The sequence below is a fragment of the Lactuca saligna genome, chromosome 3 (genome assembly GCF_052625555.1).
Source record: "Lactuca saligna cultivar CGN05327 chromosome 3, ASM5262555v1, whole genome shotgun sequence".
Lineage (NCBI taxonomy): Eukaryota > Viridiplantae > Streptophyta > Magnoliopsida > Asterales > Asteraceae > Lactuca > Lactuca saligna.
The window spans coordinates 144645489-144717577 of NC_136419.1; positions in this window are offsets into that span (position 1 = coordinate 144645489).

The window sequence follows — 72089 nt, forward strand, 5'->3', positions numbered from 1 at the left end:
TACGAGTTGTCCTTCTTCTACACGATGTCTAATGAAGTGATATTTTCTGTCGATATGTCGAGATCTACCATGATCCCTCGGTTCCTTGGTCAAGGCAACCGCACCTTCGTTATCACAGAAAGTCTCCATGGGCTCCTTTATGGCCGGTACAACTCCAAGATCACCGATGAAGTTCTTCAGCCATATTGCCTCCTTCGACGCTTCGCTCGCTGCGATGTACTCTGATTCGCACGTTGAATCAGCTACGGTTTCCTGCTTGGAACTTTTCCATGTCACTGCTCCTCCATTTAGGGTAAAGACCCAGCCCGACTGCGAACGATAGTTGTCCCTGTCGGTTTGAAAGCTGGCGTCACTATACCCTCGCACCTTCAAGTCATCACTCCCTCCAAGGACTAAGAGCCATTCTTTCGTCCTCCGAAGGTACTTAAGGATGTTCTTCACCGCAATCCAATGTGCTTTGCCAGGGTTCCCTTGATATCTGCTAACCATGCTCAAAGCGAAGGCTACATCAGGGCGAGTACAAGTCATAGCGTACATGATTGAGCCAACTGCGGAAGCGTATGGTACTCGGCTCATTTCTGCTATCTCGGCTTCGGTACTCGGACTTTGAGTCTTACTCAACTTGGCATTTCCTTGTATCGGTAGTTCTCCCTTCTTTGAGTTTTCCATACTAAAACGTTTTAGTACCTTCTCTAAGTAAGTATTCTGACTAAGTCCAATTAGTCTCTTACTTCTTTCTCTTACTATCCTTATTCCCAAAATGTAAGAAGCCTCTCCGAGGTCCTTCATAGCGAAGCACTTCCCAAGCCAGGACTTAACCTCCTGCAGAGTCGGGATGTCGTTTCCTATGAGTAATATGTCATCGACATATAGAACGAGGAAGCTTACTATACTCCCACTGGCTTTGACATATACACAAGATTCGTCTTCGCTTCGTACAAATCCAAACTCTTTGACTTTCTCATCGAAGCAAAGATTCCATCTGCGAGACGCTTGCTTAAGTCCATAAATGGACTTCTCAAGCTTACACACTCTATTCGGATGCTTCGGATCCACAAACCCCTCTGGCTGAGCCATGTAAACATCCTCAGCCAACTTTCCGTTAAGGAAAGCGGTCTTGACATCCATTTGCCAAATCTCATAATCATGAAATGCGGCAATCGCTAGCATCACTCTAATAGATTTAATCTTCGCAACTGGTGAGAAGGTCTCATCATAGTCAACTCCGGGAGTTTGAGTAAAGCCCTTCGCAACCAATCGCGCTTTATACGTGTGTACATTCCCATCCACGTCGGTCTTCTTCTTGAAGATCCACTTGCACCTTACGGTCTTACGTTCGGGCACGTAATCAACCAAATTCCAAACTTGGTTATCGTACATGGATTGGATCTCGCTATCCATCGCCTCTTTCCATTTCGCAGACTCCGGGCCTGCCATGGCTTCCTTATAGCTATTAGGTTCATCAAGATTTACTAGTGTACCATCACTAATATACGTGTCCCCTTCGGTAGTAATATGAAAACCATAAAACTGGGGATGAACTCTAACTCTATCGGAACGTCTAAGAGGTAAGGATTCGTCAATCGGTTCAACCGGAGTTTCCTCCTCGGGTTGAACGCCAGCGGTAGAGGTTCCTTCACCTATCGATTCTTGAATCTCTTCAAGTTCGATTTGCCTCCCACTATCTCCTTGGCTTATGAGTTCTCGCTCTCGGAAAACTCCTCTCCTCGCAACAAAGATAACATTGTCTTTCGGTCTATAGAAGAGATATCCAAAGGAAGCTTGCGGGTAGCCGATGAAAATACATCGCTCACTTCGAGGTTCAAGCTTGTCGTGAGTATCTCGTCTTACGAAAGCCTCGCAACCCCAAACCTTGATATGTGCCAACGAGGGAGCTTTCCCCGTCCACATCTCGTGAGGTGTTTTGGCAACCTTCTTGGTAGGGACTCGGTTAAGGATATGGGCGGCAGTCTCTAAGGCATACCCCCAAAAGAAGATAGGTAGTGAAGCACGACTCATCATAGAGCGAACCATATCCAATAAGGTTCGATTACGCCTTTCTGCCACACCATTTAACTGCGGTGTCCTAGGAGGCGTTAATTGAGAAACTATTCCACACTCCTTGAGATAATCGTGGAATTCAAGACTTAGGTACTCTCCTCCTCGATCGGATCGAAGCATCTTGATTTTCCTGCCCAATTGATTCTCCACTTCATTCTTGAACTCTTTGAACTTTTCAAAGGTTTCTGACTTTTGCTTGATTAAATAGATATACCCATATCTACTATAATCATCGGTAAAGGTCACATAGAAGCGGTTCCCATCCTTCGTGGTTGATCTAAAAGGTCCACATACATCGGTATGTATTAGGTCTAATAGTCCCTCACCCCTTTCACAAGTACTCGTGAAGGGTGACTTAGTCATCTTTCCAAGTAAACAAGACTCGCATGTGTCATCTTCCCTAAGGTCGAATGACTCCAACACTCCATCCTTTTGGAGTTGGGCTATGTGTTTCTTGTTGACATGTACAAGACGTCAATGCCACAAGGATGCTTTATCCATACTAGTGGAAGAATCAATATTCAAAACATCATTTCCTAAGTTATCAACAATCATAACAGTTTCATATATTCCGTTACATGGTATAGCTTCAAAGTAAAAGACACCATTTAGATAAGCCAAAATAGAACCATTCTCATTATTAAAAGAAAATCTAAAACCTTGTCTATAGAAACCATGAAATGAAATGATGTTTCTAGCCATTTCTGGCGAATAGCAACAATTGTTCAAATCTAAAACTAAACTATTCTTAAGCACTAAAGAATACACTCCAATCTTGGTCACAGGCGACGATCTTCTGTTCCCCATGATTAGATTGATCCTTCCTTGCTCCACATCCCTACTTCTTCTTAGTCCCTGCACATTAGAACAAATGTGATAACCACAACCGGTGTCAAGAACCCAAGAAATAGCATGATTAGAATCGTTAGATTTTATTGCATATATACCTGCGAAAGATGGCTTGATCTTTCCTTCCTTGATGGCTTGCAGGTAATCCGGGCAGCTTCTCTTCCAATGTCCTATCTTATGGCAGTGGTGGCACTCTGCCTCCTTCGGGTTAGAGCAGGGCTTAGAGGGATCAACTTTGGTCCCACTAGAAGAGGAACCATCTCGGGCTTTCACCTTTCGATAGTTATTTGAAGAAGCTTTCCTCTTCTTTCCCTTCCCTTGACCAATAGCCAAGACAGGAGCAGCAGACGGATTGGGAGTTGGTGCAATAGACTTGTCCTTGAAATTGCTCTCAGCAACCCTCAAGAGACCTTGGAGTTTACTTAGAGTGACCTCCTCTTTGTTCATGTGGTAGGTCATCCTAAATTGATTATACATTGGAGGCAAAGAGTGAAGCACCATGTCGATCGCCAAGTCTTCGCCGAAGTCAACATTTAACTTGCGAAGGCGGTCTACATACCTTTGCATCTTTTGCAAGTGCACGGTAAGAGATTCTCCATGACCCATCTTAGCGGAAATCATGTTAGTGAAGATCTCGTAACGCTCTTGTCTCGCGTTTTGGTGGTACCTCTCCAACAAGTCTTGATGCATCTCGTATGGATACATGTCCTCGTAGGACTTTTGGAACTCGGAGTTCATGGTGGCGATCATGATGCAATGTACTTTCGTCGCATCTCGCTCATGGGTTTCAAAGGCGGTGATTTCGGCGGGAGTAGCAATTTCGGGGTTGATTTTCTCGAGCTTCTCGTCGAGGACATACTCTTTATCCTCATGGCGAGCAATGGTGCGAATGTATCTTATCCATTCGCCAAAGTTCGTTCCATCGAAGGTGACCTTTTGGCAAAGGCTCATCAACGTGAAAGAACTAGCAGCAGCGTTGTTTGCGTTTGACATCTATAGAAAGGACAAAGATAGATTAGAACAAGAATCCCTAATTATCACCCAATAAGAAAAATTAGGGCTAGGATCCAACAATAACATTTACATACTAGAAAAGGGATGCCGTAATCCAACATGCAAATAAATTGAAGGTAAGTGAATGACGATTCACTAATTCTCCATCACAAAACTTAAACTTTTAGTCCTAAGTGTTTTTGAGAATTCCTAGGTTCGGATGAGATTCATTGAACTATTCAATGGCATGTTTAAATCTCGATATGCCCCTCTTGTTTGTGACTGGGATGCCGAGGATCACAAAGCGGGTGTGAATTACCATGGAAATTTACATGGTGCCCTCATTGTTACGATCACCTATTCGATATGCCGGTAAACCACACACGCTCCATCGAACTATGATAAACAATGAATCACCCTTTGCCACCTTCGCTTAGAACCAATTAGTGTGCCGGTAAACCACACACGCTCCACTAACATCTTAGCAAGGTGCAAAGTGTAATTTCATGGGATTGCATCAATTCACTTTTCCTAAAGTAACTAAGATTGGGAAATTTAAAAAGAAGGTTTAGTTACTTCGTATTTCTTATTATACTTTTAATGAGAGGATGAGGTTGCCCTATCCTACCCGTTTGGCTAACGACCCTCCACCAATCAAGCAAGCGGTGGGTGTGAGTGTACACCCATTAAGCGCCATTTTATAGGCCGCAACCTTATACCCACCTTATAGATCGGCTCCGTGAATGAGGCCTACTAGCGGTAAGACTAGCATTTAGTTATACATATATATATTATTCTAGTAATATCATATAAGTATAGGGTTGCATTTTAAACTTTTCAAAATCTAGGGTTTGAAATTTAAGTTGTCTAAATTAAAACTTTTAATCACAATTATAAATTTCAAAACTTAAGGGTAGGTTTTAAACATTTAAAAACATAGAGGATCAAATAACAAATAATTTCAATTAACAATTTAATATTCTAATTATCTTTATTTGATTTATCTTGATTTCTTTGAAGATAATTACCAAAATAATTAATTATTATCATATAAGGAAATTAAATATTTTATTAGATGATAACTATCTTTAATTAGATCAAGATAACAGTCATATTTATCAAAAAATCGGATTTACATTGATCTAATATGATTAAGGTAAGTTTCCATAAGATAATTATGAAAAAATCCCGAATCTGGCCATTCCTGACGCTTGGACTCGCCGAGTGCACAAGGGGACTCGACGAGTCAGGCCTACTCGACGAGTCCACCTTGGAACTCGACGAGTCAGTGACTCAAAACCCAAAAATTCGAATTTTGCAGGTTTGTTTCAGTTATTCAAGCAACAATTTAAAGAAAACCAATCTAGGCTCTGATACCACTGTTGGGTTTTAGCCATAAGAACTTTCCTATGTGCGCATGCAAAACCCTATTGCTTGGATCTAGGCTTTCTAATAAACATGCTTTTGAATCCAAGACTTCTAATGGCTAATTAGGTTAAACAACAACATTAATACAGATCTAGAATCATACCTTTGAGTTCCTTGTTGATCTTCTTGTCTTGGAGCTTCTAGAGTCACAATTGTCACTCCTCTAATGGCTTACAAACACCAATAGCAAACAAGATGATTTAGGAGAGAGGAGAGGGGATGGAATTTGACCAGAAGTTCCTTGCTTTAGGTTCTGAAAGGTTGTACACGAATTCCACATCCCAAGGGCCTATTTATACCTTTAGACTCCTTAAGGGTTTCACCCTAAACCCTAATTGGATAATCTTCTCTTAAGGCTATCCAAATCCATTCCATAGATAACCTATGGACGATTTTGAGCTATCCTAAAGCTCTTAGAATCCGTCCAAAGTCCATCCTAATGGATTTATAGTCTAAAGTCTAACTATCAAACAATTGACAGTTTATACCCTCTTATTTAATTAATCTCTTTAAGTCACCAAATTAATACCAATTAATTTATGACTTATATTAATCAAATAGCTAAATATTATTCCTTATAATATTTACTCTCTCTTAACAAATCATCCTTCAAGTTGCTATGGTGAAGGCAACCCAAAAGGACCATGCACCACCGAATATAGTTATAGCCTTAGACACTATTCCAACATTAAAACCTTCGAAACTTAAATCCAAAATTCATGAAAGACCTTTTCCATCGCCTTTTTACCAATATATCCTTAGTCTCCAATGGACAAGCCAAACTCTTGGACCAGATAATCTACATTAACCACTTCCAAATAGGTCTAAACGTCTCTTTCCCCAAAGCCCATAGCCTTACGATAATTGATCTTCAGGTCACGACGCTGAATTATGAAACGATTTGAAATAGGTTGTTAAATTTGATTTTGGAAAACATTTTTGTAAGTTCTAATCCTATGTGATATTTATTTTTTAATCCCAATGTATCCATCACTATTGGCACAACTGCTGCTGCCCACCGCCACCCCATCTCCACTTCCATCGTCGTCACCACCACCACCACTACTACTTCCTCCACGATAGAAACACCCTCCCCCACCCCCACAACCCTACATCCCCTATCTCTGCCACCACCACCATATCCACCACTAACACTACCTTTTGGTTCATACTTTATTCCATAACTTGGAAAAATACTAAAGACATTTTACCTCTTCAAAAACAAATAACACCTTTGACTCTTGTTCTTCAAACCTCTCGTTGAATTTCACTAGTAAATTACCTACTGTATCTGACTTCATTGATGGGAAAATCTACGGTGCTTAATATGTTTGTGTAGTGCTACATACCAAGTCAGTTCGGGCTTCAAGAAAAGACAAATGAAGCACAACTACTACAACACCTCATAAACAGTTGATCACCTCCTCTTACCTCTGCAGACTTAAAAGAGAAAAGCAACCTGACGAAAAACAATTTCACGCAAAAGAATCCAATTTACAATCCAGGGCCTTCAGTGTAACAACCCGTTATTTCATGTCAATGTAAGTTAAACTTCTTCAAATAAAAGTCTAAACTACAACCATATACAAGTGAATTCACATCCTAACAATGATACAATAAGAATTTTGAAAACCATATTTATAAAAGTTATATACACTTATATATTGAAAACCATGCATACATATGTTTCTATAGGTTGATATGGTTATATATACTAAATACTAGGATGAAATAAGATAGTAGGAGTTAACATAAGTCAAAAGGTGAGGTTAAAATCAAAACTGAATACCGTAGATTGGAGATTTCGGTATTGGGAATCTTGGAACAATTGTGATTTCAGTTTTAAGCATCTTGAAACAATAGGTTTGCGGTTTTGAGCATCTTGGACCACTTTGTGTTTTCGGTTTGGTATCCTCTACTAAGACCGAAATCTCTTAATTGTGGGACAATCAAGGTGATTTCGGTCATACTAGGACGGAAAAACAACCTTATCTTGGCTGAAATCCCCCATTAATATCTAGATATTTTACATATTTATGTTCCCAATGTGATATGATCCATTTACCAATGTAAATAGTACCTCAATCGCCTATCTTTTCCTTCCTATGTAAGATAGAAAATAAGATTCATTTAACACTTCAAGTAAACACTTTTCACCTTATATCCTCTCAAATATCAAAGCACTTACCTAGTTAATCTTCAAACCATCAAATTTCATTCAAGAACACATCACATCTGCATCCAAAATTTCCAGAAAATTTGTAAGTTACTACGAAGTAGTTTAGTCTTTTAAAATAGTTAACATATACATTCAACTAATTCATACATAATATTATGTGTTAAATATTGTTAGGATACATTTATTAACACATGTTCTAACTCGGGGATCATCACTATCACATTGTAATCAACCAAGAACACACACTCGAGGTGAATGCATACCCTTACGTTTTCATGACTTTTCATTGTTTTAGGGGACGAATACAAGTATAAAACAACAAATATTGTGTTAAAATCTAAATGATTTCAAATATTTTCAATCGTTTTCCTTACTAAACACACACACACACACACACACACACACACATATATATATATATATATATATATATATATATATATATATATATATATATTATAATTAAGATTCAACAGGCTTAGAATTGGTGATTTTGCTTTATTTCCTGTTCCTTGTTTGGTTGTGGGCTTAGGGTAGAATCATTTATTCGATTGCCTTTTTAATCGTAATTATATAAATATTAGATGTATATAAGTATAAAACTATTTAAACATGTTAAACAAAAAGAATATTTTGGCAAACTATTTTTGTACCATTTGGACATAAGTGTTAAAATTCACGGAACATCTTTATTACGGATTTTACGATTTAAACTTGCAAAATCGTTAACAATACAAAGATTTTCATTTCATTGGAATACACTTATATAAACTATAATACGTATAGTTTATAAAACTTACATATCATTTTATTGAGTTCAGAATACATTACGGGAAACAAACATATAAACTATAATAGGTATAGTTTATGGATCATATACACTATTTTACCAAGTTTAGAATACATTACGGAAAACAAAATATAAGGGAAAAGTGAATATACACTTAAGGGTATATAAGCTTAGGTACCCAAACACACCATAGTACGTCGTTTTGTTTGATATATTCATTATAATGCTCTTAAACTTCAATCAATAGCTTGATTTACTTTCAACATTTTTGAAATTTTACTATTATCTTTCTCTTATTTCACATTTTTTGTCGAACACCTAGGGTATATATATTGTAGTTAAAAAAGAAAATTATGTAAGAGGAAGATAAATGTGTAATTTATAAAAATCATGAAAGTAAATCAAGTTAGAAGTTAAATTATAAGAACATCGGACAATTATAGTGTATTATATGATACCAAATGATGTAGTATGGTGAGTTTGGGTACCTAAGCTTACGTACCCTTAATGGTATCTTAACTTTTCCAAAAATATAAACTATAATAGATATAGTTTATGAAATACAGATATTCATTACAAAGTGACTTTTCATTATTCTACATGTAACCAACGATATAGCTTTTTGAGACATACTTCACGTACTTATCCATGTACCAACAAAAGCCATGAAATTATAACTAGAGTCTCCTGGAGGGAGAGCGTGACAATTGTGTATAGATCTATACGGGACTGGCAATCCTACACCTAAATTGTTAGCTACAGTTAACCTGGCAACCTGGGGTGACAAATGTCATATCGATTTTGACGCATGAAGAAAGTCGTGTTCAAGACATCTTAGGTCATCAAGCATGGTTATAATTACTCATAATTTAGCATTGAACAATACGATTAGTGTATGAATACGTAAACAACTTCATATACACACACACCCTGTACGGCTGGACACTCTAGTGTGCAGCCTCACACATAAGTCTGACTGCATTCCTCAGCCGCACACTCACCTTTATGGTTATACCCCCACCCTAAAACTAATATTTGTCCTTAAACTTGCATAGATCATTGAGTATAGAACATGGGACACTTAGTCCTAGTGATTCCAAGTCCTTAGGGTGATTTTCCCATCATTTTAGTCATGAAATTCCCTAGCTCTAACTTATATTTGTGTCATCATATGATTACTAGGGGCTACTTGCGTTCAGAGCATTCATTGACACTCGACACTCATATCGATAGCACACTTGAACCCTACGTAAACCTGTGAGTTCATACCCCTTAATTAACCTTTCAAATGTTTTTAATTGTTTTATGGGGGGGGGGGGGGGGATACAAGTTGAATCCAATACCCTGCAGAATCAATCACACGTGATTTAAGGCTTACTATCATAAGGATTTTTACATTTTAAAGTATTTTGTCAGCAAAGTTATTGAAAATGTTTACCAACCTCATTTTCACAAATCAATTGTCTTAAAACCATTTTTCAATATTTTTAAAACCTGAAATTATTTCGAAATCATATCTACACTAATATACTTATATAAATAAGTATTGAAGGACTTAGAACTGATAACTGACCTTATTTCCTGTTCATGTTTGATTGTGGGCTTAGGGTATTAGGTTATCTGTCCGACTGTCATTGAATATTTAGTTATATATCTTGTATATTTGTGTTAGATATAAAAGTTTTCATTCTAGTTCGATACTTCTACATATCGAAGACACTAAATCAAGTATTTAGTTTAACTATAATAGGTATAGTTAAGGATTACCAGTAATTTATGATATTACTATGATACACACTATGGTCAATAAAATTACAAGACTATATGTGCAATACACGATGTGGAGAGAACATTATACACTATACACTATACTAAGGGAACACTACCCGCTATAAGAAGAAATACTACAAACTTAATCAAGAGAACAATACATAGTATACTAAGAGAACACTATATACCATACATAAGAAAATCATATAACAGAATGTCATGCATTATCTCTCTATACGACCTATCGCTATGCGATCATCGGATAACTATCGTCTCCTAGAGGGAGAGTGACCACTACATGTATATATCTATACGAGATGGATTTTCCCCCATCCCGACTGCTAGCTACAGTCCGAGCCTTTTGGCCCAGGGATGAAAAATACTACTACACTATTGGTGACCTGGAGGGTCGGCCACCGTACTATAGTCAATTTAGAGGCAATAGGGGTCGAAAATGACTTTTCGACAAAAGATTATTTAGAATAAATAATCTTAACTAAGTTGTGGAATATGTCACAAGGTTTCCGTACATATAAAAAAACGCCGAAATCCGAGTTATAACGAAGAAGTTGTGGCCCGTCGAAGTTTTACGGCAAAACCGGCATGACACCGGGAAGCATAAATAGTGAATTTACGATAGAGCGAGATTTATCCTTAGCAATCTAAAAAAAAGTCATAGAATATGTTAAATTAAGAGCGTCGATAAAAAGAACGACCAAATCTGACTTCGTATGAGGAAGTTATGATTTTTCTAAGATTCGGCTTAGCAGTGCACGTCCCGAAACTCGAATTTTAGTTCGAGCAGTTTTTGGCTTATGCAACCTAAATGAGAGTTGAAGATCTCATTAATAGGAACTCAATGGTAAAAAGACAGATGAAAACGGAGTCCGTATGAAGGAGTTATGAATTCTTTGCGGTCATTTAACAGTCTAAACGCCTCCTACTGTTAAAATTGAGATCGGTCGAGAATTAACCGACGGAGTCTAAACGAATGTTGTATATCTTGATTTTACCTACGCGTGGATATAAAGAACGTTGAAAACGGAGCTCGTATGCGAATGTTATGATTTTTCTAAGTTTGAAGGCTGATACGCGATAGGGGGTGACGTGGCATCACCAGAATTGGACACGTGGCACCACCAGAAGGTTGCCACATGCACCAACTCGGCGAGTCATGACTCAGACTCGGCGAGTCCATCAGGTTTTTCCACTATAAATAGAGGTGCCGGGTTCCATTCATTCTCACACCTTCCAACCCTTCTTTCTCTCTCTAAACTCTCTCTCTAAGCTTCCCTAACCCCCCAAAGCCTAGGGTAACTCCCTAGCACGAGGCGGAAGCCCCGAAGCGCCTGACGGCTCCGAAAAAAGAGCCTTTCAGCTCAGGAGACGCTGCTCCAGCGAAGCCTGGTTTTGCGAAAAACCCGTTGTAAGTGAGCTACGCCTACGCTAGTTATAATATAGCTTCTAATTAATTATAGTAACATTATTAGAACCTGAAAATAATTATTTGGGCTATTATTATGAGTTATATTGAGTTTTATTTAACACTTATATAATAATAATAATAGTCATACTATTAATTTGTCGCGGATATCGGTAGACTAAACCCTAGTGGTATTGATACTAGGTTTTATCGAAGGAAATTGTTTTGAGAGTATCGAAGCGCTATCCGAGTGTTGAGTCACCACCTATCAGGTGAGTGCATAGTTACTTTCATCTTACACATAGATATGAAGTATTTTATATAAATTACGTGCTATGTGTGCATATTATCTGAATACCTGTTGTCTATGCTGGATGAACGATTTTATACATGTTTTAAATGATTTAAACTGTATATGTATTTTATATCTACGAAAATGTTGGGGTAAAACATGGGTAGATATAATAGATGATATATGAGTTGGATGATGAGTTGAGAGGTGATATAGACTATGAGGTGTAGGTGAGAGGTGTACGATGTGAGAAGCCTTTTTCCCAAACGATGTCCCCGTCATTCAGCAAAGTATGGATGACAACCACGGACTATCCTAGATAGTCCAGTGGAACACTAGCAGGCTCGCAACCTGTAGGTGTTGTGAACGATGTGTTCACTCGGTGTACTCTAAACCTTGGTGATCATGCAGACTTGATACCTAGACCCTGGCGATCATGCAGACTTGGTGCCAAAACCCTGGCGACTATGCAGACTTAGTGCTTATTGTATAAATTCTGGCGACTATGCAGACTTAGTGCCTAAACCCCGGTGACGATGGACTTCGTGTCGATTCCTTAGGATGATCCTTAGGAACGTATGAACGAGGAATAGTTGATTCTTAGGGTAGATCCTTAAGAATAAAACAGATAATGGGGATGGGTAATTGGGTTGATTGTTTGATTGTTTGAAAATAATAATTATATTATTGTGGGTTGAAAACCCTATGTACTCACCAGGTTTCCCAACCTGACCCACTCAGTTATTTATATCACAGGTGTTGATACGAAGTCACTTTACACTGAGAGATTTAAAGAGATGTAGATCACTAGTGTAAATAAATGTAAGTTCTGTTTATGCTTATGTTTCTGTATTAACGATGACATCCCAAACGTTTTGAAATGAATAAAATATGTTTCTCCGAAAATGTTTTAATAACGTATTTATCATGTTTTTCTGGGAACAAATTCCGCAACATTTTTATTAAGAGAAGAACTCTGATTTTTATAAAGCATAAACAAAATTGGTCTTTTCTGGCCGAGAAAATGGGGATGTCACATCATACGAGCTCACATTCAAACTGTAATTGATAACACATCCCGAGGTGCATACAAAATTAATACTATTCGAAGTTTACGTTCACTATTACATTTAGCCGGCAAGGATGCTACTGGGGTGAAACTCCATTCCTTCTCTAAAATGAACGAGCTAAAACTGTATTTTCATTACTGATATTTTCACGAGAAGACTATCATATTTTCAAAGAAATGAACTTACTAATAACCTAGTCTTAGTGAAATACTACTTTGCTGGAAAATATGGGATTTTCTATGAATCAAACTACTTTCAATTTTGATAACAGTCATTACACTTCAAAATTGTAAACACTTTTATACAAGCAATGGCACTAAATACTTATGAACTGACCGGCTTTATGCTGATACTCGTTTTTCATAATAACTTGTATTCTCAGGTCAAAAATAAACAGGTACTGGCGCAATTTTTGGAAGATAGAGCACATATAAGACTCATCTTTTATTTTGTTTATACTTTTGGTGTCTACATAAATATACAGAACATGCTTATATTACAATTATTATATTAATGCAATGGATGTGGTTGCTTGTGCTTACTATTTTTCTTTGTTATCATACTGAACATGACGTCCTCCACCCCAAAACGTATTCCGCCGTTCTCGGTTTTGGGGTGTGACAATCATGTAGGAAAAACACCCTAGGACTTAGGAAACACTTGATTTGAAGTGTTAGAAGTGCAAAGGGTTGCATATAATGGGTGTACGGTCATAGAAGTGTGCGTACAGCCACTAGGTGTACATCCACTTGGGTGTAGGGCCTGGTGTGTACGGACAGGGAGTTTATGGCCATACATTCCATGAAGAAATGGTCAAAAATTGTGTTTCAAGACTATATCTTGCATCCTCTAAGTGTTCTTGATCATGTGGTAGCATAGAACATGACTTTGAGGCCAATAAGCACTAAACAAAGGGGTGTATGGCCACATGGGGTGTGTACAACCATAACTCCTTGATGATCATGGTTTGGATGATTTCTAAGGAGTTTACCTAGTAAGTAACAAGTATAGGAAGGAATACTTATGATATAGAAGCCTTTAGGGGTGTTTGGGGTCCATGAACTTAGTAGGTGTTCTTGGTCAAACTGAAGAACACTTGAAGATCTACCAAATGAAGTGATTTCATGGATGAAATCAATGATCCATACAAGATAGTGAAAGGAATCAACAATTCAACGGAAGAAACACTTACAATCTTGAAGATTTAGATTAAAAATCGGATGGTAGTTGAGAGATAAACAAGTTGTTGGCTTAGGAATGTGAAAAGAATTAAAGAAGGCTAAGTATCTCATTTATACATGAGAGTGTACAACCAGAAGGGGGTGTACGGCCGCACACCTAAGTGTACGACCATACACTCCTCATGTTGGAGTGTTTGGCCATTTTGGGAAGTGGTGAACTTGTGGAACCCAATTCTAAACCCTAACTTTGAAGGTACTGGGCTTAGAACACTCTAATTGACTCTTAAACAATGCTAGAAGATAGCAAAAAAAAAGTCTAACCTTGATTGATTTGAATAACTGAACAAGATAGAAATTTAGGGTTGTCACATCATCCCCCCGTTAGAGAGAGTTTTGTCCCGAAATTAGAGTTTAAATAATTAAGTAGTTACAAATAACTAAACAAAAAGATGAGGATATCTCAGTTTCCTTTGATTGTCGCATTCCTAAGTGAGTTCTGGTCCTCGCTTGGTATTCCAGTGAACCTTCACTATTGGGATACGACTTTGCTTTGTTTGCTTGACCTCTTGGTTCATGACCTCTACAGGTTCTTCCACGAAGTTGAGGCTCTCGTTGATCTCGATCTCATTGAGTGGGATTACAAGAGTCTCATCGAATAGGCACTTTTTCAAGTTCGAGGCGTGAAAAGTAGAATATACGTTACTAAGTCCGCGAGTTAGATTGAGTTTGTAAGCTACCGGGCCAATTCTAGCGAGAATCTCGAAAGGCCCTATGTATCTTGGATTTAGCTTTCCACTCTTTCCAAAGCGTATCAAGCCCTTCCATGGTGAGACCTTCAAAAGAACACGATCACCAACGTGGAATTCCAAAGGTTTCCTTCTCTTATTAGCGTAGCTTTTCTGTCGGTCTCTAGAGGTTTTCAATCGTTCACGAATCTAAACGATCTTCTATGTTGTTTCCCATAGGATTTCTGGACCTATGAAAGTGCTGCCAGGAACTCGTCCTTTAGCTAACTAGGTGTCACCCACCTCAGCCCATCACAAAGGGGATTTTCACTTACGGCCATAGAGGGCTTCAAAGGGAGCAACCTTTATGCTCGTGTGATAACTATTATTGTAGGAGAACTTGACAAGGGGTAGATAAGTATCCCATGCCTTCCCGAAGTCTATCACACAGTCTCTCAGCATGTCTTCCAAGGTTTGGATAGTTCTCTCACTTTGTTCGTCGGTTTGCGGATGGTAGGATGTACTCATGTCCAGCCTCGTTCCTAGGGAACTCTGTAGTCACTTCCAGAACCTCGAAGTGAATCGACTATCTCTATAAGAGATAATAGATATGGGAACACCGTGCAATCATACTATCTCCCTAATGTATGTTCTTGTAAGTTTCTCCATCTTGTCAGTCTCCTTGATGGGCAGGAAGTGTGTGGACTTTGTTAACCAGTCTACCATAACCCAAATGGTATCGAGACCACCCATTGTCTTGGGAAACCTGGTTCTGAAGTCCATCGTGATCTGCTCCCACTTCCATTCAGGTATCTCCGGCTGTTGTAGTAGACCTGATGTTTTCTGGTATTCGACCTTAACCTTTGCGCAAGTAAGGCATTTACTTAGGAAGATAGCAATCTCTGCTTTCATGTTAGGCCACCAGTATAACTTTTTAAGATCCATATACATCTTATCTGAACTTGGGTGGACGAAATATCAAGTGTTGTGCGCTTCGGTCATGACCAAGTCTCTGAAACCACTGTGTTTCGGTGTCCAGATCCGATCCATGAGATATAAGGATCCTCCACCCTTGACTTCCAAGTTCTTATCCATCCCTCTCAGGGATTCACCCGCCACATTTTTAGATTTCAAAGCTTAGAGCTGGGCCTCCTTAATTTGTGTGGCAAGTGTGAATGGATAGTAATAGTCAATTATTTGACTCTATGACTAGAGTATTCTTTCCGACTCAGGGTGTCAGCTACTACGTTGGCCTAGCCGGGATGATAACGAATTTTGCATTTGTAATCACTGAGTAGCTCGACCCATCATTGTTTTCTCATGTTGAGATCCTTCTGGTCAAATATGTGTTGTAGGCTTTTGTGTTCTGTAAAGATAGTCATTTTTGTACCATACAGGTAGGGTCTCATCTTCAAAGAAAACACTACTACTCCTAACTCAAGATCATGTATGGTGTAGTTAATCTCGTGTGTCTTCAGCTGTCTTGAGGCATAGGCGATGACCTTACCTCATTGCATCAGGACACAGCTGAGCCCCTGGTTGGATGCATCGCAATAAACCACGAAGTCTTCTATCCCTTCTGGGAGGGATAGTATCGGTGGCGGTGCATAAGGCTTGCTTCAGCGTTTGGAACGCTTTCTCTTGCTTCTCTTCCCAGTTAAAGGCCATGCCATTCTGGGTCAATTTTGTAAGAGGTTTCACAATCTACAAGAAGTTTTGAATGAATCTGCAATAATAGCCAGCGAGGCCTAGGAATTGAAGAATTTCTGTAGGCGTCTTCGGTGCTGATCAGTTCTCAATGGCTTTGATTTTGGAAGGGTCCATGTGTATACCCTCTTCGCTAACAATGTGCCCCAAGAATTTGACTCTTCGGATCCAAAATTTGCATTTCGAGAACTTCGCATAAAGCTTCTCTGATCGCAGTGTTTCTAAGACCTGATGCAGATGATGACTATGCTCCTCCTTACTTCGAGAGTAGATAAGTATGTCATCGATGAAGACGATGATGAACTCATCCAAGTAAGGACGACACACCCTATTCATTAAGTCCATAAATACTGTAGACACATTGGTCAATCCGAACGGCATCACTACAAACTCGTAGTGTCCATAACGAGTACGGAAGGCTATCCTCGGAACATCCTCCCCAAGCACTCGTAACTGGTGATACCCAATCCTCAGGTATATTTTTGAAAAGAAGTTCGCTCCTTGAAGTTAGTCAAAAAAATTGTCAATGCGAGGCTGAGGGTAACGATTTTTGATGGTTAGTTTGTTAAGTTCCCTGTAGTCGATACACATTCAGAACGATTCGTCTTTCTTCTTGACGAACAAGACCGGTGCTCCCCAAGGTGAGAAGCTTGGCCTAATGAAGCCCTTGCTGAGCAGTTCGTTAAGTTGACTAGATAGTTCCTGCATATCGGCTGGTGCTAGACGATAGGGCAATTTGGATACTGGGGTAGTCCCTGGAACTAAGTCAATTCTGAACTCGACTTGACGTTGTAGAGGTAATCCTGGGAGTTCTTCTGGGAAGATGCCGGGAAAGTTGCGTACTACCGATATACTCTTTAGGTCTTTGGTATCTTGGCTTCTATCGATAACATGAACAAGGAATGCATGACATTCCTTTCGTAGAAATTTCTGGGCTTGAATACTCGGGATGATACAAAAGTTTGTGTCAGGTTTGTCGCCGTAGATAGTAAGGGTTTCGCTAGACGGAAGATTAAGACAAACGAATTTTTCATAACACATGATGTCGGCGCGATGAAGACTCAACCAATCCATGCCAATAATGATGATAGTAAGAATCATTTATAATTATAATGAGTGTGACCCATGGACTAACTCTCCATAGTCCAACAAAACAAATGAAACTATGATTGATATAGAGATCTAGTAGTAGAAGTCTAAAATTACTTGGATATTGATTTCTCAAAAGATTAGATAACTGTAAATAATATTGGTATTAATGATGTAATAAGTTTAGAAAATGACCTAAAAGTAGGTCTTACATCAAACCATATATGGAAAATGCTGACAGCTTAGAAGTCTAGTTATAGTATTTGAAAGACAAGAATATTTTACAGGAGAAGTGCTACATAGAGATTAGATACGAAGGCTATTCCTTAAACCAAAAGAGAGGAAAAGTAGAGCATCTTCTACCGGCGATGGGTACCCCTCGGGTGAACCCTTAAGCTTGCCAATTGACGCTCCATGTCAAGAATGTGTCGTTCATATACCCTTTGGCGTACCCGGAGTTCTATGACTTCAGCCCGAGTCGCAGCAAGCTCTTGATGCAGGGCCTCATTGTCTCTCATAGACCTCTCACGAGCATCTTCAAGATGAATGGTGCGGATTGTATGCATTCTCGCATTGGCATCCACTTACATGATTCGGTTGAGGGATGTCCTACCCTGTATTTCGTTTCAAGAAACCTTGCGGACCAGAATAGGCAGGACTCTATCTGCTGAGCCTCCTTCGCTCAGGTCGTAGAAGTTTCTGTCTCCATTGTATGGAATGGGTTGATCCTGCTCTTGACTCCATGTTTCGAAGATTTCCACCAATGAAGGCATCGGGCCTTGAAAATCTGGACAAGGATTAGGATTTGGGACAGGAGCCACAGGGGGTAGATTATTGACTTCGGGCTCGGAGTCAGAATCCTCCGAAAAGTTCTCGGCGAAGTCATCATCTAAGGGGATTTCAGGTTCTTCTTCTAGTTCAACATCGAGCCAACCATCATTTCCTTGATTTGGGAAGTATGGGTCGCCTGGGATATGGAATCCAACCATTTTATCTACGCGAGAATAGGGATAAGAGATATAGTTAATAGACGTACTAATTAAGATAATTATAGGATGATCCTTACCAGTTACTTCAATACTTGAGCAGTGCATACCAGTGATATCTAACCAAGATAGGATAGACCATCGAATAAGTGACCCTAACTCCAAATCCACAACCAAACAAGGAACTAGAAGTAAAGCAAAGATCATAGATTCTATGTGTATGACACCTTAGTCACATATAACCTTAGCGTACCCACCAAGCAATGACTGATCTGCTAATAAAGACCTTTAGTTCTCAAACAAGTAATTATAGTAACACAAAATACTCCTATAGTATTTTAGGTTATGTTATGTTCTAATGTTTTCATTGTAGTAGTGTTGGTAAGTTTTTAGACTTGTTGCAAAAACCACAACCATTCTTAGGCACATGCTAGTCACTCCTCGGAACATATAGTTGATCAGGCTATATCGCTCCCAGATCCGACTATAGTCTCTAAACCTAATTGTGTTGTTCAAAAATCGTAATACTTTTGTTCTATCCTAGTGACACTGATTTTAGTATGAATGTAGGTATGTATACTTAGTTTAATATTTTATTATTTAAAAGCATAAACTCTTGGTCAGAGTATTTTAATCTCGTTGTGTTTATAGTTTGTATATATTTTATGGGTTGATATACTCGATTCACTATAAACAATGCTCTGATACCAATCTTTCACACCCCAAACCAAATTGGCGGAAACATTCGGGGGCAGAGGATGTCATGTACAGTATCACAACAATACATAATAGTAAACAAGCAACAAAATCATCCATTGCATTAGTAATATAATTCAATACAAGTGTGTTCTACGTATACTTTATAAGACACTAAAAACGAATACTCAAAATAAAGACGAGTCTTAAAAGCTCCGTCTTTTCAAAACCTGGCATCGGTACCTGTGGACTGATGACCTGAGAATACAAGTTATTTTGAAAGAGAGGATCAACATTTAAGCTGGTAAGTTCATAAGTATTTTAGTGTCATTGTTTGTATGAAAATGTTTGTAAATCTTTGATGTAAAAGTTTGTAAGTGGTTGTAGTAAATGTTTGTATCTCCTAGAAAATCCTATATTATCTACTAAAAAGTAGCCTTCTACCAAGGCCCAAATGTTATGCGTGTTGTTTGTTTGTAAAAGTGCGTATATTTCCCAAGTATGGTTATCATTACCGAAAATATAGTTTTACATTACTGTTTATGTGAGAAAATCATAATGTGAATGCAATGGGAAAATAATGAAGTACTATAGTTTTGTATATAGTAACTACTATTTTACTAACTACCTTAAATCAATTTGTTAATTGAGGTACAATGTGATATGGTATGACATTCGTCACCTGTAGACCTGCAGGTCCCACTGTAGCTAGCAGCAAGGTGTAGGACGGCCAGTCCCATATAGATCTATACACAAATTCACGCTCTCCCTCTAGGAGACTCTGGTTACAAAATGTGACATAGTAGTAGACTGCCATGCCATGAAGTAGTGGTACACATTAATGTTATAGTATTCTAGTGTTTGTATAGTATGTTCTAGTGTATTGTATGTTCTCTCTGTACTAGTGTATAGTATGTTCTCTTGTATAGTATAGTGTATGTTCTCTTAGTTTCTCATCATAATATGGTCTCTTGTATAGTATAGTGTATGTTCTATTAGTTTCTCATCATAATATGTTCTTTTTGATTCTCATAATAGTATGTTCTTTTTTTTTATCATAATAGTAAGTTTGTATTGACTCATGAATGAACTGACTCTTGTATGTTTCATTGTACTACAAATAATGAGTAGTAATCTCCTAAACTATACCCATTATAGTTAATAGTAATGTTGTATTAATGACTGACTGTGTTGAACTGAGATAAAAGCTTTTATATCTATATAAATATACATAGTATATAACTAAGGTTCAAACGACACTCGGACAAAAAAACAAATACTCTAAGTCCACAACCAACCAAGGAACAAGAAATAAAACGAGTTATCAGTTCTAAGTCCTTTCAACCTTACTTATATATTTATATCTATATAGACATGATTTTGACAATATAGAAGTTTAAAAGAGTTTAATAAAGAGTTTTAGCAATAAAGAATTTGACATGAAAAGGAGTTTTAACCATTTGAATAATAATATATGACTTGATGTCAGTTTATAAAATGTTTTAAAGAGTTTGTTTAGTAAACAGTGTTGAAGTATATGAAATCCACTTATTTGATAGTTATTAACCACATGTGATTGATATAATAACTATAATGTTTTCAACTTGTATTCCCCCCATAAAAGCATTTAAAATCATTTAAAAGGGTAGATTAAGGGGGTATGAACTCACCTGCAGTGAGTGATACGAATGAAAGATCAATTTGTAGCATCCTAAGTGTTAAGTGAAGACTTGAGCACAACAGATCCTAAGAAGCATATAATGACACGTATATGGATATATTTAGTGTTTATACAACTAATCATGTAGGGAAAACACCCTAGGACTTAGGAAACACTTGATTTGAAGTGTTAGAAGTGCAAAGGGTTGCATATAATGGGTGTACATCCACAGAAGTGTGCGTACGGCCACCAGGTGCATAGCCACTTGGGTGTACGGCCTAGTGTATTTGGACAGGGAGTGTATGGCCATACACTCCATGAAGAAATGGTCAAAAGTTGTGTTTCAAGACTATATCTTGCATCCTCTAAGTGTTCTTCATCATTTGGTAGCATAGAACATGAGTTTGAGGCCAATAAGCACTAAACAAAGGGGTGTACGGCCACATGGGGTGTGTACAACCATAACTCCTTGATGATCATGGTTTGGATGATTTCTAAGGAGTATATCTAGTTAGTAACAAGTATAGGAAGGAATACTTATGATATAGAAGCCTTTATGGGTGTTTGAAGTCCATGAACTTAGTAGGTTTTCTTGGTTAAACTGAAGAACACTTGAAGATCTACCAAATGAAGTGATTTCGTGGATGAAATCAATGATCCATACAAGATAGTGAAAGGAATCAACAATTCAAGGGAAGAAACACTTACAATCTTTAAGATTTAGTTAAAAATCGGATGGTAGTTGAGAGATAAACAAGTTGTTGTCTTAGGAATGTTAAAAGAATTGAATGAAGGCTACGTCTCTCATTTATACATGAGAGTATACGGCCAGAAGGGGGGTGTTCAGCCGCACACCCAAGCGTACGGCCATACACTCCTCATGTTGGAGTGTTTGGCCATTTTGGGAAGTGGTGAACTTGTGGAACCCAATTCTAAACCCTAAATTTGAAGGTACTGAGCTTAGAACACTATAATTGACTATTAAACAATGCTAGAAGATAGCAACAATAAGTCTGACCTTGATTGATTTGAATAACTGAACAAGATAGAAATTTCGGGTTGTCACAGGTACCCACATAGGTTTTGAGAAGACGGTGCTTCATAGAGACATATCTTTTGGTTTTTGCTATACATTTTGGTGTCAAGTATACATTGATTTGAACATAAAAGTAAAAAAACAAACTATACATTATCAATATCATGGTTTTTGTACTTTGATTACTATTATGTAATTGTTTTGATACTGTAGTTGACGTCATCCGCCCCCGAACGTTTCTGCAGTTCCGGTTTGGGGTGTGACTTTCAGGTCCTGAAATCATGGATAACCTTTAGGTAAACTGAACCACCTCATTGAAATTCATTCTACCAAAGATTTCTAATCTAACCCGACCAAGGTCTCCAAGACTTGTATTGCTCATCGAACATCCAAAATAGGAACTTCACCCCACATCATAAATGCCAACCTCACACACTCACACATCAGTGAGAAATCCTTACAAAATCCAATACACAAGCTAAACCATCCTTTTTATCGACTAAACTGACCAAAATCTGTATATTATATCGGTCCTATATCTCCTCATCCAAATGTCATTATACTAATCCCACATATAAACACACCAACACGACGAAAACCTAGCGGTCACATACCAATCTAAGCCATGCTCTTACTTGTTCTGACATCTCTGCTTAGCTATCCACTAACAACACTCGTTCTTACCTCCAATGCACTAACCAACAAACACAATTAGGCCTACTGCCAATCTACTAACTAAAAACAACACTCACAACCTAAGATGATGTACATCGATCCTAACATGACCTAACTGACCCTACTAGGCCTTTGGGTCATGACTCAGAATTCCAAGCCCCAATCAAACATGAATAGATAAGGAAGCCCTCATCACATCTCTCAACCTGGGCTCCTAACATCCTAGAATTAAAAGCACAAGCACACCCTACAGATTCTGTCACAACTAAAACTGAGACGATTCGAAAAGAAGTCCACTTGCTGACGATGACCACGATTCGAAACTAGAAATTAACCAGTTGTGCGGGAATATCGAACTTAGAGATTCTCTTTCTATGAGGTCCCACTCTCTCCCACTTGAAATATGCTAGAACCTGACAAATTCATAATTCTTCGATACCTAGACCGACTTGGATTCTACCACTTGATCCCAACCATTGATATCCAGATACATAGGAGAATCTAAACCCACACAACATTCACAAATTCCAATATGCATGCAACCAAGAACAATGATAATTAATCCATTCATAATAAGAAATTAATTTAAAATAGAGTTAAATAAGATAATTCCATTCAACTAATCATCCAATATTACAACTGAGCTTCAAAACATATATAGAAATTATAGATGAATACCAAAATTACAACAAACGACTAAATAGAAGAACTAATAACTCAAAACTCGGTCTCTGGCGATCCATCTGTCCCACGACGACTATTAGGAAGCTGTCAAGCTAGGGGTGTAGGGTCCAACACCTCACCAAAAATGAGAAAAGGCAACGAACTATGAGGTGGCCCTCCTAGCGTAATGGAAGCAAACTCATGTACTCTGCCTGTAATCTATGCCAAAATGACCCTCCTTACCACACATATGATATACAAAAGATCGACACCTTCCATCATGAAACTTCTTGCACCTGCCTCTCTTGGAACTCCTCTCCTCAATTGATCCTAAACTCGGGTTGGCGGAGTTGAACCATTTGGCTATTGGCTGATACTATCATGAAGTTGACCTCTCCTCCTTCTCCTAGATCTCTAAATCAATCTCTCTCCTCCTTGTAACAGCCTGAAATCCAGGTATCCTTCTATTTGGCCCTGCATCTTTGATATGTTGTCATTTAGGGTTTTCATGTTAGGCGAGTACGTTGGGCGTACAAGGTGTACGATGCGTGTACTCGCACGCTTCATTTGGACGCGTTCACCCTCGGGTATGCTGGGCGTACCCAAGGTTATGCTGGGCGTAACCGATCCAGACCTAAAAACCTTAATTCATTTGGAGGGCTATAAAAGGAATGTGTGGCTGGACTTCTCAGCCACCATACCTCAGAGAGAAACCCTAAAGAGAGTATGCATTCGTTCTTAGGCCATTTTGTGAGTATTCTAAGCTTGGTGGTGCCATTCCAAGGTAGCAAAGGAGAAGAAGAGCTCATTGGGAAGGCTAAAAGTGGTGTTCAAGTGTGGATCTGAGCTTTGCAAGGGTTGAAGCTTCATTATCAGGTAAAAAGTTCGGATCTTGTCATATGGTTCATGTTATATGCTTCAAGTACCATTTTCTAGGGTTTTAGTCCCAAAGGTGGAGACTTTTTGTGCAAATGGTCTCCATAAGCTTAGATCCATCATTTTTCTGGTCTATTGGAGTTGTAGACTCATAAAAATGATATCTTGGACGTGAATGTTGCACCATGCATGAGATCTAGGTCCTTGAGTTGGAATAGAATGATGTTAAGAAGTGTTGGAGCCTTTACAGCCATGCCAAGGCTTAAAGGTCTCGACTTTATGGGTATACATGTTGGATTAGTGTCTAAGTCCATAACTATTTTGGTATGTACTTGACCCGATGGTGCATGGTCCTTTTGGGTTGCCTTCACCAAAGCAACTTGATAGGATGAATTATGGAGAGTAAGGATTAAATATGATTTATTAATATATTATGGGAATAATATATTAAAGGAGAAATCATATTGTTTAATTAATATTAGTCAATAATTAATTGGCAATTAGTTTTGTGACTAAATGAGATTAATTAAACTTAAGGGAATGGAATTGTAATTATAAGATAATTGCAATTTGGGCCATGGATTGCCATGTATTAGAGGATGGATGAATTCTAATGGGAAACCAATAAGGAAATCGTCCATGGGCTTAATTAAAGGAGTCTATGGGTTGCTTAGGGCTTAAGCATCCAAATTAGGGTTTCCTTGTTAGATAACCCTAATAGCCCAACTATATAAAGACCCCTTAAGGCTCAAAAACGTGGATAATGATCTTGCTAGGGTTTCTATACGTTTTTGGTAGCCTCCAACCTCTCTCCTCTTCATCCTCTTGCTTATGGTGTTTGCGAACCATTAGAGGAGTGACACTTGTGACTCTAAGCATTCCAAAGTCAATACAAGGAGATTTGGGATTGTTATTGCTACATAACAATCAAGGTATGATCTTAAACCTAATTACATATTAATATGATTACTTGTATGCTAGAATTAGGGTTTATAGTCTTGGATTCAAAGCATGTACAATAGAGAAACCTAGATCCAAGCATTAGGGTTTGTATGAGCACATAGGATGTCTTATGACCAAAACCCATCAGTGGTATCAGAGCCTAGATTGGTTTCTATTGTATTGATGCATTATATGTTTGAAAAATTCGATTTTTTGGATTCTGGAGGCTGGACTCGCCGAGTCCATGGCTGAACTCGCCGAGTCCATGCAGACTCGACGAGTCAATGCCTGACTCGACGAGTCAACTCGTCAGATAATCCTTATCTCGGGATTTCTTGCTGTTTTTGCATATGGATAGTTACCTTATCATGTTAGATCAATATAAATCCGATTTTATAATATATATGACTATATTCTTGATCTAATTAAAGATAATTATCAATTAACAAGATAATTGTTTCCTTATAAGATAATTGATTAATTATTTTGAGTACATTGATAAATTGTTTTGCAAGAAATCATTAAATAAATCAAATATGGATAATTATGTGATTAAATGTTAATTTAAAATTATTTGTTATTTGATCCTTGTTCTTATGAAAGGTTTCATATTTTCCCCTTTAGGTTTTATAGTTTAAATTTGAACCCAAAAGTTTTGGAGTTTTGAAATTTAAATAGTTAAAACCCTAATGTTTTGAAAAAGGTTTCAAAATCTGCCCTCAAGTTTTGGAATTTAAAAGTTGATTAAAAGTTTAATTAGAAATGTTAAATTCTAAAACCGTAGTAATGTTTTGAAAAGTTCAAATCACACCTTATGGTTTTATTAATTAATTAAGGAGTATAATTAAAAGAGGTTTAATAAATCCATAAAAGTTTAGGTTAACCATTTAATTGAATTAAAAGTATAATTCTTAAAGTTAACCATATAGTATTTTAAAAGTATAAAATACACCCTATACTATATATAACATTAGAAGTATAACATTATATATATGTATGAGTAAAAGTCAATCTTACCGTTAGTAGGCCTCATTCACGAAGCTGGTCTATAAGGGGTGTTTAAGGAAATTGCCTATAAAATGGCGATTGAATGGGTATCCACTCTTACCCACCGCACTCTTGACTAGTGGAGGGTCGTTAGCCGAACGGGTAGGATAGGACGAAACCTTCCATTATAAGTATAATGAAATACAAAGTAACTAAATGTTTTTCAAATTCCCAATCTTAGTTACTTAGGCAAAAGTGAATTGATGCAATTCCATGAAATTACACTTTGTGCCCTTGCGAAGACGTTAGTGGAGCGTGTGTGGTTTACCGGCACACTAAATGGTTCTAAGCAAAGGTAGCAAAGGGTGACTCAATGTTTGTCATAGTTTGGTGGAGCGTGTGTGGTTTACCGGCACATTGAATAGGTGATTGTAACATGTGAGGGCACCATGTAGTTTGCATGGTTATTCACACCCACTTTGTGATCCTCGGCATCCCAGTCACAAACAAGAGGGGCATATCGAGATTTAAACATGCCATTGAAATATTCAATGAATCTCAAAGGATCTAGGAGTTTTCATAGATTTAAAACTTAAAATTATTTTTCGTTTTTCATGGTGGAAATTAGTGAATCGTCATTCACGTACCTTCAAATGTTCTGCAATTTGGGTTACGGCATCCCTCTCCCGAGTTGTAGGATATTGTGTTGGGTCCTAGCCTTGGAATTTCATTTGGGTGATTTACCAAGGACTCAATCAATCAACTAACTTGAATTCGTTTTTCTCCCGATGTCAAAGTTCGACAACTATGGTCTTCTCAAATCCCGTGGAACAAGCATTCCACATAAAGATGATATTCCACGATTCGATCGAGGAACAAGAAATCATGCTTCACTCCCTCCTCCTCTTCCAATTATTCTCCCTAACCTACAAGATTGTAAAATTGAAAGGTTCAATATCACTCAAGCCCTTTTGGCAAGTAAACATAAAGAGGGCAAGTCGGTGTGTGCACACGTCTTAGGGATGAAGTCACACATTGATAGGTTAAGAATGATGGGATCCGTTGTTGGTGAAGAGATGGCTGTTGATTGGGTTCTTCAATCACTTCCTAACTCATATAGTGAGTTCGTAAGAGAGTACTATATGATGAACCGCGACGTGACCCTTATAGATCTCACCTATATGCTTATTGCTGCTGAATCAGCAATGGTTTGGCGCAATAGAAAAGCAAAGTTGATTGGTGAATCTGCCTTCGAAACCTCTATGGATATAGACAATGCCAATGAAAGACATGCTATGATTGAAAAGATTTATCATAAGAGAAAGGCTATGTCTGAAGTAGTTCCATGTCCTATTCCAAAAAGAGTCAATTTGCTTTTATTGCCAAGAGAATGGGCATTGGAGACGAAGCTGCCCTATTTACCTAAGAGATCTAAGAGATAGGAGAGTCGAAACATATGGCTCTAATTTAGGTAAAATCCATTGACTAACTCTTTTAAGCTTCATTCTAGATTCTGAATACATAATGTGATAAGATTACAATTGATGTTTAGAAGGATCAAAGAAAAGAAAAGAAGCTTAAGGGAAGAAGTGAGCAGAATCTAACCGTGAAGGAATGGATTTCGATCGCGTTTCTCGAAGATTAGATTCTTGAGCTACTACTTAGAGTTAGAATTAGATTGCTAAGAAAGATGTATTAGCATAAGTTTTTCAATGAGTTGCATTGTATGAAAAATTGATGTTAAAATTATTAGCAATAATGGATTTGTTTCTTATTGTGTTATGGAATGTCAAGAATTTACCAAATAGGGAGAGTTTCTCATCGCCCAAGTTTCAATTGGACAGAAACTTGGAATCATGCAACCTGGTTGCACGATGAATGAGAAATTTCATATTTGGAAATTAGACTAATTCATTGACAAAGTGTCAAGTGAAGGACTAGGAGATCGAGTACACAAAGTTGTGTGTTGATCAAGTTCACCATAAGAGTAACAAAGATATTCGTCATGATTTACTAAAGGCTTAGTAAATATGATTACACCTACAAGATTAAGTGTAATTTTGAATTGATTAAAGGGTTTAGATCAATAGCAAAACGAATAAGAAGAATCAAGTAGGCAGAAAGATAAGAGTTTCTCCATTCTAAGAAGAAGAGAGAGTAGCTTTTATGCTTTATGATAGGTCTTAATGATTAAGAACCATATCTCAATTGATCCTCTAAGTGAGTCTTGGTACAATTGTATGTCCAAGAAGAGGAATCAAATATTGAAGAAATGGTCAAATCAAGAAGTCAATCATACTTCGTTCCAAAACAAGTCTTAAAGTCAAGATTGTGACATTGAGTGAATAGTATTAAGAAAGTTTATAACATTCATCAATTGTGGAAAGTTGTGATGTCTTGAATAAGACAAAGACCAACTAAGACCAATTTATGAAGTGTTTTGATAAAAACTACACTAATTCTTGAATATTAGTCAAGAAATGTTTATTGATAAAAGAATATTATATGTCAAGGAGTCAGTGGGAGTCTTATTGGTCTGGAAAAGTTTCAAGAACAAATCAAATAAACCTTATCAATCATCACTAGCACACGAGTTGAGGTTTACAACCTATCGTGTTGACGTTATCTTGTTTCTGTGCTGTTTCCAATTGAGTTAATTATGCATGTGAGTTCTATGAGTTCTCATTTTGAACGCATAAAAGGCAAGGCACCTTGATCAATGAAAGGTACATTGATAGGAAAAAGGTGAGATGCTTAACTACTTGGAAGACGTGGTGGGAAGCTGTGCTACCATAAGGCAAGAAATCAAGATTAAGAAAATTCAATCCATATGAGTTTGAATTTGTCGTAAACTTTGTTTTTTAACAAATTCACATGGATAGGAACAAATACACCATTTAAATCTAAGTGTCATAAGATTTCCTCTTTCATGAAAATGATTGTGAGGAAATGCTTTCACTAAGAAAGATTTTAAAAGATAGTGATTGTAAAATTGCATTCTCGAATTCGATCATGGTTACGGCATCCCTTTCCATAATTTGAATTGTGAGGTTTGGCAATTAGTCTTAATTGTTAAGACACACATATGAACTATCTAAGGCAAAAGTGTATAAGTTCAAGAAGCCTTGATAAAAGATTATCAAAGCACTAAGTATTAGAAACACGAACTTAAGAAATTCAATAAGTATTGTTTTTCTGAAAGTTAAGATGTTTATGAATACATGTCGAAGCTAGTGGGAGCATAAGTGTTATGTTTTATAATAATCATCATGATAGTGGAAGCATAGAAGTTATGATTGTATGATTATTATGGAAAGTTTTGCAAGTTGGCAATATTAATTATAGAAAACAAGAGTCATACTTTGCAAAGTTGTAAGAGTTGAAAGGTTGTTTTGCTATAATTAAGGGATAGAATATTATGCTTCATTTCAAATCTAAAGGATTAGGTTGAGAAATGTTAATAAACTTAGTCAAGGGTACATAGTGTGTTCTTAAAATTTCGATTATGATTACGGTATTCCTCTTCACAATTCGAATTTTGAGAACATAGAAAATAAAACATTGTGCGTCGTGTCCCATACGCTTCGGGTATAGGATCGATTGCAAATGCTTTAATGTTTGACCATTATAAAATTTTCCAAATGTCTAGCGCATTTAGAGGGAAAAGGGACTAGAATCGGTTTTGACTAAAATAATTAAACAACTATCAAAGGACAATCCAAAGTTCGACGATGATTGGTCACTTGTGAGTAGTTGGAAGTATAGTATTGGAAATTATGGAAATGTTTCCATATTGGATGGACAATATCGACATCATTACGAATAGATAAGATTCTATTAAGAAATTAGTTGTCATATGGAAAATATGGAAGCGTGTCCATATTGGGAAGTAAATATTGAAAAACTATGACTAGATTAGAAACCTTTATGCAAAAGGATGTTCAAAAGAATGTACTTTGAGTGAGAGACATCGTATCTAAGGAATTGTCTTGTAACAATCTCCAATAGAGGACTTTGTAATATCATTGGAAATAGTCTTTGAGACTTTGGTGCAGTGACATTACAAAAGGATCGTTGCATAAAGTGTTAGAATCTAGTATATTCTATAAGTAACAAGAATTTGATATTCTTACACTTAAGAAAATGGATTTGGAGTTGTAAAATGAGAATGATTGGAAATGTGTTCAATTTGTCTATTTCACAAAGTAAAAACCATAGGTAAACATTGTGTGCATGATAGGAGCATGGGACAAGTGTAATAATTCAAGTATAAAGTCGATTACCCGAAATGACAAATAATGAGTAATCGATATGGTGATAAATAAAACGTGTTTTGTTTATACTCAAAGGTTTGAGGCCATATGGGATTAGTATTATTCTTGTGTTTCACCTTGCATGTGTTGACTTCCAGAATAATTGAGTTTATTAAGAATAATTGAACTATTCAAACGGGCCACAGTCGTTCATATGTTGGAAGTAGATATGAATGAAGACTGTCATGAATTGGTGTGTGGATTGTCTAGAAGAGTATTAGACATAAGCAAATGTTTGTTGCAACGTTCATGAGTGCTTATGAATATGATTTGAGCATTGGATTAAACCCACGCTCACTTGGATCACTCCATGAATTGTATTACGAGTGATTGGTGAGACGATAACATCTTATATTCTTGAAACCGAGATGTGTGAGTTGTATCTTGCGAATCGGTTGCACATTGATAATGTGTAAACGCACTAGTAACTTGGTGTTATAAAACATATTGTTGTGTGCGATTTGGTTAGTGAGTGCAGGCAAGCATTGTATCAAAGTTTATCCATTCCTTTTATCCAAAGAAGGATAAAAGCGATATCTTTGGGCCCTTCGATGGTTTAGTGATGACATACGTAAATGCTCGGCCGGGCTAGGGCTAATTTGATTTGTTCAGTTAGTCTGTCGTCATAAATCGGAAATCGAGATATAGTACAAAGAGAATGATTTGAAATCATATCTCATACGATATCTAGAATGGAGGAATATATGATCCCTTATCTAAGGACATGCGTATCTGATATGATCAGAGTTCACAGCGGCTTTGGAAAGCTACGATTGCAGATCGGGATCTGAAGTCATACGCAGAATAGTTGTTAGACTTATCCAAGTGGGAGACTGTTGGATTAGTGTCTAAGTCCATAACTATTTTGGTATGTACTTGACCCGATGGTGCATGGTCCTTTTGGGTTGCCTTCACCAAAGCAACTTGATAGGATGAATTATGGAGAGTAAGGATTAAATATGATTTATTAATATATTATGGGAATAATATATTAAAGGAAAAATCATATTGTTTAATTAATATTAGTCAATAATTAATTGGTAATTAGTTTTGTGACTAAATGAGATTAATTAAACTTAAGGGACTGGAATTGTAATTATAAGATAATTGCAATTTGGGCCATAGATTGCCTTGTATTAGAGGATGGACGAATTCTAATGGGAAACCAATAAGGAAATCGTCCATGGGCTTAATTAAAGGAGTCTATGGGTTGCTTAGGGCTTAAGCATCCAAATTAGGGTTTCCTTGTTAGATAACCCTAGTAGCCCAACTATATAAAGACCCCTTAAGGCTCAAAAACGTGGCTAATGATCTTGCTAGGGTTTCTACACGTTTTTGGTAGCCTCCAACCTCTCTCCTCTTCATCCTCTTGCTTCTGGTGTTTGTGAACCATTAGAGGAGTGACACTTGTGACTCTAAGCATTCCAAAGTCAATACAAGGAGATTTGGGATTGTTATTGCTACATAACAATCAAGGTATGATCTTAAACCTAATTACATATTAATATGATTACTTGTATGCTGGAACTAGGGTTTATAGTCTTGGATTCAAAGCATGTACAATAGAGAAACCTAGATCCAAGCATTAGGGTTTGTATGAGCACATAGGATGTCTTATGACCAAAACCCATCAATACACGCATAAACAGAGTCGGATCTAGAAGTTGGAGTAATGGCTTAACCGATTAAGACCAGAAATGATGTATGTTGAAGTCTGATGGTTATGTTGGGCGTAACTCCCAGTACGCGCAGCGTATTGGGTGGAAACCCCGATCCTTAGGTTGGCGAGGTACGCCCCGTGTACGTCAAGCAGTACGCCCCGCGTACTAAAAAGGGTTGACTTTTGTTGACTTTTAGGGTTTTGGTCAACATGAAGACTTTGGGTCAAGGAAGGGTAAAATGGTCTTTTACCCTCTGAGGAATGATGGTAAGGGGTAAAGTGTAGTTGTGGAAGTCTTTAATTATTGAAATGATATTTTTATGATTAGGCGAGGTAGAGTCGTCGTTGGGATTTGGAGATAGCGAGTACGCGAGATCTTAGACTTTCCACGAGGTGAGTTTTCTCACTATACTGTACCCGGAAGGGTTTTATTGTGTGACCGGAAGGTCGGATATGTTATGAGTTATATGCATTGAATGTGATAAGTTAATCGTTTATATGTGCCATGTATGATATGCTTGATATGGGCCGGAAGGCATTATGTTATGGGTCGTAAGGCGTATATGTTATGGGCCAGAAGGCGTTGTGATGTGAACCATAAGGTTGATGCAGGTAGGATCGGAAGGTTTACCTAGTCGGGACGGAAGTCCCCTGAGACACATGGACCGGAAGGTTAGGGCCTGGAAAGGCGTATGTGCGTAAGTTGTATTTTGGGGAACTCACTAAGCATTTATGCTTACAGTTGTTGTGTTATGTGTTTCAGGTACTAGCGAGGACCGTGGGAAGGCGCCGACGTGATTGTACACACTGTCGGAAACTGTTTTTATGATCATGGGATGTATTTTATTATGATAACATTGTTCACGTTTGAATTTGGAATATTAAACGATGGTTTTTGATGTTGCAAAAATGAAAATTTTGTTTTAAAATTTACGTTGTTACACTCCTGGCACTTGATTGTAACTCGGACAAGGTCCGATACGGATGGGTCGATACAAACTCTCGAATCTCCATCTTAAGCATACTCAAGAAGCATGCCATTTTCACCTACTTTGAGGTGGCATACTCTGGGCAGAAAAGATCTCTCTTGTATGCACTATTGGGATAAAGGATACCTAACTGCTTAGTGTTATATTTTGATAGCCGGGGTGTCTTCGTGATTTTATAACCAAGTTATAGGCCGATTACACATGATTTTCGAATTGGACGATTTGATTGGAAATCTTTTGTGATAAAGGTCACCTAAGAAAGAGAGTTATAAGGCATAGATGAGAACAAACATGTCTAATTAATATTGTTATTAGTGATCCCATAATCTATGAATTATATAGTAAGATATAATTGATAATCGATATCTATCGGGTTGAATTTAAGTGGATGGGATAAAGGATACCTAACCATTTATTTGTTTCACAACTTGGATCCTATACTTTTATAATTAATGTTTTAGGAAACTAAAAGGGTATTAATTATTAGAGAGTTTTAATATTTAAAATACTAAATGAATATTTTTAAATTTTATAGATGAGAATCAAATCCAATATTACAAGCATGCATCAGTATGATGTTGTAAATTAACGTGAATATTTAATATTCGATGGGTATAATATTATCCAATGGACGTTGTTTTGAAAGAAAATCTCCAAAAGGATAATAAGTTGTTTGTTCTTAAAGGATCTATTCCTGAACAACCTGATATCAAGAACACATCGAATCATAATGTTTGGTGGATGCATTGCAATAATTCTGATGATGTTTCTAGAGAGATATTGTATTCAATTATTCCAGAACTCTGGGAGGAGCTGGAAGGCATAGAAGGATTTTAAATGTTTCATCAGGTTGAGCAAATATTCCAAAAATACAATGATTTTTGGTATGAACCGATTTATACAGAAGAACAATGTTAGGCTGAAAAGAGTCACCATGTGTGATCAAAAAGACCATTAGTTCATGGAAAGGGTTCCTTTAAGTCCAAGAGATCCAATAAGTCACACTTAGATGCATCATGTTTCTACTTTAGAGTATCTGGATAGTGGAAGAGGAACTGTTTCTCTTATCTAGAAAGAAAGTCTGGAATAGACTAGTAATTAAGGTATTTACTAGATAAAACTCATACTTTTCATATAACACTTTGGTACTTGGTTCTTAAATTTTAATCTAATATTTGTAAATGGATTGCAGATATTTACAGAAGAGTAACCAACTAAGCACAATCAAGTTGGAACTACACTCTCGGAGTTTAGTTTATTAATTATACTAGGAACATAATGTACTTGTAATATGAAACAATATTTTTTATACACGAGATGTTTTAATTTAGCAATGTATGTCTAAGATTAATTTATGAATGATTGACTATTTACTTAAATCATTTTTCATAACAATCACCTTCATATTTGGATATGCTTAAAATTCTGATTATGAGACTAGATCTCTTGACAAGAATTACAAAGTAAATGTCAATATTTTATAAATAACAAGTTCTATATGCAAAATACTTTTAACTTAAACTTTTTTTAATTCAAACTCATATTTGAGATTGTTATCTTTATTATATAAATAACATTCATATATTCTAACTTCAAGCAATGGATATTTTATGGCAAATAGTATAGTTTATTTGACATATGTAAATTTTATTTATATGTAAAATATTCCTAATGATATTTTCACTAAGTAATATAGAAAATAAATTATTGAGGAACTATACACTATGGTTTATGACTTCCTTTCTAATAAATGTCTAAGATTAAGCTTAAGGTACCAAATCAACTTTATTAACAACTATAGTAGTTATAATTATATTTTACATGGTAAAACACAATTATGAAATCTTGGTTAAAGTTTTCAAATATAAATTTGAGATACAAACTGATAAGAACTATCTAAAAGACTTCATAATAATAAAGGATGAATTAAATCTTAGTTGGTATAATTTACTTTCTAATATGTATAATCGACCTCATTTTATTTCCTTGGGATAACACCTAGAACATTATCGATTGTATATTGAGTATAAACACCAACTATCTAGATATAAAATTTTCTTCATAAGATTTGGTATGGAAAGACTCCTTCCATATATTACTTAAATGTTTTATGGATTTGAATCCTATGTTGGAGTAAAGCTTCTAAGCCTAAAATCAACTAAATACATATTTGTAAAATAATCTAAATGTGGCTTAGATTATTATATGTAAATCCACTAAGAATAAGTTCTCTTATTATTGTGAAAGGGAAGTTAGTATAAAGCAAGTTTCTAATGACAAAGCGAGCAGGAGGTACATGGAACTTGAAGCAGTTAAAGAACCAAAACCTAATGTAGTAATAGTTGGCACTAGTTTTAACAAGGGATTGTTAAACTTGAATAATAGTTATTTAATAACACAAATTGTTTGCATAAGTGGTAGAAATCATCTATGACTTGAGAAATGTGGAACATCTCATTGATGAGCTTTAATTGATGGTTTTTAGCAAATCCATCAAATACCAAGATGCCATGTCAAATCTTGAATCTATTTAATGACATAGAGTCATGAAATGAGATGTAATCCATGTATGAAAATCAAGTATGGTCTTGATTGAACTTCTTCTCTATAACAAGGCTATAAGGAGTAAGTAATTCCTCTAGAAAGAATACATTATATGGATAACCATACACATTTAAAGCAAGACTTGTTATAAAAGGATTTTTATCATACTCATGACATTGACTATGATCAAACCTTTTCCAGAAGTAGCTATGATTAGATCAATAAGGATATTTTTTACTATAAATTCATATTCTTAATATGAGATAAAGCAAATACATTTCAAGGAAGACTGCTTTTATTAATAGACATCTACTAGAAGATATCTATATAGATTAGCCTGAATATTTTCTTAATCCATTTTATCCTAACAAAATGTGTTGAGATTGAGATCCACTTGTGGATAAAAAGCAAACATCTCAATGTTGTAACCATCATTTTAATATGAAACCATAACGTATGTTTTTATATCAAAATGAATAAAACATGTGTGTACTAAGAAGTAGTGGGAGCATTGTGACATTCCTAATCTTGTATGAATGAGACATACTTAATCATGAGAAATTACATTCTGACCATGCTATGCCTTTTCATCTTTACTCGGAATGTGTTTCTAAAATGGAAGGCTTAGGAAGAATAAGATACATTCTTGGAATGTAAAATCTGTAGAGATAGATAAAATGAATGTTAAAAGTTTTATGTCTTTACGCATATATGGACAATATATTGAAGGGGATCAAGATAAAAAATTCCTTTAGAGGAATCTTGGTATTGTCACATGGCACTAAGTTTGAGCCAACCTAAAAAGAACCTAACTCATAGGTTTGAACTATCTGAAATGATTTATATTCGATTTGATTGGCAAATGAATCCATCATTGATATCATATTATACATAAGATCTGGCATATGATCATACTATGAGCATATCATAACATACAAATTAAATACATGGTTAAGTCACCAGATGACTATTCGAACATTCTAAGAGTACTTTAGAAGAACTAAGATATTATATATGAGACAATTATTTTAGAATAAACTCTTCATGTAAACAGCTAAATAAGATTGATTTCTAAAAAAATATATATAATTATGAATTATAATTGGATTATGACTTCATTGTGGGATGAAGAGTAAGTTTAGTTGGAATGAATTACAACCATAATAAAATGACATAGCATACTACGAATACACTATTTTATGAGTAGAAATCTAATATGATTGGATGAATGAGTTCATTGAAAAACTATGTTGTTTTCTGCTATTCAAGGATCACATAGAAATCTTTTTGACTTCGAGAATATACTTAATCGATCTAAGAGACTCTATGTCACAAAATAACACCAATCATATACTTCAAGATATTTCACTATACCTAGAGTAAAGTTAAATATGGAGATGACAGTATTGGTAGAATTCACACAAATTAAGTTTAGTCAAACCCATTAATAAAGCCCTTCTTCTGGGCTAAGTATGTATGGTCACACTTCAACTATAAGACTTTATTATTCTAGAAATGGGTTTTTAATTTGGATTTAGTATTTGGATATTGGAACACTGTAACAATTGCTATTATATAATATTTTGATATACTGGGATATGATTATAACATCAATACTTGTTGTGTTCTAGATTAACATATTTAATCCATGAATAATCTTATTATTATAAAAGTTCATAGTCGGTTACAATTGTGGGAGCAATTATGAATTAAGACTAATATGAAATGGATTGGTTAACTTTTACCGAATGAAGGTAGGCAATGGGTTGTAACCAAGTTTTATAGGTACTTGTCAGAGAACTAGTATTGAAGTGACCCACATCAAGATCGTCTCATGGATCATTTTCATGAATGATACTTGATTTAAAGGTGCTATCTTTGTATCCTTAACACCTGAGATACATAATGGGACTTAAGTGTAGGGATTATTGTGGTTAGATATTGTCAAAAACTGGTCCTTAACCTAGCATTTATAAAATCCATTTCAGGTATGGTATGAACTATGCAACATGCTTATGTATTTAAGATGAGATTTTTCCTCTTATGTGTTGAGAGTTAGACATCTAAGGCACCATACCAAAATTTGAAAGTCTAATAAGATTGATCGTGATCCGTATCTCATATTTAACATGATGTATGTGACAAAGGGATAACTGAAAATTTTACCTTATATACCAAATGTAGATTTCAGATTTTTAGGAATTGGTCATTGATAGAATGGCACAAAGTCGTATGTTGATGGAGGCAGTGAAATGTTGCTAGATGTTCATGATGGGTTTTATGTACTTTAACATTCCTATGGTGCACATACAACCCTAATGCTTTCGATCTAAGTTGTCTCTAATTATACATGCAATATTGATTTCCAAAGCATGAAGCCTAAACTAACATACACAATTTGATATATGAATCATAAAACTAGTAAGAAGATTACCTTTCAATGTAGCTAGTAGAACTTTGGCCTTAAGAGAGCTTAGCACCCAAAGTTTTGTGCCTTAAACAAGTCACAAACACCAATAAACAACTAGATAAAAATATGAGAGAGGTTTAGGAGAGTCAAAATTGATTTCTTCTTCTTGGAATGCAAGTGGTAACCGATTTTAGTGCTTAGGGTTACATATATATAGTGTAGAATTCCAAGAGTCATATGTAACCATAATTCTTACACCTAAGCTTATGATCAAACAATTGATTTGGATTAACACTTCATGGACTAACCCATAAGCTTAACCCATCACAAATCAATCATGGATCATTAACACAATCCATATGTATCACTGATTTACATAATCAGTCCCGATCAATTTAATTAGTCTCTTTTGATCTCTAAATTAATTCTAAATTAATTCTTGATCAATACTAATTAAATAATATGATTTATCAATTAATATATTATTCTTCTAATATATTTATAAATCATAAATAACCTCTTTCTCAAATGTCCATCTATCAAATTGTTATGGTGAAGGCAACCCGAAATGCACCATGCTACTATCGGGTCAAGTACATACCAATTATAGTTGTGGGCTTAGACACCTAATCCAATAGTCTCCCACTTGGATAAGTCTAATAACTATAACTGCCAATGTAACTTAAAATCTGATTAGCAAACGAAGCACTCAAAAATCCATTATCGAACTCTGATGCATCCATTAGATAAGCGATCATATAATCCTATGTTCTTCAAGATATTGTGTGGAAAAATACATGGAACAAAGCCATACTTGTTGTCCAACAATTTATTTCCCGATTTCTGATGTGTTTGACATAGAAGTTAATTAAACATATCAATTGAGTCTTGACCGGGCCCGACACATAAGTCAAAACAAAATCATCAAGGGGCCCAAGATATCAATTTTAATCCTATTAGGGTAAAAGGAACCGATAAACTTTGACTTATATGCTTGTACTAACTACTCATTAAATCATACATAATAGCAGATTTTATAACATCAACTTACTGATGCGGTTTTGCACTATCATTGTACAACCTACTCATAATCAACAACTCATATATCTTTCTTTGAAGATGATATGATATTATCATCTCACAATCACTCATGATAAAGTCAATGAAGTGATTCAAGTGAGTATGGGTATAGTCCAACACTCAAATCTTATTTCAAGAGCACTCATGAATGTTTGTAGCAAACTTTGTTGTGTCTAAAACCTTAGAGAATCTTACAAAAATCCATTCATGATAGTCTACTTTCATAACCTACTTCCAAAGTATGATCGACTATGGATAGTTTGAATAATCTTATTATTCTAGAAGTCATAATATCCAAGAATGAAACAATAGTAAACAATTGACACAAGATAGTAACTTTACTTATAAATAAAAGGCTCCTTTTATTCAATCCTTAAATGTAAATTACGTTTAAGTTATTCCAAGTTTCTAAATGTCTATCTAATCACTAAAAACTAATATCGTCGTTTAGCCCGATACTTCTAGTGTGATGCAAGTGCTTAACCCGACTCAGTCCCTTCGTAAGGGGATCTGTTGGGTTCTTCTCTGACGAAACCACTTTCATTACGAGGAGTCTTTTTTCTACTCGATGTCTTATGAAGTGATATTTTTGTCCATGTGCTTGGATCTACCATGATCTCTTGGTTCCTTGGCTAAGGAGACCGCACCCTCGTTGTCACAGAAAATCTCCTTAGGCTCTTTTACAGTCGGTACAACTCCAAGCTCTCCAATGAAGCTCTTTATTCGTATCACCTTCTTTGATGCTTCACTTGCTGCTATATACTCTAATTCGCATGTTGAATCAACTACAGTCTCCTATTTGGAACTTTTCCAAGTTATTGCTCCTCCGTTTAAGGTAAATATCCAGCCCGATTGAGAGCAGAAATTATCTCTATCAGTTTGAAAGCTGGCATCACTATACCCTGTCACTCTCAAGTCATCACTCCCACCGAGGGTAAGGACCCAGTCCTTAGTCCTTTGCAAGTACTTAAGAATGTTCTTTACCGCAGTCCAGTTAGCTTTACTAGGTTTCCTTGGATATTTACTAACCATGATCAAAGCAAAGGCTACATCAGGGCGAGTACATGTCATAATATACATGATTGAGCCAACCGCAGAAGCATATGGTATTTGAATCATTTCTGCTATCTCAACATCTGTACTCGGACTCTGAGTCTTACTCAGTTTAGTATTACTCTACATAGGTAATTCTCCTTTCTTGGGGTCCTCCATGCTGAAACGTTTCAGCACCTTGTCCAAGTAGGTACTTTGACTAAGTCTTATTTGTCTTTTACTCCTATTTTTCAATATCCTTATCCCTAGAATGTAAGCAGCTTCCCCAAGTTCCTTCATAGAAAATCACTTCCCAATCCATGACTTCAACTCCTACAAGGTTGGTGTGTCATTTCCTATGAGCAATATGTAATCCACATATAATACCAAAAAGCTTACTATACTCCCACTAGCTTTGACATATACACATGACTCATCCCCGCTTCTTGAAAAACCAAACTCTTTGATCTTCTCATCGAAACAAAGATCCCATTTGCGAGACACTTGCTTTAATCCATAAATGGATTTCTCAAGCTTACACACTCTATTAGGGTATTTTGCATATACAAAACCCTCTAGCTAATTCATGTAAACATTTTCAGCCGCCTTCCCATTAAGGAAAGAGGTTTTCACATCCATTTGCCATATTTTATAATCATGAAATGCAACAATGGCTAGCATAACCCTTATAGATTTAATCTTCGCTACTGGTAAGAAGGTCTCATCATAGTCAACTCTAGGAGTTTGAGTAAAACCCATCGCAACCAATCGCGCCTTATAAGTGTGTACTTTCCAATCCATTTCGGTCTTCTTCTTGAAGATCCATTTGCACCCAACTGTCTTACGACCCGGTACATTGTTAACCAAGTTCCATACTTGATTGTCATACATTGATTGAATCTTACTGTCTATCGCCTCTTTCCATTTTGCAGATTCGAGGCCTACCGTGGATTCCTTGTAGTTGTTAGGTTTATCCAAATTTACCAGTGTACTATCACTGAAAAATGTGTCACCTTCAGAAGTAATATGGAAACCATAAAACTCAGGTGCCATTCTAACTCTAATGGAATGTCTCAGAGGTAAGGACTTGTCAATTGGTTCAATTGCAATTTCCTCCTCAGGTTGAGCGCTAGTGTTTGAGGTTCCTTCATCATTTAACTCTTGAAGCTCTTCAAGGTCAATTTGCCTCCCACTGTCCTCTTGGAATATGAGTTCCTTTCACGGAAAACCCCTCTCCTCGCAACGAAGACAACATTTACAATAGGTCTATAGAAGAGATATCCAAAGGATTTCTATGGGTAGCCAATAAAATACATTGCTCACTACAAGGTTCGAGCTTGTCGTGAGTCCCTCGTCTTACAAAAACCTCGCAATCCCAAACCTTGATATGTGCTAATGAGGGAACCTTCCCTTTCCACATTTTGTGAGGTGTTTTGGCAAACTTTTTAGTTGGGACTAGATTAAAGATATGGGCAGAAGTCTCTAAGGCATACACCCACAATGAGATAGGTAACGAAGCTCGACTCATCATGGAACGAACCATGTCCAATAAGGTTTGATTGCGCCTCTCAGCCAAACCATTAAGTTGTGGTGTCCTGGGTAACATCAATTGTGAAACAGTTCCACATTCCTTAAGATAGTCATGGAACTCGATACTAAGATACTCACCACCTCAATTAGATCAGAGCATATTTATCTTCCTGCCCAGCTGATTCTCCACTTCTTGCTTAAACTCTTTGAACTTTTCAAAGGTTTCTGACTTATGGTTGATTAAGTAGACATACCCATATCTACTATAGTCATCAGTAAAAGTCACATAGAAGCAATTAGCATCCCTTGTGGCAGATATGAAGGGTCCACACACATCGATGTTTATGAGATCCAACAAACCCTTACCCCTTGCAGAAGAACCAGTGAAGGGTGACTTGGTCATCTTTCCAAGCAAACAAGATTCACTTGTGTCATCTAACTTTAAGTCAAATGACTCCAAAACAACATCCTTTTGGAGTTGGGCTATGCGCTTCTTGTTGACATGTCCACCACGACAATGCCATAGGCGTGCTTTATCCAAACCATTGGAGAAATAGATATGCAACACTTTATTTCCTAAGTTGTCTACAACCATCACAGTTTCATATATACTATTACAAAGCAATGCTTCAAAATAAAATTTACCATTATAATAAGCATTAATACTACCAATCTCACTATTAAATGAAAAAGTAAAACCTTGTTCATACAAACCAAAAAAAGAAATAATATTTCTCGCCATATCAAACGAGTAGCAACAATTATTCAATTCTAAATTTAACCAACTACTAAGCAATAAACAGTAAACTCCAATCTTGGTGACAGACAACTTTTTCCTATTTCCCATGATCAAGTTCATCCTCCCGTGCTCCATATCCCCACATTTTTTAGGCCCTGAAAATCATAACAAATGTGAAAACCACATCCTATATTATGGACCCAAGAATTAGCAATGTGATGAGTTATTAGACAGAATAGGATAAATACATGCAAAGGAGGGCTTGATCTTCCCATCTGTGACAACCCGATATTTTCGGATCAGTGTAATGACCTAAAAATTCCAAAATTTGTAATCTCTTTTAATGTAATGAAATTTGCATCAAATTTTGAATGTTTAAAACTCTCTATTGGGTTACATAAAATGATAAACATCGTATGAAGGGTTTCAGAAATATAAAGAACACTAAAATCCGAGTTATAACGAAGCAGTTATGACCAATCTAAGAATCACACTAAAAACCGGCAACACTGATAAGCGTAAAATGCGAAGTTTCAATACAATTATATTTAGCCTTAGGTATCTAAATGAAAGTTTTAGATATCATTAAGCCGCATGCGTATATTAAAGAACATCCAAATCTGACTTCGTATGAGAAAGTTATGATTTTTCCAAGTTTCAAATATAGCAGCACACAGCTAAAATACTCGAAACAGAGATCGAGAGATTTTTAGCTGATAAAACCTAAATGAGAATCGAAGATCTCAACAATAGTAGCACAATGGAATAAAGTCTGATGAGAACGGACATCACATAAAGAAGTTATGGATTTTTAACGGACTTTTCGTGTCACAGCCCGTTAAAAATAAATAAAAATAAAAATAAAGTCAAAATTTGCCGACGGAGTCTAAACGTGAGTTGTAGAGCATAATCTGACCTACGCGTGGATATAAAGAACATTAAAAACGGAGTTTGTACGCGGAAGTTATGATTTTTACAAGTTTTCGACACAAAATCCGAGGCTGTAAGACCCACCACGACGTGGTAAAGTGATTGACAGGTGCCAGATGCATCAGGAAACGAATCGTCAACGGAAGATGATAAAATCCCTCACCATAACGTGGTGAGGTATACCACGACGAGGTGACCAAATTTGGGCTATAAATAGCAGCCAAAGGTGTTGGGTTCTAGTGCTCATTTCTTCACCCTCTCTCGTGTCGAAGCTATGCGTTTAAACCCCCAAAGCCATCCCGAAGCCCCAGTCTTCATATCCAAGTTCTGAAGGAAGATTTTTCACTCCCGAGATTCCCGAGAATCCCGAGAAATTCAACTTTCCCTAGTCGAAGTTCTGCTCAATTTTCGTTTCACCTTCTTCTGTCTATCAAGTGAGTTCATACCCCTAAAACTACGTTTTCAAATGCTTTTATACACTTTAAAGGGGGGAAATACAAATAAACACACGGTTACTATCGTGTGGAAAACATTAAGCTTTTTACTACACTTATCTTTATATGACAAATCATACGTGATTCATAACTATCATATGAAAAATCGCATGCACCACTTATTCAATAAAATTTTGTCCTTCAAGAGTAAAAACATGTTGTTATCAAACACTTTATTTATATATTGGTGTATAATGTTCAATAATATTATTACAAATGTTATACTTACATACCAAGCTGATACTGCACTAGGGTTTATCATACAAACGAATCATACATTTGAGAAAAACTATAATAGGTATAGTTTACTAGATATTCAAGAGATTTTACATACTATGAGTACTATATCAAGGAAATACTTTCATATACAAGAACAAATGAACTTTTCATACACAAATCTATTTGATACTAAGTTTTGTGAGACATTCAACTTCACGTACTTTCAACTATGCAGTTAAAGCCCTATATTATATACCATAATCTCTTGTAGGGAGAGCATGATACTTGTGTATAGATCTATACGGGATTAACAATCCCGCACCTAAACTGTTAGCTACAGTTAGACCAGCAGGTTTGGGGTGACAAACGTCATAACATTCCAACGTCTGAAAAATGTTATTACATGCAGTCAGGTTCAATAGTATGGTTATAAAACTCACATGGAGTATTAAAAACACGTTGATTTACAGGGTTATCTAATGCCTTAGCGACTCTTTTACTTAAATAAATCTGCTATTCTAGGCATTAAAAACACAAATGCATAATAGTTTTTTGAACTTTATAACTACCTTACACTTATGGAAAAATATTGGAATTTTAGAAACAACATTCGAAATAATCGGGTCTTAGTGGAAGACTACTTTTATACTAGTAGGAAATATGGGATTTTCTAGGAGTTTTCAAACATATACAAACAAATTCATTTAAATTTATACAAACATTAACATTAAATATTTATGAACTCACCAACTTAAATGATGATCTACGCTTTTAAATCTTCTTGTATTTCTCAGAGATTCAGTAATACAGGTAAACTTCAACTTTTGGAGAAGTGATGCTATGGCGTTAGTTTTAAACTCATTTTGACATCATATTGTAATTTGTTTTTGAAACAATTATCATTTGAAAATGTAACTCTTAAATTATATATATGATGGTTGTGTTTACTTTCTTTACTATGTATTCAATTGTTACAATACTACATGAAGTCATCCACCCTCGAACTATTCCTCCGTTCTGGTTTGGGGGTGTGACAGATTGGTATCAGAGCATTGTTTATAGTGAACTAAGTATATTGAACCGCATAAGATATACAAAATATAAATGCATAGGGACTAAAACTCTCTGAAAAAACGTTTTTACACCTAAATGACATTTCATTTAGCTTAAGTTATTTGGGTCGTAAAAGCACAAATACTTGCATACAACGAGTCATTTACATAGTTAGAACTATACAAGAAGTATTAAGACATGTTGGACACTATGACTAAGTCTCGGAATATGTAATTGGATTTGGGACGAATATATACTGATCAACTATATTTATCCGAAATCGGACTAATGTATGTCGAGGGATGGTCGTAGTGAGCAACAAGTCAAAACTTACCAAAATAAAACGAGGATCAAACATATAAACTTAAATACTATATGAGTATTTGGTAAATACAATAGTTTAACCTGCGTGTCTAGATTTACATGTATGAATTTCTAGACAATTTTCATATCACTATTATTGCACAGACGAAATGGATGGATTCCACCCACCAGGGGATCCCTACTATGCGAATCAGGGCAATGGAGGATGGGTAGAGGAGGAACCCGAAGAGGATAAAGAACCTATAGTGTTGGAGGAAGGGGATGACTCTGGAACAGACTCAGAACCAGAAGTAATCAACTCACCAGTCGCTCAACCTCCCGCAGTTAGGAGAAACTTTCAAGGTCCAACTCCCGTCTAGGGAAGTCACCTTCACCATTGGAGCCAACAATAACGGTTACATCCTCCCTACGGTATGTGTCGGGACTTCTATGACGTCAGGGATGGAGGTTCAGCCGACCGAGCACTCCCAGTCATGTTGGCCAAACTAGCCAGTCAGTCCTATTAATCCGGGGTTCAAGCTGATCGGATTCGGGAACTCAACGTGGAGTTACAAGTTCACACTTCCGACATCCATCGACTGGACAAGTTACAGGATAATGCCCAACTCCACGCCGACACATTCCAAGCACAACTCATGACAACCCTCTCTGAGATAAGGGAACAACAAGCCGCCTTCGATAGGCGTCTTATGGAAGCAAAGCAATCAGACAAGGAGTCAATCTCCAAACGCAACCTTCGATGCAAGTAGTACTTGCCGAATCCCAAAATTTTTGTAATAAAATAGGAACTCGGCTAAAAGTCTTACTTTTCTTTAACTTCTGTATCGGAGATCCTTAGAAGGATCGAAGTTTTCCTAACTTCAAATGTAACTCGGCGTGTGTTTAATATATATGAAGAAATTCCTTGTGTGTAAATTCTTTGACTACCACTCAGATTCATAAGTTTATCTATCACTAATCAAACTTTTAATATGAGTCAAACTCTAAACCTTCGGTAGGTCAGTCGAATTTATAAATTGATAAAAATAACAAGTTCATTGACACGCAACTTCAAATCATTAAAAACTTATATTATATATATTCTATTTACTTAGCAGCACGATGCCGCTCCGTAGATCTCCACGCCATGGAACCAACGCAACACCTCCACCACCACCACCTCCACCAACAGAGAATGCCGCCTTGATAGCTGCTGTAACAGCTGCAGTGATAGCAACAATGGCACATATGAGTAATAATGGGTCCGGAAGTGGAGTAAATAGCTCTACGAATGGCCAACACCAGGGCCGTTCAGGGGACTACACTTTCCAGGACTTCACTAATAGTAATCTTATAACTTTTAACGGATCCGGAGGGATAATGGCTCTATCACAATGGATAGAGAAAACAGAAGCGGTTTTCGAGATCTGTGCCTATCTGGAAGTGAGCAAGGTAAAATTTGTCGCTTGTAAAAACTCCGAGAGAGCTCTGATGTGGTGGAATGGCCACGTCAAGTCACTAACTCTAGTAGTGGCAAGTTCTATGGGCTGGGAGAATCTAAAGCAAATGTTAATGCAAGAGTACTATCCATGGGGCGAAGTACAAAAGCTAGAGCAGGAACTTTGGGGCCTTACTATGGTAGGCTTGGACATCACAACCTATACCAATAGGTTTAGTGATCTGGCAATCCTTTGCCCAGACATGGTTGCTCTAGAGAGCAAGAAGATCAAAAGATACATCTGGGGACTGTCACCCCAGAATCGAGGAAGTGTACTAGCTTCCAAACCACTTTCGATACGCCAAGCAGTTGACACTAGCTTTCGTTGACCATGGAATCTGTCAAGGCTTCGCAACTGCTGTCCCGGAGCAAACCATAGTAAACATCAACAACAACACCAGTACCAACAATAACAAGAAGAAGAAGTTTTGGAACAAGAGGAAGAGTCAGTTTTCATAGGAACCTTCCAAGAAGCAACAAATATTGGCAGTCCATGCCGCTACTACCCCCACTGTTGCTCCTGTTACCTCTGCAGCAGCAAGGGAATACACCGGGAACCTACTGAAGTACGTCAAATGCAATTTCTATCACAATGGAAATTATCGGGAGATGCACTGCAACGACTGCAACAAGAAAAAGCACACTGTCCATTTATGTAAAGTACCAACACGACCAATCACCCAAGTGTTGGGTTTTGAGCAATCTAACACTTCCTAAGTGTGCATGCAACCCTAATAAACCTTGGATCTATGTTTGTCTAAATACATGCAAAATAATAATTTTCCAAGGTTTATAACCTATCTAACATGGCATGGGGAACATTTCAACATAAAAGAGTTAGAAGAGATTACATACCTTTTGGTGAGTTTGGTTCTAAGGAGTTTGAGGGCCAAGCACCAATAGTGTGAATGCCTCAAATGGAATCACAAACACCACAAACTCTTGGAAAACTTTGAGAGAGTATACACCTTGTATAAAATCGGCCACACACATGCACACACACACTAGTTCACTAGTTTTCTCTTAGGCTCCATTTCATGCTCCATAAGCATGCTTATATATTGTGCATGGTTAGGGTGAAACCCTAATAACCCATGTCTTTTCCTTTTCCAAGGATCCATGGGTTAAAAGATCCATGGATCATCCATGGACTTCCACATAAGCCTAGCCCATTAACAAATGAGTATTAGCCCACACTATATAAAACAAATAGCCCATAATTTAATTAGTATTCCTTTTAATCTCTAAATTAATTCATAATTAATTTAAGACTAAAACTAATTAAATAACGTAACTTCATATTAATATATTATAACTCATAATTTATTAATAAACATATGTGTATAACTCTCATAAAATTATCCATAATAGTTTGGATGAGATGCAACCCAAATGGACCATGCCGGTCGGGTCAAGTATATACCAAATAAGTTATGGACTTAGACACCTTATCCAACAGACTCCCACTTGGATAAGTCTAATAACTATATTTGCCTATAACTTCAGGAACCAACCAACAATCGTAGCTCTCGAAAACTCCCTCGAACAATGAAGACTCTGTCGAACTATGAAGCGCCATTTTAGATAAGTGATCACATAATCCTCTGTTCTCATGATATCAGCCGGACAAACACATGGAACTATGTCTTGCTTATTGTCTAGCAGTTGTTTCTCGATTTTCCGATTTGTTTGACGAAGAACTTCACTGAACACATCGGTTTAGTTCTGACCAGGCCTGGTACATGGGTCAACACAAAATCATCGAGGGGCCCAGATATCGCTTCTATTTCTAGAAGGAACAGATAAACTTCGACTGATATGCTTGTTCTACTACTTATTGAATTGTACACAAAGGCACGTTTTATAACATCAAGTTACTGATGCGTTTACGTGCAATCAATGCACAACCAACTCATAGGTAACAACTCATATCTCTAGGTTTAAAGATTTATATGATGTTATCGTCTCACGATCACTCGAGATAAATTCCATGAAGTGATACAAGTGAGCGTGGGTTTATACCAATACTCATAACTTATGAGTACTCATGAATGTTGCTGCAACCATTGCCATGTCTAAACACCTTTAAGGCATCTACAAACCCAATTCATGACAATCTTGATTCATACCTACTTCCGACGTATGATCGATTGTGGAGGTTTGAATAAATTAATTATTCTGGAAGTCAAAACATGCAAAACTGAAACAATAGTAAATAATTGACAATGATAGTAACACTTTACTCATAAATAAATCACAAATTTTATTCATCATCAAACGTCGATTACATTTTACAAGTTTCAGGAAAACTATCTAATCTGTAAAACTAATATCGTCCCTCAGACCGATGTGTCTCGCATGCTGAAAATGCTTAACCCTCGTCAGTCCCTTCGTAAGGGGATCTGCAGGATTCTCATCCGATGATATCCTCCTTGTCACAAGGAGTCCTTCTTCAATCTTGTGTCTTATGAAGTGATATTTTCTGTCAATGTGTCGGGATCTGCCATGATCTCTTGGTTCCTTGGCTAAGGTAACCGCATTATTGTTGTCACAGAAAATCTCTATAGGTTCCTTAATAGCTGGTACAACTCCAAGGTTTCCGATGAAGTTCTTTAGCCATATCGCCTCCTTTGCTGCTTCACTCGGTGCTATATACTCTGATTCACAAGTCGAATCAGCCACCGTCTCCTGCTTGGAACTCTTCCAAGAAATTGCCCCTCCATTTAAGGTAAAGATCCAGCCCGACTGAGAGCGGAAATTATCCCTATCAGTCTGAAAACCAGCATCACTATACCCTAATATTCTCAAGTCATCACTGCCACCAAGGGTAAGGATCCAATCCTTAGTCCTCCGCAGGTACTTGAGAATGTTCTTTACCGCGGTCCAATGAGCCTTGCCAGGGTTCCCCTGATATCTGCTGACCATGCTCAAAGCAAATGCCACATCAGGACGGGTACAAGTCATAGCATACATGATCGAGCCAACTGCGGAAGCATATGGTAATTGGCTCATCTCAGCTATCTCTGCCTCTGTACTCGGACTCTGAGTCTTACTCAGTTTGGTATTGCTTTGGATCGGTAAATCTCCTTTCTTGGAATTCTCCATGTTGAACCTTTTCAACACCTTATCCAAGTAGATACTCTGCTAAGTCCAATTAGTCTTCTACTCCTTTCTCTTAATATCCTTATCCCTAGGATATAGGTAGCCTCCCCTAGGTCCTTCATAGCAAAGCACTTCCCAAGCCAGGACTTAACCTCCTGCAAGGTTGGGATGTCATTTCCTATGAGTAGTATGTCATCCACATACAGTACCAAGAAGCTAACTATACTCCCACTAGCTCTGACATACACACAAGACTCATCTTCGCTTCTCAAGAAGCCAAACTCTTTTACCTTCTCATCAAAACAAAGATTCCAGCTACGAGATGCTTGTTTTAATCCATAAATGGATTTCTCAAGCTTGCATAATCTATTAGGGTACTCTGCATTGACAAAACCCTCTGGCTGATTCATGTACACATCCTCAGCCAACTTTCCATTAAGGAAAGCGGTTTTGACATCCATTTGCCATATTTCATAATCATGAAATGCTGCAATGGCTAACACAACCCTAATAGACTTAATCTTTGCTACCGGCGAAAAGGTTTCATCATAATCAACACCTTGAGTTTGAGTAAAACCCTTCGCAACCAGTCGAGCCTTATAAGTATTCACTTTTCCTTCCATGTCAGTCTTCTTCTTGAAGATCCATTTGCACCCCACTGTTTTACGGCCTGGTACATTGTCAACCAAGTTCCAAACTTGATTGTCATACATGGACTGTATCTCACTGTCCATAGCCTCCTTCCATTTAGCAGACTCCGGGCCTGCCATGGCTTCCTTAACACTGCTAGGTTCATCCAAATTTACTAGTGTACTATCACTAATAAATGTATCACCTTCTGTAGTAATATGAAAACCATAATAAAACGAAGGTGTGTTCCTAACCCGTGTGGAACGCCTCGGAGGTACATACTCGTCAGCTGGATCAACAAGAGTTTCTTCCTCAGGTTGATTGCTAGTGTCTGAGGTTCCTTCACCAATTGATTCTTGAATTTCTTCAAGATCAATCTGCCTCCCACTGTCTCCTTGGCTTATAAATTCTTTCTCGCGAAAGATCCCTCTTCGTGCTACAAGACCACATTCTCACTGGGTCTGTAGAAGAGGTAACCGAAGGATTTCTGTGGGTAGCCGATGAAAATACACCTTTCACTTCGGGGTTCAAGCTTATCATGAGTTCCGCGCCTCACGAAGACTTCGCAACCCCAAATTTTGATGTGGTCCAAATTGGGAACCTTCCCAGTCCACATCTCATGACGTGTTTTGGTAACCTTCTTTGTAGGGACTAGATTAAGGATATGGGCGGCAGTCTCTAAGGCATACCCCCGAACAGAGATTGGTAACGAAACTCGACTCATCATAGAGCGAACCATGTCCAACAAGGTTCGATTACGCCTCTCAGCTACACCATTCAGCTGTGGTGTCCTGGGAGGAGTCAATTGTGAGACAATCCCACACTCCTTAAGATAGTCAAGGAACTTGGTACTAAGATACTCACCACCTCGATTGGATCGAAGCATCTTAATGTTCCTGCCCAATTGATTTTCTACTTCCTGCTTGAATTCCTTAAACCTTTCAAAGGTTTCGGACTTATGTTTGATTAAGTAGACATACCCATATCTACTAAAATCATCAATAAAAGTCACATAATACTGATTAGCATCCCTTGTGCCGGTTTTGAATGGCCCACATACATCAGTATGTATTAGGTCCAACAAACCCTCACCCCTCTCACAAGTTCCAGTGAAGGGTGATTTTGTCATTTTTCCAAGTAGACAAGATTCACAACTATCATCTGATTTAAGGTCAAATGATTCCAAGACTCCACTCTTTTGGAGTTGGCCTATGCGTTTCTTGTTTACATGTCCAAGACGACAATGCCACAATGATGCTTTATCTAGGCTAGTAGAAGAATCAATATACAACACATTATTTCCTAAGTTGTCTACAATCGACACAGTTTCATACACGCCATCACAAGGTAATGCTTTAAAATAAAACACATTATTAAAGAAAGCATTAATACCACCACATTCATTATCAAACGAAAAGGTAAAACCTTGTTTGTACAAAGCATGAAAAGAAATAATATTCCTCGCCATTTCAGACGAGTACACACATTTATTCAAATCTAATTTTAACCCATTATTAAGCAACAAAGTATAAACTCCAATCTTGGAAACAGGTGAAGCCTTCCTATTCCCCATGATTAGGTTTATCTTCCCGTGCTCCACATCCTCACTTCTTCTTAGGCCCTGCAAATCAGAACATATGTGAATACCACATCCTATATCAAGCACCCAAGAGTTAGAGTATGTTGAGTAATTAGACAATATAGTGTAAATACCTGCATAGGTGGGTTTCATTTTCCCATCCTTTAGATCCTGCAAGTACTTAGGGCAGTTTCGCTTCCAGTGTGCCTTTTCATGGCAATAAAAGCATTCAGCATCCTTGGGAATGGCAGAAGGAGTGACAGAACCGTTCTTAGTCTTTGATGAGGAGCCTTCAAGAGACTTTCCCTTGGTACCCTTCGAAGGGTGCTTCCTCTTTTTCCCTTTGCCTTGCCCAATAGCTAAAACAGGGGTAGAAGTCGGAATAGGAGTAGTAGAGGTAACAACCGCTTTACCCTTAAGACCGGTTTCAGCGGTCTTCAAGAGTCCTTGAAGCTTGTTGAGGGTAACTTCCTCCTTGTTCATATGATATGTCATTCGAAAATGATCATAACAAGAAGGTAAGGAGTGCAAAATGATGTCAATTGCCAACTCCTCGGGGATGTTAACATTCAGCTTCAGCAAACGGTCCACATACCTTTGCATCTTTTGCATGTGGCCCATGACGGATTCACCATCCTTCATGCGGGTAGTTATTATGGAGGAGATTATTTCATACCGCTCCTGACGAGCACTCTGATGGTACCTTTCCATCAGGTCTTGGTGCATCTCAAAAGGGTAGAAATCTTCATACGACTTTTGGAGCTCGGCTGTCATCGTGGCCATCATGATACATGCCACCTTAGTAGCATCTCTCTCATGAGTCCTGAATTCAGCGATCTCCTCAGGAGTAGCAGTAGACTCATCAAGTTCTTTTAACTCCTTATCGAGGACATATTCCTTGTCCTCGTAACGAGTAACCATCCTGATGTTCCTAATCCAATCCATGAAGTTGGAACCATCAAAGATGACCCTCCTACAAAGATTCATGAGAGAGAAAGAACCAGTTGGGTTAGAGCCTGAAGCATTAGTGTTGGAAGACATCTGAAAGAAGAGAGTAAGTTTAGATTAGATATTTAGGATCCTTAATAAGACACCCAAATGTAATATTAAGTCTAGGATCCAATCACAATATATTACACTTAGAAGAGGGATGCCGTAATCTAAGTAATAATATATTTGAAAGGTAGGTGAATGACGATTCACCAATTTCCACCATGAAAACGAAATGATTTATTAGGTTTAATTGGATTTGAAATTCCTAGATTCTTTTGAGATTCATTGAACTTTTCAATGGCATGTTTCAATCTCGATTGTGCCCTTCAAGTTTTGTGACTGGGATGCCGAGGATCACAAAACAAGGTGTGAATAACCATGCTAATTCACTTGGTACTCTTAATATTATCACCTAATCAATGTGCCGGTTAACCACACACGCTCCATTGATCTATGACAAACATTAAGTCACCCTTCGTGATCCTTACTAGTCCTAGTTAGTGTGCCGGTTAACCACACACGCTCCACCAACGACTTGGTAAGGTACAAAGTGTGAATTCCATGGACTAGCACCATGTTCACATTTTTCCTAAAATAACTAAGATTGGGAATTAAAAGAGTTTAGTTATTTTATAATATTCATTATACTTTTAATGAGGATTTAAAGTCATTGTTCTACCCGTTCGGCTAACGACCCTCCACCGATCATGCAAGCGGTGGGTGAGAGTATACACCCATTAAGTCGCCATTTTATAGGCAACAACCTTATACCCACCTTATAGACCGGCTTCGTGAATGAGGCCTACTAACGGTAAAACGACTTATTCTTATACATATATATATAATAATTAACCATTAATGTTACAAATAGTATAAGGGTTGAATTTTAACTATTAAAACTCTAAGGTTTGGAATTAAAGTTTATTAAAGTGTGTGAAACTTTACAAATTCCAAAACTTGAGGGCAAGTTTTGTAACTTTGCAAAACTCTTCATTTCATAACTTATGAATTAAAGGTTCATAAAAATGAAGACTCTTCATTTTCATGTAACTTATGTGTTTTAAGTGTGTGTTAAATGAAAGTGACCTTTGGTAATCCATAACTTGAGGACAAATTATGGACTCCATTAAAACACATAAATGATAAAGAATTAATCCTAAACAATTCAGCAAATAATTCCTATCATTTTCTAAATTCATAAGAACATGAACATGATCATCAAAAATTCAAGAATTATATGAACACATAAAATCATGGAATTTTGATATATGCTATTGTAAATGGATTAGAACAACCATTACACCAACTAAAATAAGTTTTATAACACCAAAACAATTTAGGGTAATGTTTCTAGTCCATTTCCAGCAGCAAAAGTCGAGAATCTGCATTCTTTCGATCCTACTCGTCGAGTGCATGAACTTACTCGCCGAGTAGGTTGAAGTTTGCCTTGGACTCGTCGAGTCCCCCCAATGGAATCGGCGAGTCCACCATGCTGACAGCAACGATTTCGACTTTTTTCACTATTTTGCATCAAGTATCAAACAAGCAAGCCTAGGCTCTGATACCACTGTTGGGTTTTGAGCAATCTAACACTTCCTAAGTGTGCATGCAACCCTAATAAACCTTGGATCTATGTTTGTCTAAATACATGCAAAATAATAATTTTCCAAGGTTTATAACCTATCTAACATGGCATGGGGAACATTTCAACATAAAAGAGTTAGAAGAGATTACATACCTTTTGGTGAGTTTGGTTCTAAGGAGTTTGAGGGCCAAGCACCAATAGTGTGAATGCCTCAAATGGAATCACAAACACCACAAACTCTTGGAAAACTTTGAGAGAGTATACACCTTGTATAAAATCGGCCACACACATGCACACACACACTAGTTCACTAGTTTTCTCTTAGGCTCCATTTCATGCTCCATAAGCATGCTTATATAGTGTGCATGGTTAGGGTGAAACCCTAATAACCCATGTCTTTTCCTTTTCCAAGGATCCATGGGTTAAAAGCTCCATGGATCATCCATGGACTTCCACATAAGCCTAGCCCATTAACAAATGAGTATTAGCCCACACTATATAAAACAAATAGCCCATAATTTAATTAGTATTCCTTTTAATCTCTAAATTAATTCATAATTAATTTAAGACTAAAACTAATTAAATAACGTAACTTCATATTAATATATTATAACTCATAATTTATTAATAAACATATGTGTATAACTCTCATAAAATTATCCATAATAGTTTGGATGAGATGCAACCCAAATGGACCATGCCGGTCGGGTCAAGTATATACCAAATAAGTTATGGACTTAGACACCTTATCCAACACCAAGTCCCTGGAGTCGGTATGGGTCAAGCGTGCTATGGGTGTGGGGAGGTTGGACACCACAAGAGGGACTACCCTAAGGCAAGGAATGCTGGCGGCATGGGAAGAGGGCTGACAATAGAGCAGAACGAAGCAATAGCTGATCCCACAGTGGTTACGGGTACGTTTCTCCTTAATAACGCTTATGCATGCATACTCTTTGATTGTGGTGCGGAGAGGAGTTTTTTGAGTCATAAATTCAAACACATACTAAAACAGAATCCACAATCACTCAATAAGATATTTACAGTAGAAATGGAAAACAGTAGAACAGAAAGCACAAACGATATGTACATAGGTTGCACGCTAACTCTAAACGAACATTCATTTCTAATCGATCTAATGCCGATCACTATAAAGAGATTTGATGTCATCATCGGTATGGATTGGTTAAGCCTACACCATGCCGATATACTCTATCAAGAAAGGGTCGTTCGCCTAAATCTGCCAAACGGTGAAACTCTTGTCATTTATGGTGACAAACCCGGTACCAATTTACAAATAATCTCTTGCGTGAAAGCCCAAAAATGCATGCGTAAGGAGTACCATGCCTTCTTAGCCCACGTAGTAGATAAGGAAAAAGAACAAAAAGACCTCAAAGACATTCCAGAGGTCTGCGATTTTTCTGATGTCTTCCCTGAAGATCTTCCAGGAGTCCCATCGGCGCGACAAGTCGAGTTCATAATCGATTTAATTCCCGGAGCTACCCCAGTAGCTAAGTCGCCGTATCGTCTAGCGCCAGTTGAAATGCAAGAATCATCCAACCAATTAAACGAACTACTTAACAAAGGATTCAACAGACCAATCTTTTCACCCTGGGGAGCACCAGTTATGTTCGTAAAGAAGAAAGATGGATCTTTCCGCATGTGCATCGATTACCGAGAACTAAACAAGCTCACTATCAAGAACCAATATCCCTTACCACGCATTGACGACTTGTTCGACCAACTCCAAGGAGCGAGTTATTTCTCAAAAATTGATTTGAGATCTGGTTATTATCAGCTGCGAGTCTTGGAAGGAGATGTTCCCAAAATAGCCTTTCAAAGTCATTACGGTCACTACGAATTTGTAGTGATGCCCTTTGGATTAACAAATGCACTGACGGTGTTCATGGAATTAATGAACCGAGTAAGTCGTTCATTCCTGGACAAATTTGTGATCGTGTTCATAGATGATATACTCATTTATTCAAAGAATAAATAAGAACACGGTCAACACCTCCGTTAAATCTTGGAAACTCTAAGAAAAGAAAAGCTATACACAAAATTCTCAAAGTGCGAATTCTGGATTCGGAAAGTAGATTTCCTGGGTCATGTGGTTAGCAAGGATGGGATACACGTGGACCCTTCCAAAATCAAAGCAATCGATAATTGGCCAGCCCCAAGGACCCCAACGGAAATCCTACAATTCTTGGGCCTTGCTGGCTACTATCGAAGGTTTATTCAGAACTTCTCGAAGATTGCTAAACCACTTACCACCTTGACCCAAAAGGGGGTAATTTTCAATTGGGAAGAAAGACATGATGCTTCCTACCATACACTGAAGCAACGAGGTCTACTGTGATGCATCTAATCAAGGTCTAGGATGTGTTCTAATGCAACGAGGAAAAGTCATCGCCTACACCTCGAGACAACTCGAGATGCACGAGGTTAACTAGACTACACAAGACCTCGAACTGGGAGTAGTCATTTTCGCCTTAAAGATTTAGAGGCACTATCTCTATGGCACGAAATGCACAATCTTTACCGATCACAAGAACCTTCAACACATCCTCAATCAAAAAGAACTCAACATGAGGCAAATATGATGGGTTGAACTGTTAAATGACTACGAATGTGAAATTTGTTATCACCCAGGAAAAGCAAATGTGGTAGCGGATGTCCTTAGTCGAAAGGAATACTCGGGCTGCCGAGTGAAATACTTAACTATGACGATCCATTCACACATATCCACGCAAATCAAGGAAGCTCAAAGGGAAGCCTTGAAATCAAAGAATGTGACGGGTGAAGCCTTAAGAGGAATGGATAAGAATCTTGAAATCAAGGGCGACAAAGTTCATTACTTCATGGATTGGATCTGGACACCGAAGTTCAGTGGATTCAAAGACATAGTCATGAAGGAGGCTCATAAGACTCGATACTCCGTGCATCCAGGTTCGGACAAGATGTATCTGTACCTCAAGAAACTGTATTGGTGGCCGAACATGAAATCAGAGATCGCCACCTATGTGGGCAAGTGCCTGACTTGCGCCAAGTCAAGGTAGAGTACCAAAATCCCTCGGGATTACTACAACAGCCTGAAATACCCGAGTGGAAGTGGGAGCAGATAACCATGGATTTCATAACCAAATTACCCAAGACAACGGGTGGGCTTGACACGATTTGGGTGATCGTCGATAGATTGAAAAAATCCGCACACTTCCTACCCATAAAAGAAACCGACAAGATGGAGAATCTAGATCGAACATACATCCGAGAGATTGTACGACTACATGGTGTACCAATATCCATTATCTCCGACAGAGATAGTAGGTTCACCTCGCGATTCTGGCAGTCGCTACAAAGATCTCTAAGAACGAACGTAGACATGAGTACCACTTAACATCCACAAACCAATGGTCAAAGTGAGAGGACCATACAAACCTTGGAGGATATGCTAAGAGCTTGTGTAATCCATTTTTGTAAGGCATGGGATACCCATTTACCACTAGTTGAATTCTCATACAACAATAGCTATCACTCTAGCATTAAAGTTGCTCCATTCGAAGCCTTCTATGGCCGCAAGTGCAGATCACCATTGTGCTGGGCTGAAGTGGGTGACACGCAACTAGCCAAGGGACAAGTACCCGACAACGCTCTCACGGACCCGGAAATTATAAGAGAAACAATTGAAAAGATAATACAAATTCGGGGATGACTAAAAGCTTCAAGAGACAGACAAAAGTGTTATGCAGACAAAAGACGGAAGCCCTTAAAATTTAAGGTTGGGGACCGTGTGCTATTGAAGGTCTCGCCCTGGAAGGGGTTAATATGTTTCGGAAAATGTGGGAAACTAAACCCAAGATATATTGGACCATTCGAGATCCTTACAAGGATCGGCCTGGTTGCATACAAACTTCCCCTACAGCAGGAACTCAACAACGTACATCCTACCTTTCATGTGTCAAACTTGAATAAATGTTTGTCCGATGAGACCCTCGTCGTCCCTCTAGACGAAATTGAAATCCACTTCATAGAGGAACCAATTGAAGTCATGGATAGGGATATTAAAAGAACAAAACAAAGTTGCATACCCATTGTGAAGGTCTGCTGGAATGTAAAGCGGGGACCTGAATTTACTTGGGAATGCGAAGATCAGATGAAACAAAAGCACCCGCATCTCTTTCCCTAATCCCCAATTATTAAATTTATACTTAATTTTGGGACAAATTCCCTCTAGCGGGGGGATGATGTGACAACCCGATATTTTCGGATCAATGTAATGACCTAAAAAGTCAAAAATTTGTAATCTCTCTTAATGTAATGAAATTTGCATTAAAATTTGAATGTTCAAAAGTCTCTATTGGGTTACATAAAATGATAAAATCGTATCAAGGGTTTAAGAAATATAAAGAACACTAAAATCTGAGTTATAACGAAGGAGTTATGATCAATCTAAGAATCACACTAAAAATCGGCAACACTGATAAGCATAAAACGCGAAGTTTCAATACAATTATATTTAGCCGTAGGTATCAAAATGAAAGTTGTAGATATGACTAGACAGTATGCGTTAATAAAAGAACGTCCAAATTTTACTTCGTATGAGAAAGTTATGATTTTTCCAAGTTTCAAATATAGCAGCACACAGCTAAAATACTCGAAACAGAGATCGAGAGATTTTTAGCCGATACAACCTAAATAGTAGAACAATGGAATAAAGTCTGATGAGAACGGACAACACATACAGAAGTTATGGATTTTTAACGGACTTTTCGTGTCCTGGCCCGTTAAAAATAAATAAAAATAAAAATAAAGTCAAAATTTGCCGACGGAGTCTAAACGAGAGTTATAGAGCATAATTTCACCTATATGTGGATATAAAGAATGTTAAAAACAGAGTTTGTACGCGGAAGTTATGAATTTTACAAGTTTTCGGTACAAAATCCGAGGCTGTCAGGCCCACCACGACGTGGTAAAGTGATTGACGGGTGCCAAATGTATCAGCAAACGCCTCGTCAACGGATGAGGACAGAATCCCTCACCACGACGTGGTGACCAAATTTCAGCTATAAATAGCAGCCGAAGGTGTTGGGTTCCACTTCTCATTTCTTCTCTCTCTCATGCCGAAGCTCTGCTTTTAAACCCTCGAAGCCATCCTAAAGCCCCGGTCTTCATATCCAAGTTCCGAAGGAAGGTTTTTCACTACCAAGATTCCTGAGAATCCCGAGAAATTCAACTTTCCTTAGTCAAAGTTTTGCTCAGTTTTCGTTTCACCTTCTTCTGTCTATCAAGTGAGTTCATACCCCTAACAACTATGTTTTTAAATTCTTTTATACACTTTAAAGGGGGGAACTACAAGTAAACACAAGGTTACTCTCGTGCGGAAAACATTATGCTTTTGCTACACTTATCTTTATATGACAAATCATACGTGATTCATAACTATCATATGAAAATGTTCGCATGCAACACTTATTCAATAACATTTTGTCCTTCAAGAGTAAAAACATGTTGTTATCAAACACTTTATTTATATATTGGTGTATAATGTTCAATAATGTTATTACAAATGTTATACTTACATACCAAGCTGATACTGCACTAGGGTTTATCAGACACACGAATCATACATTTGAGAAAAACTATAATAGGTATATTTTACTAGATATTCAAGAGATTTTACATACTATGAGTACTATATCAGGGAAATACTTTCATATACAAGAACAAATGAACTTTTCATACGTAAATCTATTTGATACTAAGTTTTGTGAGACATTGAACTTCATGTACTTTCAAGTATGCAGTTAAAGTCCTGTATTATATACCATAATCTCTTGTAGGGAGAGCGTGATACTTGTGTATAGATCTATATGGGATTGACAATCCCGCACCTAAACTGTTAGCTACAGTTAGACCGGCATGTCTGGGGTGACAAACGTCATAACATTCCAACGCCTGAAGAACGTTGTTACAGGCAGTCAGGGTCAATAGTATGATTATAAAACTCACATGGAGTATTAAAAACACGTTGATTTACAGGGTTATCTAATGCCTTAGCGACTCTTTTACTTACATAAATCTGCTATTCTAGGCATGAAAAACACTAATGCATAATAGTTTTTGGAACTTTATAACTATCTTACACTTATGGAAAAATATTGGAATTTTAGAAACAACATTCGAAATAGTCGGGTCTTAGTGGAATACTACTTTTATACTAGTAGGAAATATGGGATTTTCTAGGAGTTTTCAAACATCTACAAACAAATTCATTTAAATTTATACAAACATTAACGTTAAATACTTATGAACTCACCAGCTTAAATGCTGATCTACTCTTTCAAATCTTCTTGTATTTCTCAGGGATTCAGTAATACAGGTAAACTTCAGCTTTTGGAGAAGTGATGCTATGGCGTCAGTTTTAAACACATTTTGATATCATATTGTAATTTTGTAACAACGTAAATTTTCAAAACAATTTTTCATTTTTTCAAATATCAAAACCATTGATGTGCACGAAAGTACCCATTAATTTTGATATTTATAACCTAACAAACTTAGACTAACTATGCACTTAAAGGAAGTGTACCTAGTCAGATTACAGTATAGCTTAGGTAAGTCGGGTGTTGATCACAGGGAACGGTGGATTAATATATTTGATTATAGGTTACAGGTCACATGAAAAGAATAAAAGAAATAGTTTAATAAATCTCAAACTAATAATTAATTAACAATCCTCGATAAACTAACAGGAAAACAAATCTCTTCTGGTACTTTGGTTTAGACAAATTCCACCTTAAAAACATAGATAATTGCATACACAAATTCATTTATTCATGTTACCGATTCCTAAAATGACTAGATTCGTGTTCACTATAACTAATCCTTTAGCAAACAAGTCAATTCAAACAGTGATCAATTGATTAAACTAACATGCTTCCTAGTGTTCAGTTTGTATCGAGCAAGACTTGTAAATATAGTTAATTTAAACATTTAATTAACCTCTTGTTGATGGTCATCAAACAAGGCTAACACATTAACTTACTTATTCACAAGTTAATCCTAGTTTCACATTCGTTATTTCTAGTCTTATAATCTCGATGGTCATCAAAAATCATAAGAGATAAGCAAATCAAGCAGATGTTCATACAACTTAATTCACTTAACAATTAACAGAAAATAATCATCATTAACACATGAGGATCTTTAAAAAAGGTTGGCAAGATAACTTAAACACAAATAAATTATTTAATATAACAAATAGTCTAAGAATCAAAGCTTCATTCAATCGTAAACACAAAGTAAAAGGTTTTTACACCCAAATCAGAAACTAAATACAAAAAGTACCATAATGGAGTGCTAAACATGGTCACGTTAGCAATCCATATGATTACCGACATGTATCCGCTCTCCAATCCTTCAGATCTCTGCTCCCGTTAGCTTAACGGCCTTCCGGCCGCCTTCTAAACCCTCAAAACGGCTTAACAGAGGTTAATTGTCGACTAAATTAGGTTAAAAGTCGAATCACCCTTCCTGGTTAGCTGAAAATAGACATTTATAGTCTTTGTAGCCGACCTAAGTACGCTAGGCGTACTCAGGTTTTCGCGGTGCGTACTCAAGATAACTACGCGATTGAAGTTATCTGATGCAAGTATTTACGCGGGGCGTACCCTTAAGGTACGCGGGGCGTAATCCTCTGAGTCACAAATTTAATTCCTTTAAGCTTTGAAGTCCGGTTTCCGCTTCAGTCTTTTCTTTTGTGCTTTATCGACAACGAATAGCTGCAAAACATAATTCAAAGCATTATGAGTACTTTTTAGTTCTAAAATAAAATAAATAAGGCCAAAATATTAAGATAAAGTTGCATCGAAAATACAACTCTAATAAAGATGCACCCCACACTTATGACAAATTGTGGGTCTTGACTATAATCTTCGAACTCTCACATGGTTCTCTCTAGCAACAGTCGGACCTAGCTGCTGAACTTACTGCCAGCTTCCTAAGGGCAAATATTCTGCAGAAATCTAAACAACCATAGAGCATCAACATGGAAAAAAAAAGTAAAACAAACTAAATCAAAGTTTAATTACAGACCAAATACTACTAAACTAAAAATAACACAAAACAAATAAACAAAATCAAAACGATCACTCGTCATCTCCATCATCATGCGGCTGTGTCCAAGAAGTACCGGCCCCATCAAATCGTGACTGGAATGGTGGTGGAAAGGGAACCGAATACTAAAATCCCTGGTGGGCAAAGAATGCATTCAATGCATTCCCTTGCCACCACTGTTGCGTGTCCACATGTGCAACATACTCGCTAAGACGGTCAATGCTCTGAGCCAGGTAGCGCATATCAATCTCCCGCTCAGGTCCCTGCTGCGCTCCCCGAGGAGCAGGTCTATGCCGCTGGACCCGTCTCGGCTGTGGCTCGGCGGCACCCTCCTCATCTGCCACATCATCTACTCGAACCCTCAAAATACCATCTCCACCCCGCTCTAATACGCGCATCGACTCCAATAGCTGAAGACTCATCGGCCTCATGTCGTGAAACACCATCGATCTCGTGATCTCACGCGTCAGCAACTGATATGACCGAGCTAACCGCATGATAAACTGCCCTCCGCATATTGGGCTATCTCCCCAAAGTCCCCTGGCCCTCCGTCCCAAATATGCAGCTAACGCGACGGGAAGGTTCAGGTGCCTCCCTGGAGTAACTAGTGCCCATAGGAAATACAGGTCCGTCGAAGGCACTCTCTCACTATTCTTGTGATGCGTGAGAGACATAGAAATCAACCGGTGCAACATTCGGTATGTAGTAGACCGAATCATCCCCCCTCGAGCGGTAGATGGTGTATAAATTCCTCCCGTAATCTCGGCCCAAAAAGTGTTTTCGTTATAGTCTTCTGGCCGGTCCGTGAGACAGTCAACAAGAAATGTCGGGAAGTGGACACTCCTCATCTCATCGGCTGTATAATACCCACCCGAGTAGCAAGCTCTATTACGCTGCATTCCCAGCTCATTCCTCCCAGTCTGAAAGCAAAGGCTGTCCTGTCATCGAGTGCCTTCCTAGGATCATAGGAAACTGTAGCATATAACTCCAGCAAAAACTCCCGATATACCGGCTCCTGGATCCTGAACAAACGCGCCCATTCTTGACACACAAACAATTCCACACCACTCGCGTCCGAGTGTGTGTATTGCAAAAATTCCTGGATCAATACAGCAAGTCCAGTCCTGGTAGCCAACTCCCAGTCGAATGAGGGTGCAATATCAATCTCCTTTGTGAGAAGCAGGCTCAAGTTGGTGATATAACGCGCCCGGGTAGCATCGCTCAGTGTTTGCGGAAATTGTAAAAAGCGATGATCGGTCACATCCTCGGGTGGGTTGGTCCTTTGCGTCCTTCGAGCCATAATCTACACAAATAAACAAAAACACAAAACCAAACAAAATATGGCAGCATTAATAGATTTTTTAACCAAAAAAAAATGGAGCTTGATAGGGGCAGTACGCTGGGCGTACATCCAGCGTACGTTGGGCGTACGTCCAGGCTTCACAGGTCTGTGTCGGTCCCTTTATTTGTGCAAAAATCATAACCCACATCGAATGAACACAGCAGGGGCAACACACAATTTCAAATCGAGTGGTCCAGGGGCAGAGAAAAAAAAAAAAAAAAAAAAAAAAAAAACGGGACCACCCTTACAATATGAATCAACTAAATTCTTTGCCTATTAGAAAAGATTTATAAGGGAAACATGCATAACGGTCAAAAATTGAAGTTAGTCAAGAACTCGAAGTCGTAGGGGTATGGTCAAACACATGGGGGAACCAACCTTGAGGTTCAAGGCAGTAGAAAACAAACAAAAAAATCGGAGCCACCCTTTAAACTTATGACCAAAAAGATAAATCAATCCCCTATTAGTTCCTGATCTATTCAAGATTGGCAAACAATTAACAGAAAAACTTCACAGGGCATTCAATCGATTTTTTTTTTCTTTTCGGGCGTACGCTTGGCGTGCGACCCCAAGCTTTAATCGATGGAGCTGGGACGGGATTAAGACAAAATTAGGTCCTAGGGTTTAATCAATTGGCAGAAATCGATCCATTCAAGTGGTAATCAGAACACATAATAGCGAAATCGGCCCTAATTCAAGAACACTATGAACCCTATATTTCGAGCAAAAGCTAAATGCAGCTTATTTCATCAAATCAAACATACATCCAAGCTATTGAGTATCCGAAATACTTACTTGTGTGTTGGATTTAACAAGAAACGGAAAAGAATTTAGGATCTTTAGGAGGCTTCTTCCATCACAGCGTATGCGAGAAAGGAGGGGTTTGAAAATAACAGCGAAGTCAAAGAGTCAAGAGATATTTACCTGGTCGCTTATGTACGCAGGGCGTAACACAAGGGTACGCGGGGGGTACCTCAACCCCCTGAAATGTTCATTCGCGATCCGGGGCACATTACGCATGGCGTAATTAAACTTACGTGGGGCGTAATTTGTATTTTTCAAATTTTTCCTACCCTTTGATTTAACTTCCTTTTCTTTCTAATTATTTAATTAAGGGACTTAAAACATATTTATTTATTTATTTATTTTTTCTTCTTCTTTTTAATTTCTTTAGCTAATGATGACTTCACGATGAGTGAATAAAAAAATTGAGATGCCATAATCACTTATCTTTTTCAAGATCAAACAACAATGGTTGATCAAAAACCTTTGCATGCAAGAATTGGTTTGCGAAAACACCCACTTTCGGGACCCGTTAGAATATTTCCTTTGTTTTCCTTGCACCTTTAACTAGAAGCGGAACAAGAAGTGACCTAACTAGTCAAGAACAACAAGAGCTCGGTCTTCCACTTAACCACCACAATACGCCTTGCTATACTACGCCACATGGATTGAGTTGGAAAAATCAACAAAGTAGTAGGCTAAGCAGGTCAAGAATTCCCTAGTCGCTTTCATTCTCGAAACCCATGCAAAAAGTAAAGTCGAGCAATGTGTACAATCCCAAATTCCTGCAAAATAAAAACAAGAACCTTCCCGACAAGTGAACTGATATCATCGAAAATCAAACTAAAAATAAAAACTAACTAAAAAAAAGTAACGAATAATCAAATAAACTAAATTAATGACAAACCGTTCCCCGGCAACGGCGCTAAAAACTTGATGTGCACGAAAGTACCCATTAATTTTAATATTTATAACCTAACAAACTTAGACTAACTACGCACTTATAGGCAGTGTACCTAGTCAGGTTACAGTATAGCTTAGGTAAGTCGGGTGTCGATCACAGGGAACGGTGGATTAATTTAATATATTTGATTATAGGTTACAGGTCACACGAAAAGAATAAAAGAAATAGTTTAATAAATCTCAAACTAATAATTAATTAACAATTCTCGATAAACTAACAGGAAAACAAATCTCTTCAGGTACTTTGGTTTCGACAAATTCCACCTTAAAAACATAGACAATTGCATACACAAATTCATTTATTCATGTTCACCGATTCCTAAAATGACTAGATTCGTGTTCACTATAACTAATCCTTTAGCAAACAAGTCAATTCAAACAGTGATCAATTGATTAAACTAACATGCTTCCTAGTGTTCAGTTCGTATCGAGCAAGACTTGTAAATATAGTAAATTTAAACATTTAATTAACCTCTTGTTGATGGTCATCAAACAAGGCCCACACAGTAACTCAAGCAGATGTTCATACAACTTAATCCTAGTTTCACATTCGTTATTTCTAGTCTTATAATCTCGATGGTCATCAAAAATCATAAGAGATAAGCAAATCAAGCAGATGTTCATACAACTTAATTCACTTAACAATTAACAGAAAATAATCATCATTAACACATGAGGATCTTTAAACAAGCTTGGCAAGATAATTTAAACACAAATAAATTATTTAATATAACAATTAGTCTAAGAATCAAAGCTTCATTCAATCGTAAACACAAAGTAAAAGGTTTTTACACCCAAATCAGAAACTAAATACAAAAAGTACCATAATGGAGCGCTAAACATGGTCACGTTAGCTATCCATATGATTACCGACATGTATTCGCTCTCCAATCCTTCAGATCTCTGCTCCCGTTAGCTTAACGGCCTTCCGGCCGCCTTCTAGACCCTCAAAAAGGCTTAACAGAAGTTAATTGTCGACTAAATTAGGTTAGAAGTCGAATCACCCTTCCTAGTTAGCTGAAAATCGACATTTATAGTCTTTGTAGCCGACCTAAGTACACTGGGCGTACTCAGGTTTACGCGGTGCGTACTCAAGATAACTACGCGATTGAAGTTATCTGATGCAAGTATTTACGCGGGGCGTACCCTTAAGGTACGCGGGGCGTAATCCTCTGATTCACAAATTTAATTCCTTTAAGCTTTGAAGTCCGGTTTCCGCTTCATTCTTTTCTTTTGTGCTTTATCGACAACGAATAGCTGCAAAACATAATTCAAAGCATTATGAGTACTTTTTAGTTCTAAAATAAAATAAATAAGGCCAAAATATTAAGATAAAGCGCAAAAAATATATATATAAAAATACACATATCAACCATCATTTAATATTCCGAAATCACATATGTAACAAATGTCATTGTAACAAAATACATCCCATGATCATACAACAGTTCCTTCGTTAGTGTGTACAATCACGCCGGCGCCTTCCCACGGTCCTCGCTAGTACCTGAAACACATAACACAACAACGGTAAGCATAAATGCTTAGTGAGTTCCCCAAAATACAACTTACGCACATAAGCCTTTCCAGGCCCTGACCTTCCGGTCCATGTGTCTTAGGGGACTTCCGTCCCGACTCAGTAAACCTTTCGGTCCTACCTACGACGACCTTACGGTCCACATCACCACGCCTTCTGGCCCATATCATATATGCCTTCCGGCCCATAACCTAATGCCTTCTAGCCCATATCAAGCATAGCATACATATCACATACAAACGATTAACTTATCATATACAATGCATATAACTCACAAGATATGCGATCTTCCGGTCACACAATAAAAACCCTTCCGGGTACAGTATAGTGAGAAAACTCACCTCGTGGAAACTCTAGAATCTCGCGCACTCACTATCTCCAAATCCCAACGAAGACTCAACCTCGCCTAATAATAACGAATATTAATTTTAATTAATATAGACTTCCACAACTAGACTTTACCCCTTATCATCATTCCTTAAAGGGTAAAAGACCATTTTACCCTTCCTTGACCCAAAGTCCACATGTTGACCAAAACCCTAAAAGTCAACATTCCAGTATGCGGAGCGTACAGATTGATGTATGAGGGGCATACATCACCAACCCACAAATTTGGTTCTCCACCCAGTACGCTGCGCGTACTGGGAGTTACGCCCAACGTAACCTTTAGTTCCAAACACTCTTCATTTCTGGTCTTAATCGGTTAAGCCATTATTTCAACTTCTAGATCTGGCTTTATTTAAGCATCCTTACTCATAAAGTCGAAACCTTTAAGCGTTGGCAGGGCTGTACAGGCTCTTACACTCCTTAACACCTTTCCATTTCAACTCAAGGATATAGATCTCATGCATGGCCAAACATTCACGACCAAGATTACATTTTTTTGAGTCTACAACTCAAATAGACCAGAAATATGATGGATCTGAGCTAATGGAGACCATTTGCTCATAAAGTCTCCACGTTTGGGACCAAAACCCTAGAAAATGGTCCATAAAGCATACCACAAGAATTACAAGTCAAGATCCGAACTTTTTACCTTAAAATGAAGCTCCCACCTTTGCTAAGCCCGGATCTACACTTGAACACCAACTTCTAGCCTTCCCAATGGATTCTTCTTCTCCTTTGCTACCTTGAAATCACACCACCAAGCTTAGAACATACACAAATGGGCTAGGAATGAAGGAACACTCTCTTAGGGTTTCTTTCTGAGGGATGGTGGCTATGGAATCAAGCAATCACATTCCTTTTATAGCCAACCACAACAATTAGGGTTCTTGTGTCTGGACCAGTTACGCCCAGCGTAACCTTGGGTACGCCAGTGTACCCAAGGGTGAACGCGTTTAAATGAAGTGCGCGAGTACGCGCGGTGTACTCCTTGTACGCCCAGCATACTCGCCCAACATGCAAAACCCTAAATGACAACAATTTATAGGTGAAGGGATAAATAGAAGGGTACCTGGAGTTCGGGTTGTTACAATTCTCCCCCACTAGAACCAGACTTCGTCCCCGAAGTCTTACACTGAAAACAATTCCGGATACTACTCCCGCATCTCAGACTCGGACTCCCATGTCAGCTCGGACCCCTTCCGATGTTGCCATTGCACTTGCACCAAGGGTACTTCGTTGTTCCTCAGCACCTTAACCTTTCGATCCCTAATTGACACTGGTCTCTCAACATAGTTGAGACCAGCATCCACCTGAATATCATCTAATGGCACCACTACCGACTTGTCGGCAATACATCTCCTCAACTGCGAGACATGAAAGATGTTGTGGATCTGACCCAACTCAACAGGTAGATCCAACCGGTAGGCTACCTTGCCTACCCTAGCGATTACCCTAAAAGGTCCAATATATCGAGGTCCCAACTTGCCCTTCTTCCTAAATCGTATCATTCCTTTCAAAGGAGAGACCTTTATGAGCACAAGGTCACCAACCTAAAACTCGAGCTCGGACCGATGCCTGTCCGCATAACTCTTCTGGCGACTCAGAGGGGTCAACAATCTCTGCCTGACCTGCTATATCTGCTCGGTTGTCTGAAGTACAATCTCCGTGCTACCCATTACCCATTGCCCCAACTCTCCCCAGCAGATGGGGGTACGACACCTCCTCCCATACAACAGCTCAAAGGGTGGCATACCAATGCTCGAATGATGGATGTTGCTGTACGAAAACTCTGCTAAGGGTAAATAGGTGTCCCAACTCCCTCCAAAATCCAAAACACATGCTCGGAGCATATCCTCAAGCGTCTGAATCGTCCGCTCGCTCTGTCCATCCGTCTGCGGGTGGTATGCGGTACTGAAATGCAGCCTCGTACCCAAATCCTCATGAAACTTCTTCCAAAACTTGGAAGTAAATCGTACATCCCGATCTGAAATGATCGACATCGGAACCCCATGCTGCGATACCACCTCCCTCACATATAACTCTGCCAACTTTTCAGCAGAAGATCTCTCACTGATAGCTAGAAAATGAGCACTCTTCGTCAATCTATCCACAATCACCCAAATTGCATCGACCCCTCTTGCAGTCCATGGCAATTTGGTGATAAAATCCATGGTAATTTGTTCCCACTTCCATTCGGGAATCTCCAGCGGCTGTAATTTACCGTGCGGACGCTGGTGCTCGGCCTTAACCTGTCGACAAGTCAGGCACCTCTCGACGAACCATGCAACATCCCTCTTCATACAAGGCCACCAATACTCCTTCTTTAGATCCAAATACATCTTAGTAGCCCCGGGTTGGATCAAGAATTTCGATCGATGCGCTTCTTCCATCAAAATAGTACGCGTACCGCCCACAAATGGTACCCAAATCCGACCCTAAAATGTCATAAGTCCCCGACCATCCGTAACGAATTCCGATACCTAACCGACAACCTGCTCCCTCTTCTGGTTTTCTGGTCTCGCAGCCTCAGCCTGGGCCCCTCGGATGGTGTCCAAAATTGGGGCCATCACCGTCAACCTCATATAAACATCTCGGATCGGGGCACTCTCCGCCCTACAGATGAACGCATCGTCTACGACATTAGCCTTTCCCGGGTGGTACAGGATCTCACAATCATAATCCTTTACCACATCTAACCATCTCTTCTGATGGATATTCAAATTTGGCTGATCCATCAAGTACTTCAGAATCTTGTGGTCCGTGTATACGGTACACCGAACCCCATAAAGATAGTGTCGCCAGATCTTGAGGGCAAACACCACAGCCCCTAATTCCAGGTCGTGGGTGGGATATCTCAACTCATGAGGCTTCAGCTGCCTCAAATCATATGCTATAACGTGTCCCCTCTGCATAAGCACTGCCCCTAATCCAGATATAGATGCATCACAATATACCACAAAATCCTCCATTCCTTCCGGGAGTGCGAGCACCGGGGCCTCGCACAATTTCTGACGAAGGGTCTCGAATGAGGACTGCTGCTCCGGACCCCATGAAAATGCAACACCCTTCTGGTTCATCTTGGTAAGTGGCACGACGATCTTGGAGAAATCCCTGATAAACCTTTGATAATAGCTGGCCAAACCCAAAAAGCTCCAGATCTCAGTGGGCGATCTCGGTACTTCCCATCTCATCATCGCCTTGATCTTGGCCGGATCGACCAACATCCCTTTCTGGTTAACAAGGTGCCCTAGGAATTGGACCTCTCGTAACAAGAAGTCACACTTGGAGAATTTAGCATACAGCCTCTCTGATCTCAATACTCCAAGAATCTCCCTCAAATGATCCTCATGCTGCTCCCTAGACCTCGAGTATACCAAAATATCATCAATGAATACGATCACCGACTGATCCAGCATCGGCCTGCACACCCTGTTCATAAGATCCATGAATGCAGCCGGGGCATTGGTGAGCCCAAAAGGTATCACCACAAACTCATAATGTCCATAACGATTTCTGAATGCAGTCTTCTGAATATCTTCATCCCGAACCCTCATATAATGATAACCGACCTCAAGTCTATCTTCGAGAACCAAGATGCCCCCTGCAATTGGTCGAACATATCATCGATCCTAGGTAACGGATACCGGTTTTTAACCATCAACTTGTTCAACTCTCGGTAATCGATACACATCTGGTGTGAACCATCATTTTTCTTGACAAAAAGAATCGGTGCTCCCCAAGGTGAGCTACTCGGTCGAATAAACCCCTTTCCCAATAGCTCCTAAAGCTACGAGGATAACTCCTGCATTTCTGGTGGAGCGAGGTGATAAGGTGCCTTGGCGATGGGAGCTGCTCCCCGAACCAAATCGATACGGAACTCCACTTGCCTTTCCGGAGGCACACCAGGTAGTTCTTCGGGGAACACATCCGAAAACTCGCACACTACTGGAACCTCGTCAACCAAATTTGGCCTCCCCACGGCCACTCGTGTGTCCATCACATAGGCTATGAATCCACTGCAGCCCTGCTACAAACTCTATCTCGCCCTGGCAGCCGAACAAAATGCTGACCTACACCGGGTCCCCTCGCCATACACAGTAAGAACTCCCCCACTAGGGTCTCGTATAGTCACCAGCTGTCTCTCGCAGTTAATGACTGCCCCAAACTTAGTCAACCAGTCCATGCCTACGATGACGCAGACATCTCC